Source organism: Pelodiscus sinensis, chromosome 2 (genome assembly GCF_052426305.1).
Source record: "Pelodiscus sinensis isolate ZL-2025 chromosome 2, ASM5242630v1, whole genome shotgun sequence".
Lineage (NCBI taxonomy): Eukaryota > Metazoa > Chordata > Testudines > Trionychidae > Pelodiscus > Pelodiscus sinensis.
This window is the reverse complement of record NC_143053.1, coordinates 92,812,815-92,884,903: the sequence shown is the minus strand read 5'-3', so window position 1 is coordinate 92,884,903 and position 72,089 is coordinate 92,812,815.

Sequence of the window (72,089 nt, the reverse complement as noted above, 5' to 3'; positions counted from 1 at the left end):
AGTCATGTGGCACCTAGAGTAATATAGACAGATAGATAGACAGATAGATAGTCAGTTTGTCTGTAGCTGGAAACTGAACTATAAGCTAGTAGAGCTGAAGTAAACCTAATTAAGTAACTGTGGCATAAGGGATCAGTTGGCAGTCTTCCCCAGCCGACAGATCTCCGTCTAGACTGCCGTGCTGTGCCAGATCAGCTGGCCATCGGCATAGCGTGGCGGCCATGTTAATTTTAATGAAGCGGGGATTATTTAAATCCCCGCTTCATTGACTATGCCGTGTAAACTAGTTTACATGGCTCCGTCAACGGAGCCATGTAGTCTTGACATACCCCAAGTACTGGAGACTGCCTGGCACCATCTGCAGCAGCCCAATCCCCAGGTCCTCTTCCGGACCTCCCTGGGGGACCATGGAGGAGAAGCAACTGGTGGGACCACATCGTCCTGGAGTGCTGGGGAGACCAAGAGTGGACCCAGGACTTCAGGATGAAGAAGGACACCTTCCTTAAGCTCTGTAAGTGGCTCGCTCCTGCTCTGCAGTGACGGGACATGCACATGAGGCCCGCCATTCCCCTCCAGACACGTGTGGCCATCGCTCTATGAAGATGTCCACGTCAGATAGCTACCAAACTGTTGGCAACCAGTTCGGCATGGGAAAATCCACTGTTGGAGCAGTGCTCATGCAGGTATGGCAGTCTTCGGCCATTGTGCCAGGGAACGGGGGGGGGGGGGGGGAGGGGCAAGGAGTGGATGAGCTGCCCCAGGGAAAAGGGGGGAGGGGTACAAGTCCCCTCCATGGGAGGTTTTGTTCTGTCCCAGTCACACTTCGGACTGCCCACGGTGGCCAGGATTGCGGGGGGAGGGGTGCTCCTGGGGAGTGGGCGCATGGGGCAGTAGTGGGGAAGGAAAACTCTTGGCCACCATGGCACTCCAGTGACTCTTGGTTTTGTGTGTCCCTCTTTAGGTGGTCAAGGCCATCAACAGAGTTCTGCTCCGCACAGTCGTCCGCCTCATGGATTTGGATGCAGTCATCGAGGGGTTTGGCGCCCTGGGCTTCCCCAACTGTGGGGGTGCAATTGACGGGACGCACATCCCCATCCGTGCCCCAGAACACCAGGCCTCCGTCTACATTAACCAGAAGGGGTACTTCTTGGTCATCTTGCAGGCCGTCTCTGACCATTGGGGCCACTTCCTGGACATCAACGTGGGCTGGTCTGGCAAAGCACATGGTGCGTAGGTGTAACGCAACTCCTCCGTGTGCCAGAGGCTGCACGCCGGGACCTTCTTCCCCTACCGCAACATCAGGGTCGGGGACGTGGACAATCCTGTCTGCCTGGTGGATGCGGCCTACCCACTACAATCCTGGCTCATGAAGCCCTACATGGGACACCTCAACCCCTCCCAGCAGGCCTTTAATGCCAGGCTCAGCAATGCCCGCATTGTGGTGGAGGTGGCCTTTGGCTGGCTGAAGGCCTGATTTCAATGCCTCCTCACCCGCCTCAACCTCTCTGAGAGAAATATTCTGCACATGGTGGCAGCGAGCTGTGTGCTGCACAATTTGTGTGAGTGGAAGGGGGAGGCTTTCCTGCCAGCCTGGATGGCAGAGGCCGAGCACTTGGCTGGCCTGTATGCACAGCCCCGCATGGCTGCCAGCTGGGAAGCCCATCGCGGGGCTACCAGTATATGGAAGGCCTTGCGGGAAAGCTTCCAGATAGAGGCGGAGTGAAGTCTCTCTAGCATGCCCCATTGGGGCCTTGTGCCTTATTCCACCCTCACGTCCTTCCACTTTCCCCTCCCTAACCCCCCTTTCTGATATCAAATGAAAACACGTGTTGCCAAAAGAAATCTTGATTTATTCAAGATAACTGGGGTGCAGGAGGATGAGGGTGGGAGAGGGCAGAGGGAAACCTGAGAGTAGGGAGCTGGAAGGGGGAGGCAAGGGGAGGAAGGGGGAGGAGAAGTTCAGGGTTGGGGGTCTTGTGGGCCAACCTGTCTCCCAGCACTGCGAGTGAAGGGGCCTCAGCATCCCTGCAGGGAGTGGATAGGGGAGCAGGAGTGGGAGGAGCGATAGCTGGAGCAGCAGCAGGCAGCAATCTCTGTACCATGGTCTGCAGGTGGTCGTGGATGGCACGGCCCTGGTCACGCAGCTCCTGCAAGCTCTCCTGCCATAGCTGGAGGTCTTCCTGCACACAGTGCTCCTGGCTGTGGACCTGCCTTTTCAGTAACCCTAGGTGCTGCCGCTGGTATCCCTCCTGGTTCCGGGTGCACCTGCTGGCCCGGGTGTGGGAGGATGTCCCATGCAGGGTGGTGCACCCTGCACTCACAGCTCGTGGAGAAACAAGACAGGTGGTCAGTTCTCCCTGGGGACACAGTGGATGAAGCCCAGCCCCCCTCTGCAAGATGAGGACAGCAGGTCTCTGCACCATCATGTCCTGCTATCCCCAGGAGTGTGAGGTGGCCTGGGACTGTACCCATGCCTCTGTGCTGTATATAGTGTGGGTGTGTGGGAGGAAGATATGGCCTGGTGTGTGTGGAGGGAGGGCACTGTGCAGTGTCCCTCCCTGGGGTACAGAGCATGTTATGTGCCTTCATACATACATATGTGTGGGTAACGGGCCAGGGCCCCTGTGTGACAGCCAGCCAGGGCCACGTGCTCCAGCTGGCACGGCACATGCACAGGTTGCTGCGTGATCCATGGTCAGCAAGGCCCACACGCGCAGTCCCTGGGCTCCCTTTCCCCCCCCCCCATCCTGCATAAGGGGACAGTGATGGCACTCACATGTCGAGGCCTCCCCGTCCTTGGAAGACAGCAGTGAAAGTGCTGGTGGTATGCCGCGGGGGTGCAGGGTAAGTGCCACACTCCCTCCAGGCTCGTGCAACTCCTGGCTATCATCCTCCTCCTCCTCCTACTCCTCCTTCTGCTCCGTGCCCTGGTCAGGGCCCTCTGCCCCAGGGTCGATGACCACCTGGGGGGGCACAGACCATCCAGCCCCCCCCCCCAAGATGCGGTCCAGGGCCTCAAAGTAGGGGAAGTGGTCTGGGTCTGCCCCTGGTTAAGAGTTGCCCCCTGTGGCCCTGGTATAGGCCTGCCTCAGCACCTTTATCTTCTTTATCTACCTGTTCCTGGGTGCGTATGTGGCCTTTGGTGGCCAGGCTGCCAGCCATCCTTCTGTAGAAGGCCGCATTCCTGCATCTAGTGTGGAGATCATGGACATTGGAGGATTCCCTCCAAACCACAATGAGGTCCATGATCTCCACACTGAAGCAGGAAGGCGCCCGCCTTTTGTGACCCCTGTCAGGCTCCTGGGAGCTGCCATACGGCTCCTGGGGAGTGGTGGAGGGCTGGTTGGGCACTGGCTGGCTCACTCATGCTGGCAACTGGGTCAGGGGCAGCGCCTGCGGGCTCTGGGCACTGGCTGGCTCACTCATGCTGGCAACTGGGTCAGGGGCAGCGCCTGCGGGCTCTGGGATGGCAGATCTGGAGCTGGCACAGGCACTGTGGCCAAACAGACTCTACCCCTCTAAGGGCTCCGGGGCTGGAGGAGGGGAGCAGAAGAGTTTTCCTAGTTTGGCCCAGAGTAGCCACCAGGGCACCCAGGGAAGGGCTGGAGGCCCCCTATTTCGAAATAAGCGTCTACACAGCGCTTATTTCAAGTTAGCTATTTTGAATTTGGCGTTATTCCTCATAGAATGAGGTTTAACTAATTTGAATTAAGTGCCACCGCTATTTTGATTTTATTTCAAAATAGCGGTTTTCCTATATAGATGCTATTAAAGTTAATTCAAAATAAGGGCTCTTATTTCAAATTAACTTTGCTGTGTAGACATACCCTGTGACTGATGACTGTTGAATATAGAAATAGAAGTATAGCAGATAATGGTCTTTCCTGCAGTTTTTATGTTCCTCTTCCTTTCCACTGTTCCCTGTGAAGATTTAATTGTTTCTGTGCTATATTTAATTCTTGCCCTAGAATGGGTTCTCCACTGATTATTTTCTAGCGGAAAGCATATTCCACTATTTCTGTTTGACAGTCTGTACCCATATGTTCATCCTTTTATGGAACAATACATTTTGTACAAAGTTTACTTTCTGAGCTATCATTTGAAAACTCATAATTTGCTGATCATTATTGTCCTGGTTAAATAAGTATGGCAGCATTATCTGTGAAGTTGTATTATTCTTCTCTATGATATTGCTAAGACATATTCCAAATCTGGAGAGCATTCACATACTGCTTCTCCAGAGATAAAAGGCTAGCTGATAACCCAGACAGGTTCCAGCAAAATCAAATGGACCATCACCTGGTTAAGTGGCCATTCTTGTAACTGCTTAAACTCTATATTGCTTTAATAAATAAAATTGTTTTATTATTTTGTCTAAACAAGTAAGCTTGGATTGCAGTGTTTGGGAAACTCCATTTGGGATAACAGGATTTGTGGAGTTCATTATGTAGATGTGTTAGTAGTGGGTTCAACCAACAACCATTTCTGGAATGATTTCAATCAGCAATCTATGGAAAGTGAGGGGAATATGACTTGAGAAGGTCTACTTCTGGCTTTCAGCTCTGACTGTTCAGAGATCTAGAGTACTTACCGTACAAGGGAGTTGTAATCATATCTGGAAAATGATGGAAATGTGAGGCGATATTGCAATCCCCCCATCCTCACCTCTTGCCCATGCGTTTAGCCCCTCATCTGCTACATTTGTACTATCCTCAGCAACACATCTGAGGGAAGCATGTGGTCCTAAATCATAACATGAGACCAGACTTTGCAAAAACAACTGAACATGAAAGTGATGGGAACTAATATTTAACTGAATTATTTTGATGGCTTGTAGTAAATGCCTGTCTCATGCCTTGATTCTCTATTCCCTGTGTAGTTGTAATTACATAAAGATGCATGAATTGTAGCATAATCAACATTAAAACTGAGAGCACAAAGGAGGCATAATGTGGTGTTTTGTCAGAGTGATACGGATACTGCAGTATGGGTTATTCTATTTTTATTAAAATTATTTCTAGGGCAAGGAGAGGAAAGTGTTGCTCTAGCTTCCACTTGTTTCAACTGAGCTCAGCATGCAGCACATAGGAACTGTTAAATGGTATCAGTTCTCCCAGTAATTGAGTGCTGTGTCCTTTGTTTCATATTATTGGTAGAATAATGTAACCTTTGATTACAGGCCTCAATGTGCTAAATGTGACTCCACCCACACTTGATAGAGGTTGCATTTTCTTGGTCTGGCACCCTTGTAGCTTGACCCATCCCTGATGAGGGATTTTGCAGGTGGTCATTTCTGACCTTTTCCCCCAGTACCCTCCAGTCCTGGCCCGACCACTACATTCCCACCTGGCTCCCCGCTCTCGCTGGCCCCGCTGCCCTGTCAACCTCCGCTGCTCTAACAGGCAGCTCCACTGCCTCTGCTTGCTGGGCTCCCACTGCCGTGCCAGGCACCCCACCACCTGTGTGTGCACCAGGCTCCTGGTGCAGTGCCCAGCAATATTGCACCCTCTGAGCCAGGTTCTTGCTGTTGTGTCTGGGGCTCTTGCAGCCAGGCCCAGCTTTAGGGCAAGGCAAGCAAGGCAGTTGCCTTGGGCCTCGTGTCTTCAGGACTCTGCGCTGCCCGGTGCCCGCCCGCCTGGTTGCTCACACGCTGCCCTGTCTGGGACCCACCCTGCCATGCAGAGGAGCCAGCCACAACATGCTGCCTTGGGGCCCACAAACTCTTTGGCTGGACCTGCCTGCAGCCCTGCCGGGAATCTCTGCTGCCGTGTTCGGGGCTCCCGCAGCCATGCATGGAGCTCCCACAGCCCTGGCGCTAGTCCTCCACTACAACTCTCTGGTCCTGGAACATCTATGGTCCTGACAGATCACAGATGCTTCTGGACCAGAGAGTCCCTGTTAAGAGAGTTTCAAACTGTAATTGTGTGACAGAGTTATATACGATAGGTGAGGATCAGGGATAAATTAAGGCAATCTAGGGGCCACCCCAGTACATCAGAACACTATGTCCCTGCCCCGCAATTCTGGTAGTGGGCTAGAGAGGCAAAAGCAGCAGCATTAGAGAATACCTCACTCTCTTTTGGAGCATCTGTGGACGAGGATTCCTCTGGCCCCTGGGGAGGCAGGGTTGCTAGCAGATCTATCTTAGTATTTACCCTAGCAGTCAGATTATATGACCTTGGGTGGGTAGATGTGTGGGTGGTTGCTGACCTCTTTTTTTTCCTGCCCCAGATTCCTCGTTTACATGGTATTCGTGGGACCTCACAGAGCAATATAACGTTCTTGTAAATATCCCATTGAGAGGAATGAGGCCATTCATCAAGCTATTGTTTCAGGCAATCTACAGTCTCGGGGAAAAAAACAGCAAGCAAATGGTCTGGTAGCACTTTATAGATTAACAAAACATGTAGATGGTATCATGAGCTTTCATGGGCACAGCCCACTTCTTCAGATGACCGGAGTTATGACTAGGGGGACATTACTGCATCAATACCAAACCCAATTTCAAAATTTTCTCCACAACCTGAAGGATTTACCTGAGATTATGACATGATGTGAGGAGAAGAGCCTTACGCCCAAGTGTGTGTTGCATGTACCTTTCTCCAGCCATGAAAAACATTGGTGTGATAGGTATGATCCTTCTGTTGAAAGTTCTGGCTGTGGTGAAACTGGAAATGTCTTTAAAAGAACAAATCTTAATCCTCTGTAGAAACACACAAATCTTATACCACTGGCACATCTCTCCGCCATTAGAATTTGTCAAAACAGCTCACCAGCCCCTGGAATTTCATTTATTAGACTGTTGTATGCAATTTGTTTATTTGTCAAGCAGCAGAGAGGCAGCAGACAAGCTATTGCACTTGAATGGCATATGCTGTTTGGAATGGTAAATATATTGTAGGAAATATGCATGTGCCTACCTGCTCAGACTGGGCGTAGACTTGTGATTTTCCCCCTTAATTTATTAAAATGAATTCATAAAAGAGTTCATAATTAATCTGAAGCCAGGAATAGACACAACATTATATGAACAAAAACACAGTTGGACAACATAAAGCAAGCTCCATGAAACTATTTATGATGACAAAGCATATACTCTGCCCCAATAAGTATCATGCAGAAGTAACATCACTAATAGGGTGCGTCTACACTGCACCCATAGCTGGAAATAAGATACGCAATTTGAGCTATGCAAATTGCATAGCGTATTTTAAGTCAATTTTGAAATATCTTATTTCAAAATTTGGTGCCGTCTACACAGCATTTCTTTCTAAACAAATTGCTTTTTTGAAACATCCCTGACATCTCATGGAATGAGGTTTACAAGGATGTTGAAATAGAGAACCCGTTATATTTTGAAATAAGGGGCACACTCAAAAGACATGGAATAGCTATTTTGGGGTACCTCTGGTTTCCTAAAATAGCACTGCAGTGTAGACCTACCATAAGTGCCACATTATTTCCACAACCTGTAAGACTATTCTTCAAATACAGGCTTAAATCCTTGTGCATTTTCTGATCTCTTAGGCCCCAGTCCCTCAAAGAGTTATGGACGTTAGTATGAGAAAAGTACAACTTTAGCTATTGGGAGTACTCATGTGCTTAAAGTTAAATACAGATGACCCTCGACTTACAACCTCCCGACTAATGACCCCTCCCCACATTTACAACCATTTTTTTTCATGCAAGATAGCTCCTAAACCACCCCCCCCCCAACCCCAATTAGGTCGGCAGCTTGCATTTACAATGGCGATTGCACCTATGGGAAATAAGGGTTCGACTTACGATGGCTTGACTTATGACAGTTCTCCAGGAACCAAAAAGGGGTCACCTGTATTGTACATTTTTACAGGACAAAAAGTGGCTAAATTCATCCACTTGTATCTCATGAAAGACTAGAACTATGTCTTTATATTGAACATAAATAGTTTTTTTTTTCTTAAATGGAAAAATCATAGCTGTTCCCCTGAGGCTTGTTCTAGCTACCATCCAACCAACCCTGACTGACCAATCTCCTTCCTCACCTCTTCCCCAGCCTATTTTAATGTTCATATTTTAAAGCAGACTTACAGCTGAACAGCACGTAACCTGACTCCAGTCTATTGGGTCCAGTGGAGTTATGCCAAGGTTGAATTTGGGACTATGCCTTCTTCAACATTAATCTTTGCAGGCCAAGCAGGTACTTAATTTTAAAAGCCAATTAGTCTAGAATCTTTACTTTTAGAATGAGAAGACCTCCCATATTTCTAGATATTAAGGGAAAGTTTTCTTGACAATATTCCTTGGTGAAATTTTCCATTAGGCATCTCTCCCGCCTTCTTGAAATAATGGTTTTCATAGACTCATAGAATACTAGGACTGGAAGGGACCTTGAGAGGTAATCGAGTCCAGTCCCCTGCCCTCATGGCAGGACCAAATACAGTCTAGACCATCCCCGATAGACATTTATCTAACTTACTCTTAAATATCTCCAGAGATGGGGATTCCACAACCTCCCTGGGCAATTTATTTTAGTGTTTGACTACCCTGACAGTTAGGAACTTTTTCCTAATGTCCAACCTAAAACTCCCATGCTGCAGTTTAAGCCCATTGATTCTTGTTCTAACCTCAGAGGCCAAGACGAACACATTTTCTCCCTCCTCCTTATGACACTCTTTTAGATATTTGAAAATTGCTATCATGTCCCCCCTCAATCTTCCCTTTTCTAAACTAAACAAACCCAATTCCTTCAGTCTTCCCTCATAGGTCATGTTCTCTAGACCTTTAATCATTCTCGTTGCTCTTCTCTGGACCCTCTCCAACGTCTCCACATCTTACTTGAAATGCGGTGCCCAGACCTGGACACAATGCTCCATCTGAGGCCTAACCAGCGCAGTTAGAGCGGAAGAATGACTTCCCGTGTCTTGCTCACAACATACCTGTTAATGCATCCCAGAATCATGTTTGCTTTTTTTGTAACAGCATCACACTGCTGACTCATATTCAACTTGTGGTCCACTATAACCCCTAGATCCCTTTCTGCCATACTCCTTCCCAGACAGTCTCTTCCCATTCTATATGTGTAAAACTGATTGTTCCTTCCTAAGTGGAGCACTTTGCATTTTTCTTTATTAAACTTCATCCTATTTACCTCAGACCATTTCTCCAATTTGCCCAGGTTATTTTGCATTATGACCTATCCTCCAGATTAGTCGCAACCCCTCCCAGCTTGGTATCATCTGCAAACTTAATAAGCGTACTTTCTATACCAATATCTAAATCGTTGATGAAGCTATTGAACACAGCCGGTCCCAAAACAGACCCCTGTGGAACCCCACTTGTTATGCCTTTCCAGCAGGATTGTGAACCATTAATAACTACTCTCAAGTACGGTTATCCAGCCAGTTATGCACCTACCTTATAGTAGCCCCATCTAAGTTGTATCTACCGAGTTTATTGATAAGACTATCTTGCGAGACCATATCAAACACCTCACTAAAGTCTAGGTATACCACATCCACCACTTCTCCCTTATCCACAAGACTCGTTATCCTATTAAAGACAGCTATCAGATTGGTTTGACATGATTTGTTCTTTACAAATCCATGCTGGCTGTTCCCTATCAACTTGCCACTTTCCAAGTATTTACAGATGATTTTCTTAATTACTCGCTCCATTATCTTTCCTGGCACAGAAGTTAAACTAACTGGACTGTAGTTTCCTGGATTGTTCTTATTTCCCTTTTTATAGATGGGCACTATATTTGCCTTTTTCCAGTCCTCTAGAATTTCTCCTGTCTCCCATGATTTTCCAAAGATGATAGCTAGAGGCTCAAATACCTCCTCTATGAGCTCCTTGAATATTCTAGGATGCATTTCATCAGGCCCTGGTGATTTGCAGGCATCTAACTTTTCTAGGTGATTTTTCACTTGTTCTTTTTTTATTTTTCCTTCTAAAACTACCCCCTTCCCATTAGCATTCACTATGTTAGGCATTCCTACAGACTTCTCGGTGAAGACCGAAACAAGGAAGTCATTGACCATCTCTGCCATATCTAAGTTTCCTGTTACTGTTTCTCTCTCCTCACTGACCAGTGGGCCTACCCTGTCCTTGGTCTTCCTCTTGCTAAAAATGTATTTATAAAAAATCTTCATGTTTCCCTTTATTCCTGTAGCTAGTTTGAGCTCATTCTGTGCCTTTGCCTTTCTAATCTTGCCCCTGCATTCCTGTATTGTTTGCCTATATTCATCCTTTGTAATTTGTCTTACTTTCCATTTTTTATATAACTCCTTTTTTATTTTTAGATCATGCAAGATCTCGTGGTTAAGCCAAGGCGGTCTTTTGCCATATTTTCTATCTTTCTGACACATCGGAATAGCTTGCTTTTGGGCCCTTAACAATGTCCCTTTGAAAAACTGCCAACTCTCCTCAGTTGTTTTTCCCCTCACGCTCGATTCCCATGGGACCTTACCTATCAGTTCTCTGAGCTTACCAAAATCCGCCTTCCTGAAATCCATTGTCTCTATTTTTCTGTTCTTCTTTAAGTATGTTTTATAGGACTATGAATTTCATATTTGTATCTTGATTGAAAGCTCACATTAAACCTGCTTGCTGTTGTATATCTATTTTGTATTCTGAAAATGACACTTTACTGAGCACTGTCTTCAATCCACTTATAAAACTTTTGATAATGCTGAGCAAGTTAATATTTAAAGCAAAATTCTCTTCAATTATACCCACCTTCAAAGACTCGTTGTTCTGTATAGTGGTTAATTGCAAATTCATTTTATAGAGGATATCACATATAAATTGGTCTGTTGCTAATCAGTATTCTTATCTTGCACATGCCCCTATATTTGATTAATAACATAGCAGTGTATAATACAAACCAATTAATATGTTAAATATGCATGGACCAGTTTAGGTTATGGCATCTAATCTAATCTATGTAATTAAACTGGCTAATGTAGCTCTCCATGTGAGTTGTAAAATGTTTCAGAATGATAGCTAAATGTGCTACACAAATCTCCTAGAGATTTTAGATTAAAAAAGAGAAACGTGCAGATTACTAATTATGTATTAATTTTGACATGGATCGAAGTTTTGGTTGTTATGTCTTCATTTATGTATTGTAATTACTTTTAAATAAACAAAATATCCTTCACAGGAAGATATAAACTCTGATCATACCTTTTGGAATATTTGGCACCATTAGTTCAGCAATTTTATTTACTGATTTAAGTGGTAATCCCCTACCTTTGTCATGACAAATAAATTCCTTGAATTAGTATAAAATGGCAAGTAGAACTTCAATATGATTGCTAAAATATTTAACACTGCCAGTCCCCAAGCAATTCATTTGTGCTTCTAGTGCTTCTTACTTTTGGGGGTCATGACAAGAGCATATTTTGTGTATTCTCATTCCAAGATGAGGCAGTCTTTGTCTTTGCCACATCACTGCTTCAGTCTTAAAATTTTACAGTCAACTGTTTCTTTATGGATGATTATCCGATTCTGTTATATGTCATTGGCAGCGAGCTTTTCATGGAGTGGGGACGAACCAGCACCTGACAACAACCTTCTTTTCTTTTGCAGTTTTACAGCACTTGATGATATTTCCAATATCCTTTTTATCTTCTAAACTGACTATATGAACTATAGATTCAACCATTCTTTCTCCTTCACCTTATCCAGTGTTTGGCTAAGACTTGTCACTTCTTTTTCTTTAACATCATCAAATCCAACCTGTTTCTGTGACTAGGACTATATCTAAACTGCAGGCTTCTTTAGGAAGAAGTTTTTCTGGAAGAATAGTGATAGAAATGTAGCCGTGTTAGTCTGGGGTAGTTGAAGCAAAATGCAGGACAATGTAGCACTTTAAAGACTAACAAGATGGTTTATTAGATGATGAGCTTTCGTGGGCCAGACCCACTTCCTCAGATCAAATAGTGGAAGAAAGTAGTCACAACCATATATACCAAAGGATACAATTAAAAAAAAATGAACAAATATGAAAAGGACAAATCACATTGCAGAACAGAAGGGGGATGCGGGGGGGTGGGAAGGGGGAGGAAGGAAGGTAAGTGTCTGTGAATTGCTGATATTAAAGGTAGGGAGAGTGGGATGTTTGTGAGTTAATGGTATTACAGGTGATAATTGGGGAAACTGTCTTGGTAATGGGTGAGAAAGTTCAAAGTCTTGTTAAGTCCTTGTTGACAAGTGTCGAATTTTAACATGAATGACAGTTCAGAGGATTCCCTTTCAAGTGCAGATGTAAAAGGTCTTTGTAGCAGAATGCAGGTGGCTAAGTCATTTAGAGAGTGTCCTTTCTGGTTAAAGTGGCAAGAAACTGTTTTCTCTTTGTGATCTTGTCTGATATCTGTTTTGTGGGCATTAATCCTTTGGCGAAGTGTCTGAGATGTTTGTCCAATGTACATAGCAGACGGACACTTTCGGCACATGATAGCATAGATTATATTTCTGGATGCGCAGGAATATGTGTTCTTGATCTTATAACTCACTTGGTTAGGTCCAATAATGGTATCAGCAGAATGAATATGTGGACAAAGCTGGCAACATCCCACTCTCCCTACCTTTAATATCAGCAATTCACAGACACTTACCTTCCTTCCTCCCCCTTCCCACCCCCCCCGCATCCCCCTTCTGTTCTGCAATGTGATTTGTCCTTTTCATATTTGTTCTTTTTTTTTTTTAATTGTATCCTTTGGTATATATGGTTGTGACTACTTTCTTCCACTATTTGATCTGAGGAAGTGGGTCTGGCCAACGAAAGCTCATCATCTAATAAACATCTTGTTAGTCTTTAAAGTGCTACATTGTCCTGCATTTTTTTTCTGGAAGAGATCTTTTGGAAAAACGTCTTTCAAAAGAGAGCGTCCACATGGCAAAAGCGCATAAAAAAGTGATCTGCTTTTTCAAAGGATAGCGTTCACATTGATTGGATTCTATCTCACATTTACGTTGTGATTACTATGGATGGACTGGCCACCAAGGCACCTGTGCTTTTTCCTGGAGGCCTCTTCTTTAAAAAAAAAATCCTCTTTCCCATCCACACATGCTTTTTTCTGAAAGAGCTCTTTCAGAAAAACGCTTCTTCCTTGTAGGAAGAGGTTTAGCGCTGTTGGAAAACCCCCTGTATTCTTTGGACTTTCTGTCAAAAGAACGCAATTGTAATGTGGACAAAAGTGTAATTTTTCTGGAAAAATTGCAGTGTAAACATATCCTGGGGCTGGGAATGCTGCTTATAGTTTGCAGTATATGCCTAACTCCAGTTTCTAATCAGTTTTTACTAACATTTCAGTTGGCTTCTCTGGAATCTGATGAAGGGCTTCAGAATTTTGATGACGAAGAGAGACTTACCTTTTCTGGGTATCTTGAATATACTAAACTCATTAAATTAGGAGAGACATAAATTCCAGACACACTAGTTATTAATTTGAATGTTGCCATTGCCTTCAATTATCCATATATGAATCCATGAATGAGATATAATACCAGAGCAAAGTTTGTTTTCTGAACACATTCTTAACAGTAAATACTGCTTATGCATTTCCACGTTCATTATATATTAGGATAAACATCAGTATGCATGGACAATACTTAAACCCAAACACTGTTACACATGGGTCATTGCTACAGATGGTTATCTTAGATAGCATAGATAAATAATGCAACAAAGAGGCAAATTACAGTTTCCACACTAATTGCAGCATGCCCATATGTAGAAACCATATGCCAGTATAGAGCATTTATGCACTGCATTAGAATGAGGCTTTAAAAAGCATCATAGAATATTTAATGGAAAAATAGAAATACTACATGTGGCAATCTGAAGTAAGTGTTTGTATTACTTCTGATTTAACTTAGTCTTGGGCTAGTTTAAAGTTATTTGCTGCACATTAAAATAACCTTTTTACATCTTTGGAGGATGTGGAATAAATGAGTATTCTTTGATTGATTAGCCAATTATCTCAAAGTACTGTAGCTTATACACCTGCATATTAACAAGCTGGTTATTAGAAGATGGAAAGAATTAAAGAGCTATAAATAAATCAAATGGGACAAGCACACATAGTTAAATAAAAAAAAAATTCTAAAAAGCCACATTTTAGTTTGACATATACATCTTTTTACATTTAGGATTTTTTTATGGAAGTATCCTTTATTTCCACAACATAGTCTCATTCTTTGCAGCTTTTCCCATTTGTTTTGCATTTCTGCCTCAGTGCCTGTCCTGGTAACAATAATAAAGCCAGTGCCAGGTTTCATATAACAGCATGCTAACTTAGTATCACACCAACTGAAAGTTGTTTGTCAGCATATTCCTAAGGGTGAAACTCTTTTACAGTGGCTGATATCAACCCACAGTTCCAAATGCAACAGAAACCATGACATTTGTAGCCCTTGTTATATTTAGTAAAATAAATTATGGATGGTTAATTAGATTGGTTAAGACTCACCCAACCCCAGTCATGAACCAAAATGTTTAGAGACCTGAAAATATCTTATTAATTTGCTATGTTTCATTAAATCTTTACATACATACATTCTATGTTTCCTGGGGTAAATAGTCATCAAGTATCACTTGGCATATCTCTATTGAAATGGCTGAAGTCAGCAGAGTGACATCAAGTTACAACAGTTGGCAATCTGACTCCATGTTGATTGGTCCAAAGAAGGTATTTATTTTATACCTTCTTTTCATAGTATTTATTGCCTGTCCAATACCAGAAGATCCTGGAAATCTTGTAATAAAGCCAGATTTTTTGAAGTTTTCAGACTAATCTCTAGAACAAAGAGATATATTTAGATAAACCTCTGAAATTTTTGAATATTAATCTAAACATTTTGAGATTTAACCCCTGTAATTCAATTGTACCTTAGAATTAAAACAAACAAAAAAATGCATTAGTACTATTCTGCTGCCTAGTTTTACTTTGCTTTCTTTAAAGTAGTACCATAAAATATCAGTGGCTACAGGTGATTTATACACATAAGTATAGAGGGATTTCTCTGAAAATGAAGACAATAAAAACTAGACTTATTTTGCGTATACAGCCTCTCTCCGACTTACGAACCAGTTACCGACCAAGCAATTGGCTGTAACTCGGTTCGTTTGTGAGTCGGACCCCATTGAGTTCAGGCGACCATGCTGTTCATAAGCAGAGATCGCGTTCATAACTCGGGGTCCGCCATTTACGACAGCTTTGGTCGTAAATGAGAACGGTCATAAGTCGACCGTTCGCAACTCGGGGACCGGCTGTACTTATTTAGAAAACCTGTCCTTGTGTCTCAAAAACCTACTTGGACTTTTAATCAGCAACTCACTGTTTTTCATTCAGTAAGTAGGTTTCCATTATATATGATTAACTTTTAAGTCAGGGAAGGATTTCAAATAGAGGAAGAAACAATACAAGCTATTCAAATAATATTATACACTATGCTATGCCTAGACTACACCCCCTCTTTCAAAGAGGAATGTAAATTAGACATATCAAAATTGCAAATAAAGCCAGGATTTGAATTTCCTGTGCTTCATTTGCATACTCGTGTCATGGCGTTTTTTCGAAAAAAGCTATTTCGAAAGTGAAACTGTGGCTTAGACACGGTTCTTTCGAAAAGAAAAGCCTTTTTCAAAAGATCGTGTAAACCTCATTTTTTGAGAAGTACAGGATCTTTCAAAAAAGGCTTTTCTTTTCGAAAGAACAGAGTCTAGACCACAGTTTTCTTTCAAAATAGCATTTTTCAAAAAAATGCAGTGATTATGCAAATGAAGCACAGGAAATTCAAATCCTGGCTTCATTTGCAATTTCAATATGTCTAATTACATCCTTCTTTCGAAAGAGAGATGTAGTTTAGACGTACCCTTAATGTTTAACAATTAAATTTGATTTACATATATGTTGTTCTTGAGATGGCAAGAATTTGAAGCAAGATCTTGATCAGGCTTGTAGTTGGTTTTTAGAGGGTGTTGGAGGGCTCCCCCCTGACATGGGGTTGCCACCCCCATCCGGGGCATAGTTCGGCCCACCTGGGCCTAGCCCCAAAGTGCCATGCCCCTCTCTTAGGGGAAATACGGCCCACTGGCCTAGTCCCAAAGTATGCGGCCCCTCTCTTAGGGGAAATACGGCCCAGTGGCCTAGCCCCAAAGTATGCGGCCCCTTTATTAGGGGAAATACGGCCCCCTGGCCTAGTCCTCCATGCCGGCTCTGCAGCCTAGAGTGCTCCCCACTCGCCAGGGTTCCGGGCAGGAGGGGCAGGGGGGCCCGAGCCCTCCCTCTCCTCCGGGCCACGACCCAGGGCCCTATTAGCAGCGGGTGGCTCCCACCATTGGCTCGGTGGGGGCTCCTCCCCGCAACGCCCCGAGCCCTCAGGGGCTTTTCCAGCTCCCTACCCTGGGTCACTTCCTACCCCCTGCCCCCGGTCCGGTGCCTGGGTCACAGGGGGTCGGTCGGTGGCTCCGGCGTTGGGGACGGGCCCAGCTTGGGCCTGGCAGTGGCGCGTTCAGTGGTCCTAGCGACTCCCTCCCTGGCGGTTGGGTGCTAGCTCCAGCTCGGGCTGCAGTCTGCCTCTTCTGAGCAGGCCAGCAGCCTTTTATACCTCTGCTCCCCTCGGAGCATGCCCAGTAGGGCTGTAGGGGTGGGGCCCTCTCTGCCCCCGGCACCAGGTGGTTTCCCTGGGCTAGAGTGCGGGGCAGGGCCGCCCCGTCACAGGGGGGTTTCTTTTGTTTTTTGTATTGAACTTTTGATTCTATAAAAGTACTGCAAAGTATATAAGGCACAAGATTAAGAATTTCTGTCACATTCATTTACATTTTACAAGATCAGGAGTATTATCCTTTTTAAAAAGTGAAAATGCCAATTTCACCTCTCAAAAATATTTGTCATCCCACAAAAGGGAGACAGAAATTCAAAAGGCAACTTCAACTTAAGCTTAAGTCCCAAAAGCAAAGTAAAACCTAGAGTAGTAATTGAGTGATTATGAAAAACAATATACTCTACAGCAGAAAGTTTAGTACAAAAAAGAATATTATTAGTGAAGTCATAACACTTCATAAATACTTTACTTCCATATTAACTAGCTCTCCCACACCACCTACTGGTTAACTATGACTATATATTTCTTTCCACAATATATGTAAAAAATTACAGATCAATGATACCCATTAAGATACACTAGTCAAGGCTCCAGTTTATTTGAGACTAGAGCTGGCCAGGAATTTTCTTATTTAAACTTCTTTTTGTTGGGAAATACCAATTCAGTGACACAGATGTCTTCTATGGGAAAGGATTGGATTTGATTAATTTCTATATTAAAAAAACCAATGTTTTGCATTTGGCAATGTATCTTTTTGATATTTTCAAAATGAAGAAAAAATATTTGTTTTTCCAATTTCAAATGACTTTTTTGTTTAGAAACCTAAGCTAATTATAATTATCGATGATATATATTAGGGTATGTCTACACTACCACCCTAGTTCTTGCAGGGTGGTAATGTAGGCAACCGGAGTTGCAAATGAAGCCCGGGATTTGAATTTCCCAGGCTTCATTTGCATAAAGCCGGGCGCCGCCATTTTTAAATGTCTGCTAGTGCGAACTCCGTGCCACATGTAGCCGCGCAGCATGGAGTCCGCACTAGCGGACATTTAAAAATGGCGGTGCCCGGCAATATGCAAATGAAGCCCAGGAAATTCAAATCCCGGGCTTTATTTACAATTCCGGTTGCCTACATTACCACCCTTAAAGGGGCACAGCCTGCCCATGGTGCTCGTGCCAGTTGCAAGCCTGCCAGCATCCAGCCAGAAGACCCTACCCCTGGCATGGGATGAGCCAGCCATCCGCTGCCACCCAGCCCTCCGCCTCTTCCCAGGATTAGGCTGGTGGCTCACAGGAGCCAGCTCGGGGCCACAAAAGGCAGGTGCTTGCCTGGTCTAGTGCGGAGATCATGGACCTCATCGAGGTTTGGGGGGGAAGCCTCCAACATCCACAATCTCTGCACTAGCCACAGGAACGTGGCTAACTACATCCGCATGGCTACAAGGCCACCAGAGGCCACATGCGGACCTGAGAGCAGGTCCGCTGCAAAATTAAGGACCTGCGTCAGGCCTACTCCAGGGCCTCCCAGCCAGGGGCTGACCCGGAGGTGTGCCCTCATTATGAGGTCCTGGACTGCATCCTGGGGGCTCGCGCAGTCCATGCGCCCCGGGTGGTGATCGACCCCGGGTCAGAGAGCCCCATCCCTGACACGGAGGGGGAGGAGGAGGAGAGCCAGGAGCCTGCAGGGACCCCCGAGGTTTCCCACAGAGCACATTGGCTGTGTTGTCTGAGGCTGGGGAGGGCTCCACATGTGAGTGCCATGATGCTCCCCTTATGTGTATGTGCTGGGGTGGGGGAGAGGGAGCCTAGGGACCGTGCAGCTGGGCCTTGCCCACCATGGAGCAACAGCTGGGTGTCTTGCAGTGGCCCTGGCCTGTTCCTCACATGCCGACCTCACCTTACAGAGGGGGGCTGGGTTTCACCCACTGTGTCCCCAGGGAGAACTGACCACTGCTCTTGTTTCACCACAGTCGCAGCACCTGAGACTGCAGGGTGCACCACCCCGGCTGCAAGAGCCACCCACAGCTGGGCCAGCAGGCACACCTGCAACCTGGAGGACTATCAGCGGTGGCACCTGTGGCTACTAGAGCCCCAGCGCCGCACCCAGGACCAGTGGGAGGACGTTTGGCTGCGGCAGCAGAGCTTGGAGGCACTGGAGGAGCAGGGCCGTGCCCTCTGTGGCCACCTCCAGACCCTGGTAGACAGGTTCCTGCCTCCTCCTGCTCTAGCCCCTGTGGCCACCCAGCTCTCGCTCCTCCTCCCACCCCTGCTCCCTCTCTGCTTCCTCTGCACCCCTCGTTCCTCCTGCCTCACCCTTCACACCCACTCCCCCCCAATGCCCCCGCAGCCGCAGTGCAGCGAGATGGGAGAGCCAGCAGGACCCCTAACCCTGAGCTTTCCCTTCCCTTCCTCCTCTTCCTCCCCCTTCCAGCTCCCTCATCCCAGGTTTCCCCCTCCCATCTCCCACTCTCATTCCTCCCTCCACCCACCCCATTTATGTACAATAAAGAGAGATTTTTGTTGGCAAAACAGGTGTTTTTATTTTATATTAGGAAGGGGGGTTAGGGAGGGGAAAGGGGAAGGAGGGGAGGGTGCAAGAAGGCCCCAGTGGGGCATGCAGGGTGAGTTCAGTCCTCCTACACCTGGAAGCTCTCCCTCAGGGCTTCCCGGATCTGGACGGCCTCCCGCTGGGCCTCTCGGATGGCGGCGGTGCGGGGCTGCATGTACTGGCCAGCCATGCGCTCAACCTCAGCCATACAGGCTGGCAGGAAAGCCTCCCCCTTCCTTTCACATTCATTGTGCAGCACACAACATGCTGCCACCACGGGAGGGATATTGTGCTCGGCGAGGTCAAGGCGGGTGAGGAGGCATCTAATTTTGGCTTTCAGGTGTCTGAAGGCCCCCTCAACCACGATGTGGGCCCTGGTAAGCTTGGCATTGAAGGCCTGCCAGGAGGGGTCGAGGTGCCCCGTGTACGGCTTCATCAGCAACGGCTGTAGGGGGTAGGCCGCATCCCCCACCAGGCAGATGGGCATGTCCACGTCCCTGACCCTGATGTGGCGGTCAGGGAAGAAGGTCCCAGCATTCAGCCTCTGGCACACGGAGGAGTTGCGGAACACCCTGGCGTTGTGTGCCTTGCTGGACCAGCCCACATTAATGTGGTCAGACACGGCCTGCAGGAGGACGGAGAAGTACCCCTTGCGGTTGATGTACTGGGAGACCTGGTGTTCCGGGGCATGGATGGGGATGTGCATCCCACAGTTGGGGAAGCCGAGGGAGCCAAACCCCTGGATGACCGCGTCCGGGTCAGCGAGGCGGAACACTCTGCAGAGCAGCACCCGGTTGATGGCTTTGACCACCTGCAGAGAGATACACCCAACTGCAAATCACTGCGGCACCTGGGTGGCTGGGAGTGTTCATTCCCTGGCACTGCCTTGTACCCCACTCTCAGAAGCAACCCACGCTGAGATCCTAGCCACTGAGGGCAGTGTGTAGTACAGCCGGGGTAGACCGAACCCTCTCTTGTGGGGCACTTTCATCTCCTCCCCTCCCCCCTGTTTTCCCTGAGGTGGCCCATCCCCTCCTTGCAGCCAGTGGCCGGTGAATGACGTACCTGCATGAGCACTGCTCCGACGGTGGATTTCTCCACTCTGAACTGGTTCCCGACAGATCGGTAGCTGTCCATCATGGAGAGATTCCATGGGGCATTGGCCACACGCTTCTGGAGGGAAGTGGTGAGCCTCATGAGAGTGTCCCATCGCTGCAGAGCAGGGGCGAGCCACTCACAGAGCTCCATGAAGGTGTCCTTCTTTATCCTGAAGTTCTGGGTCCACTGTTGATCTCTCCAGTGCTCCAGGATGATGTGGTCCCATCAGTCGCTGCTGGTGTCCAGACGCCAGATGCACGCTGGCATCCGGGTGCTGCTGCGGCTCCTCCACAGCCCCCAGGGAGGCCAGGGGGAGGAGCAGGGGGCTGACGTGCACTAGCTGGTGCAAGGCAGCCTCCAGCCATTGCTGGCAGGCTTGCAGCAGCAAGTCCAAAAACTGGAGCAGAATGCCCAAGGTGAGCTCTGGCTCCATGGTGCCAACTTCAGTGGCATCCCCAATGGGAAGCACCAACACAGGCAGGCAGAGAGGAAAACGCTTTGCTGTCCCTCGGCAATGTAGGCAAGCAAGTGAAAAAGCTGAGAACCGGCTGTCCAGGGGGGTCCCTTTAAGCACGAGCCTCAGATAGCTTCAGACACCAGCCGCACAAAACAACTACTGACCTTATGCCCTGTCGGAACCAGTTTCAGCTGCCCTTTAATGTGACCCAGCGTCCAATCAGTGTGGACGTGCTATTTTGAATTAGCAAAGTGCTAATTTGAATTAATTTTTGGGTCTAGCTGTGTTATTTCAAATTAGCTTATTTTAAATTAACTAATTCGAAATAAGTTAATTCGAATTAGCGCTGTAGTATATACATACCCAAGGAGTACATCTACACTAGCCCCCTAGTTCAAACTAGGGAGGCTAAGGAGGGCGACCAAAATTGTAAATGAAGCACGGGATTTAAACCTCATTCCATAAGGAGTAACAACTAATTCGAGTTAGGGGTTTACTTCAAACTCCGGTTTCACTACCCCATGTAGACGCGGGCAGGTATTCCAGGCTAGTCAGTTTCCAAAATGCAAACCTCCTGGGAACATGCTAATGAAGTGCAGGATATTTAAATCCCGCACTTCGTTGCAATTTCGGTCGTCCTCATTAGCCTCCCTAGTTCGAACTAGAGGGCTAGTGTAGATGTACCCTTGCAGATTTATTAGGGCATCAGCTTTCGTCACATGCACAAGAAACAGTTCCAGCATTCTAAGCCCTAGCCGCTGTATTTAAAAAGAAACCTTAAGTTACACGATTCAGCATTTCCATGTGATTTTGAGTGCTACTGCCATTGTTTCAGACACCTGATTATAATGGCTTCTGTACGTTTATTTGGAATGGAAGATAGCAGCCCTGCCTGACCCATAACAATGTATAGCTGAATCCAGAATAATGAGTAACATCAACAACCAATTATGCCTAAAGACACTGCTCATTTTGGAGATGGTTTTGAGATGATTCATCCCAGGAGAGCTCAAGGAGGCATTGCACTTCAGACAGGGAACAATTCTTCCCTTAATTGTCTATTCTATTGTGGGGATGACTGTACAGACTTTTGTGCATCTTCTGTAAAGGGAAAGATTGTGCCACTTTTTGGACAGTGTAACATTCATAAGACCATAAGAACATAAGAATGGCCATAATGGGTCAGACCAAAGGATCATCTAGCCCAGAAGCCTGTCTTCCAACAGTGGCCAGCACCAGATGCACCAGAGGGGGTGGACTGAAGACAATGATCAAGCGATTTGTCTCCTGCCATCCTTCTCCAGCCTCTGACAGACAGAGGCCAGGGACACCATTTCTATCCCCTGGCTAATAGCCTTTTATGGACCTAACCTCCATGAAATTGTCTAGCTTCTCTTTAAACTCTGTTATAGTCCTAGCCTTCACAGCCTTTTCTGGCAAGGAGTTCCACAGGTTGACTACACGCTGTGTGAAGAAGAACTTTATTTTATTAGTTGTAAACCTGCTACCCATTAATTTCATTTGGTATCCTCTAGTTCTTCTTTTATGGGAACTAATAAATAACTTTTCTTTATTCACCCTCTCCACGCCACTCATGATTTTATATACCTCTATCATATCCCCCCTTAGTCTCCTCTTTTCTAAACTGAAATGTCCCAGTCGCTTTAACCTCTCTTCATATGGGACCCATTCCAAACCCCTATCATTTTAGTTGCCCTTTTCTGAATCTTTTCCAAGGCCAAAATATCTTTTTTGAGGTGAGGAGACCACATCTGTACACAGTATTCAAGAATTGGGCGTACCGTAGTTTTATACAGGGTCAGTAAGATATTCTGTCTTATTTTCTATTCCTTTCTTAATAATTCCTAACACCCTATTTGCCTTTTTGACCGCCTCTACACACTGTGTGGAAGTTTTCAGAGAACTATCCACAATAACTCCAAGATCTCTTTCCAGATTTGTCGTAGCCAAATTAGCCTCCATCATACTGTACGTATAGTTGGGGTTATTTTTTTCAACATGCACTACTTTACACTTATCCACATTTAATTTCATTTGCCATTTTGTTACCCAATCACTCAGTTCAGTGAGATCTTTTTGAAGTTCTTCACAGTCTGCTTCCATCTTGACAATCTTAAATAGGTTAGTATCATTTGCAAACTTTACCACCTCACTGCCTACCCCTTTCTCCAGATCATTTATGAATAAGTTGAACAGGATTGTTCCCAGGACTGACCCTTGGGGGACAACACTAGTTACCCCTCTCCATTCTGAAAAGTTACCATTTATTCCTACCCTTTGTTTCCTGTCTTTTAACCAGTTCTCAATCCATGGAAGGACCTTCCCTCTTATCCCATGACAATGTAATTTACACAAGAGCCTTTGGTGAGGGACCTTGTCAAAGGCTTTCTGAAAATCTAAGTATATTATGTCTACTGGATGCCCCCTGTCTACATGTTTGATAACCCCCTCAAAAAACTCTAATATATTGGTAAGACAGGATTTCCCTTTACAGAAACCATGTTGACTTTTGTCCAACAAATTATGTTCTTCTACGTGCCTGACAATTTTATTCTTTACTATTGTTTTGACTAATTTGCCCGGTACTGAAGTTAGAATTACCAGTCTGTAATTGCTAGGATCACCTCTAGAGCCCTTTTTAAATATTGGTGTCACCCTCTTTGGGTAAGCTTTGTGCCCCTGCAAGAGGCATGCCCACGTTACCTGTATGGAGAATTGGCATTGTTGCTAGGGTTACCTATACGGGCACATCCAAATGCCCACTCTAATATTGTAAGCTGTGTGTTCACAAAGCAACAGTTGCATCATATACATCATGAATACAAGTGAGATATCATTTAAGTCTGAGGATGCCTGTTTCTTCAGTCCCAGTAAAATGTTACTTGTTACTTTTTCTTCTGGAGAGAGATGCACTCGGAGCCTGATATCGAGGTCTATCTGGTGCTCCCAGCCAACAAAGCAGACATAGAGCAGCCATTGCCAAAGAAGAGACCGGAGCTCAGCATGAGTTTCATAACTCCCCATGATCTGTGAATTTAAATGACTTTCATGGGAACTGGGTATCAGTACCTCACAGGCAGTACTTCCAACAGTAGACCTTAGGCTGGGCTTCTCAAAGAAATTTTAGAATGATAGGTGTTCATTTGAACACCTTAGATTTCTGGAAATCCTACTCTCCTCACAAACTGTGAATCACCTTTATCCCTGGCAGTTTATATCTTCTCCTAAGGCATTAAGAGCTTTAGCCTCTGCTTCTCAATGTAATGTTTATTTTTTATGTGGGCGAAGCATATTTTCCCTGTTCTTGTTCTGACAAACAGATTAATAATTTTAGCTTAAAACTTTCAAAATAATCATAACTACAATTAATAACCATCAGCTTAGGGCAGACACCTGGCATGGAAAATTTCAGCTCTAATATTTAAGTTTGACAGCTAAGAAAAGAATCGTACAATGGGAAGTGCAGAATAAGTTTATAGGTGTCACTACCTGTAATTACTGATACACTCCCAGCTTTCTTTCATAAATGTTTAACGTAAAGTATTCTGGCTAATATATAGTTAGTAATACAGAATCTGGTTTACATTTTGCTGACGCATTGGTTGCTTACTCTAGACTAGAGACAAAAACTTCAAAAACTCATTATTTTATTTTCAAAAGTGACTTCAAGGTAGATCTACAATGCAAAGAAAAATGTACAACTCTGAGGCCAGGTCTACACTAGACCTGTGAAGTCAGCTAAAGGAATGCATCTCCAGCTGTGTATTCTACAAATAATAAATACAATACATAGCTGGAGCTGACTTACCTTAAGCTGTGCTTGGTGGCATCTCCATTGCAAATGCTCCCATTGGCTTCCATTACTTCTTACAACTGTGAGGAGTACAGGCGCTGGCTGGAACTGCCCTCAGGGTTCGATATTATGGATCTATACTAGAGCCACTAAATTGAACATTACAATGTTGATCTGGAGTGATTTATGTATGTGTGACAAAATTTTAAAATATAAAGATAATATGCAAATCCATTCACCAACACAATTAAATAAGATTAGAATTTAAATTAACATGGTATGTCTAACTAAAAATATTTTAAATCAAAACATCATAATGAAAATTTGATATTGCAGGATTTATTATTATTGGCTGATTTAATATTGCAGGGTTTATGATAGATTTTCTTTAGCAGAAGATCCAGATGCCATATATTATATTTTTCACCACTCACTGTCAGTGCTATGTTAATCCAATAATAATGCAATGCTATATTGGCAGGAATGATTAATTTCAGATGCTGCATAACATGTAACTTTTTTTTCTGAAACATTTTAGCAGGTTATTGTTTGTCTGAGCATGTTCCAGAAGCACGTGTACTAAGCATTTCGCCATCATGCAAAATACTCATAGAGATCACATCTATTAATTCCAACTCAGTGACAATTTTTAACCCCTGATATTTGAGGAAGAAAAGTAAAACATGATCCTTTATGATTTTGTAAGAGAAACCAGTGTTACTAGAAATAGTTTATCTTATTACAGAGTTCATTTTTACTCTCTCTGGTTTCCGGTCATTAGATCATATATCTGTAGCTAACCCTCATGAACTTTTAATCTTTCAGAGCATGTCTACACTAGGAAACTATTTCAAAATTAGTAAATTTGATTTAATAACTCCTAATTTAAGAAAATCAAACTAGTGTGTTCACAGTACAAGGAACCCTCAAAAGTGGTCCGAGGTGGGCTCCATTAAGGTGGATGCACTACCTCAGACTTAGAAGCACTAGGGATTAATTAGTTTGAATTACTCTAGGGAGTAATTATTTCAAAATAGCAGTACTGGAGCATCCACACTACTGCTATTTTGAAATAACTATTTCGGAATTAGCATTACTCTTGATGAAAAGCAGGAGTATAGATTTCAAATGTAGTTGTCTATTATTTTGAAATAACAGGATTGGTAGTGTGAATGCACCACTTATAGAGTTGACCTTAGGGGGGTTATTTTGAAATAAAGTCCTAGTGAAGCCCAAAGCTCCAAGAAAAATACAGATGATCTTTTTTCAGGGCTCAGATTTGGAGTAAGCAACCCTTTACACTTTTTTTTACTTTGTTTTTATTTTTAATTAATTCATATATATTTGAATTCATATATATGTTTGAAGGTGCCTCTGTGGCTGCTGGCACAGACAACCGTTTTGATCATTCTTAGATTTCTTACTGCAATCCAGATCAATGCTGTTCTTACTGAGGTTAAATTATTTTGCTTCAAAGGTAGTACTTTCAAATCTTACTAGGAAACCGATAGAACTGAAGTGATATTAAATGCTAAAATCTGCCATTAATTTAAAGTTTTCACTTGAAATTTAGTACAAACCCCTGAACTGAGATTCTGCTTCCTATGTAGAAGTGGTTAAACAATGTTACATGAAATACCTATGAGCTCCATAATACAAACCCTTTACATTCAGAACGCCTACTGCAGTCAGTGAGATCTCCCTTGAGGATCATTTCAGGATCAGGCTCTTCATATGTATGTGCAATGTGGCTCAGTAGTAGTTGCCTGGGAACCATAACTTTCAAAGTATTGCCCTTTGTGTAAAATATCAACTACACTTTAATGCCAGGATATAAATGTAATTTAACCTCTCTGGGAAAGGAAAAATAGAGCCAGTGGTGCAAACATTAACAGTAATATATAATTTAAAATAATTATAAAAGTGCATTCACCTTGCAGGTGATACCCAAATCTTTTGTTTGTCTGTTTTTTTCAGATCTAGACGATGTAGTAAATCGGTTTTGCCCTCCTCTAGCCATAATCAGATGTGAGACAGCTGGCTGATATTCAAGTTTGATGGGCTTTATAAATGGAATTGAGTAAATTTGCTTACCTTTTGTTAACTCACATTTGCTTGAGGGCAGGGAGGAGTGGGGAATATTTGGATCATTATGTGTTTCTAAATATCTGCTTAGGAACGGTGGCCAGCAGTCCTGTGTTTTTTGCCCATTAACATTTTGAAGATATATATAGTTTGTTTTATCAGAAAAGTGGTCTAGATTGGCTTCCAGTTCATAATGGGATCAGTTCAAGATGTTAAGTTAGATTTATATGGTTTAGGTTTTGATTTCCTCAGTGATGTTCTCTCTTCCTGTGTTAAACCATGGAGCTTGAGATAAGATACATAACACCTATGTATGTAGTTATTATATAGCCATTATGAGAAAACTGAGGCATAGCAAGATAAAGAGTCAACCAGTCAAAGAGTTGGAAAAAAGAGTCCAGGACTTCACTTCCTGGTCTCTATCTATAAGACCAAACTCTCAACTTTATTTAAATAGCCTTCATTAGTGAAAAAACTGATCAACATTGATTTATTGAACCTGTAGGTTGCCCACATTGAAGCTGAGAGTTGGACTATTTTGATTATATTTAAGATAATGGTATTCAGTGTTCCATTATAAATATTTACATAGATGCAAAACAAGTGATGTTAAACTATAGGTAGTGTACATGGAACTCATAAGATCTTCCAGATTCTTATGTACACCAGGTGGGAAGAAATGATTTTTTGGTTCCAAAGAATGAAACAATCAGTTTCAATTGGATTACTTTGTCAAGGTTCCTCTTAGGTGAAATATTTTGTATAAATGATGATAATATATATTTATCTACTTGAAACAGGAAAAACTAAAATAATTTGTAAAATCTATTTTACAGTGGTTAGTTTATTAAATTTATAAAATTCCTTCATATTTTATGCTCTATCCATTTAATATCTAAGTCATTTTTATAATGCTTTGTATTCCATTATTCTCTTCATGAAGTTAGTGATTTTTTTCTGGCAAAAGCTGGCTTTCACTTCTGGCAAAAAACACCCACAACCAAGTCTTCCCTCCTGCTTCAATTTTGAGAAGCAGCATGTTCTCCCTCTCTTCCCACTACCCCCAAATACACACAGCTGTAGTGAAAATCAGTACCACACATGAGAAAAGAAAGGAAATGTATTGGAAAATTAAAACATTTGTTTGAAAATATTTATTAATTATGGGAAGTGTTTCAACTGAATAAGGAAATTCATTGCAAAATATTGCAAGTACACTTGTATGTTATCTCTGAGCTAATCATTTTTAGAAAGGGTATTAGACTGGCTCAGTGAACAAAGAATTTTATCTTCTTCGACAGATGGCTGTGAATACTAATTCCAGTGAATGTGTAGGCTTCTGAAACAAGTGGTATTTATGTCATCTTTGACCTTTTTAAGTATAAAGCAAAATGGAGCCAACAAGACATTTGCTTCCACTTCTTGTTCATTAGTTTGGTATAATATATCTATTTTCTTGTCAGATAAAGGTTGTTTAATTCAGCTAATTGTGACACAGCAACTAAAGCAAATGTATAAAAGCAAAGGGCATCTCTGTAGGGATGGGCATAATTGCAATAGCCAATAGATAAAGTAATGGAGGTGCTTTGGAGAATAGCATGATACCAAACAGGCACTGCTTTGAAGCTACTGCAGAAAGAAGAAAAATTCTTATGTCTGTAAGATCAAAAAACATTTGTTCATCTCTTTATTGGGATCATCATTATGGATCTAGCTGAAATCTGAGATCCTGGAATTCTTCAAAGGAAATTACACTGTTCCAGAAGAGATGTAGGAAGTTACAAATAGATATTGTCATCTAACAAAATAAATTGTCATGGTGTCCTGTGGAATTACCAAGCTAATAGAACAAAAAGCAATTAGACATTTGAAAATTTAGATTCATTCTAAGTGGGCATGTCTATACAGGAGTGTTATTTCGGAATAACATCAGTTATTCTGAAATAGCATAGTGTGTGTCTACACAGCAAGCCCATGATTTCAAAATAAATTTGAAATAACAGGCTTCTTACTCCAACTTCTGTAAACCCCTGGCTTCATCTAGATGTTTTCCTCTTCCGAAAGAGGAAATGCAAATGAGGAAAAAGGCAATGCAAATTAAGCACTGATTAGCATGTTTGCACTCGTCATTTGCATACATTCTTCTGATCCTTTTTTCAGAGGAGGTTTTTTGGAAAAAAAAAGCAGTCTAGACACGTTTAAAAAAATAAAACGTTTTTTCGAAAGAACCCTGTAAAGCTAATTTTTTGAGGAAAGCAGTCTAGATGCAGCCTCATTATTTGAGGAGTAAGGGAAGTAGGGGAAAGAATGCTCTATTTTAAAATAAGTGTTGTGTAGACTTCCCAAAAGTCGAAATAAGCTATTTCAACTTAAGCTACACAATTGATGTAGCTCAGACGGTGTAGCTTATTTTGAGTTTAGCTCTGCTGTGTAGACATGCCCTCAGAGGGTTATTTTATTGAAACCCTGTATCTCATTCATTTATACTTAACAGAAGAAGTTATCTTCCAATTAGTAATTTGTCTTGCAATCTTTACATTTTAGAAAAAGTCTTGTGGCCACTATTTGAATGCCAATATGTACCAAGAGTTACCATATAATGGTATTTCCACCTCCCTCAATATTTTGGTTCCATTTTAACTGGGGCCACTTCATTCTAGCAGGGTAAAACAGCATAAATGAGACACAAGAACTTAGTCTTGGACTGGTTTCAAAGAATGCAAGTTAACAGTATAACTAAACTTCAGTTGATTTTTAGGTTTGGGTCAGGAGTCATTTTGATTACTAGGCTTCTAAGCAGTTTTTGAAAACATGGCTCACAAGTGGTTGGGTTCCACGTATACCAGCCATGTTCCATAGTTACCCTTCCCCATATCTTCCAGTCACACATGGAAAGCAGAAGTCAACTGGTTGGCAGTGCAAAAAGTATGCCATTTTCCAAGCGATTTAAAATATGTTATCCCTCATGGGTCCTGTGTTTTCTAGCATTATGCCTAAGCCTAATATACACTGCCTAATGTAAACAGTAACCTATCTGAATGCTTACTATGCATACTTTGCCTCATGGAGCTTAGCACTTTGGTTTCTAGTATGGAGAGATGTTTGGATGGTATCTTTGACTGGATGTTTCACAGCTACCTTATGTTAAATTTGTGAAATGTGGAGTGTTAGCAAAAGGCTTTCTTTCTCCTTGTCTCTACTCTGTGAGAAGCACATGTGAAAACTATGAAGAACCCTGATATTATTTATTAATATATTTGATGAATTTGAATGTATTCTTTAATAATTTCTTCAAAAACACACTTATCATTGTAACTGTAGGACTCAACTATTGTAATTTCCGTTTAGGAAAGATTCCAGCAGGGCTTATCCTTTATAGCCAGCTCATAATGCAGCAGCTTCCCTGCTTCTGCAGATGAGCTGCTGGAATCTGATTATACTCACCCTGAATTCTATATAGTGGCTGCAGACTCAATGACTTTGACTTCAATGGGCAAAGGACCTGGCTGTGTTAGAGATGGATTTCACTTGATGTGTCCTTCCACATTGAGGGTGAGGCGACTATATATGTGTTGAACACCTCTCTACCTCAGTTCCTTCCAACCACATGCCACAATTATGTAGCTGGAGACTTTCTTTCTTCTGGGCTGTGTCCAGACTCAGGGTTTTTTTCAGGAAAAGTAGCCTTTTTCCGAAAAAACTTCACCTGCGTCTAGACTGCAGCCGCGTTCTTTCGAAATTAAATTGAAAGAACGCGGCTTTTCTTTCGACGGCGGTGAACCTCATTTCACGAGGAAGAACGCCTTCTTTCGAAAGTGCTTCTTTCGAAAGAAGGCATTCTTCAATGTAAATAGGGCTTCTTCAAAAGAGAGCATCCAGACTCACTGGGTGCTTTCTTTCGAAAAAGCGGCTTGCTCTTTCGAAAGAGGCTTGCAGTCTAGACATAGCCCTGGTTAGTGAGTTAGTGTTGGTTTATATAGTTAGTCAGTGAGTAATTAGGTTATTTGCCCAGTTATATGTGGCAGACCAAGACAAATAATAATAATAATAATAATAATAATAATAATAATAATAATAATCTATATACTATTATAAAAGGAGAGGTGTGCATCATACCATCTGTCACAGAGAACATTTACTACTGGGGGAGGGGAATAACGCAGATTGATCCCTATGCCTCTATGTAAAGCAGGGGTCAGTTGAAAGGGCTTCTGGGAGTTGAATTTCTTAGAGTGACTCTTCCACTGTGAGGCTGGCCTTGTGTGGAGGTTTGGTGTGCGGAGGCTGCTGATTGGCTAGTCCTGAGCTAATCACCAGGCAGGCAGGCAGAGCCTGGGCTGCTGATTGGGCATCATAGAAGAGTGCCCTGCCCCATAGGCAGATGCTCTGGGAAGTGCTGACTGGAGCCAAGCATGTGGCTGTGCTTATGGATCTTCACTGCCAACTGCCTCCGGCTGCAGGTGCTGGGCTAGGACTGTTCCTGAGGGGCTTCTTACTGCTGCCCGTCAGAGCCTACCATGTGCCACACACCACCCAGCCCACTGAGATGGCCCTGCCCGGCCCAGGTAACCACCTTGCTCCCTGACCCAGGTAACCACCTCTCTCCACACTCCACTCAGCCCTGCCTAGCTCAGGTAATTTCCCTGCCCCCTGATCCAAGTAACTACAGAGGGGCAGAGACAGTATGCCCTGTGGGGGTTGGATATGTGTTGGAGAGAGACAGAAGGACCCAGGCAGCTGGGGAAGCTTGGGAGGCTGGGAAGGGAGAGAAGGCCCATACCTTCTGCAGAACCTGGGTGGGAGGAGGAGGAGGAGAAAAAAGGCCCCGCCACCCAAGGGGAAAGAGAAGACCCTGCTGTATGGGACCCCTCCCCCCACTGAGAGCCCCATCTCACCCCGCAACCCTCACTCTTGCATCCCCTTATGTTCCTAGACTCTTGCCCTGGCCTCCTACATCTGCAAGGCACTGCTCTGACTCCTGCACACACACCCCAACACCAGTCCCCTGCCCTGAAGGACCTGGACAATGTTGGGTAAGTCAGACAGGTATTGGTATTGTCTAGTCGGGTATGTTGTACCAACTCAGAACAGAAAATTATTCAGCGTGTATGTGGGGATGTGACACATTCCATCATGGAGAATTGGAATATTTCCAAAGGAGAGGCATATTGGCAACAACTAGGGCAGCTGTGAACTACCTTAATAGTGTAATGATAGAAAAGCTTCCAGGAAAGTGTGTCCTCCTGAAAAGCATTGACACAATCCAGGACAATGATCAGGCAGCTCTTTATCCACCTGAGTTCCTGAACTCCCTGAATCGCAGTGGATTACCTCCTCACAGGATTAAAATTTTAAAATAGCCGCCCAATAATGCTCCTCAGGAACTTGAATCGAAGGATAGTGGAACCCAATATATTACCAGAAATATCACTGAACGTATCATTCAGGCTGAAATGCTTTGAGATGATAATCCAAAGGGAATGGTTCTCATTCCAAGGATAACAATGACCCAATCAGAGTCTGACTTCCCATTCACAATGCAGTGCTTCCAATTTCTCATCAGACCAGCCTTTGCAATGACCATCAACAAAAGCCAAGGACAAAGCCTCCAGAAGAGTGATATATGTCTACCACTGCCAGTGTTCACACATGGACAAATGTATGTTGCTGTGAGCTGAGCTGGAGACCCACAAAATGTCAGAGTGTACTCTGATCAATGCCCCTTTCATATTCCCAGAGCATCTGAACAACTGATTGCCTCAAATGAAGTCGTTGTCAGGAATGTTGTTTATAGAGAGGTGATTTAGAAGTTATTTTTGTGGTGTTTGCAAAATGCATGAGCCAATTTGTCTCTACAAGTATCTGGGAAGAAATAAATAAATTTATATCATATCTATATAATTCTTGGCATTCATGGAAATGTTACCCTGCTATGCAAGCACTGCCTAGCATAGAATCGGAACACAATTTTTGCAACCAAAGTTGCAACTTCACACCAGGCCAACCTGAGTGTATATCTACCATCACAATGGGATGGGTAATGCTAGTAATAATAATAAACCCCCGGGGTTAAAGAGTCCACCATCTGGCTGTCTTTCTGGTAACAGAAGACAAAGTGCAAAATTTGTGTTTGGGAGAATGTCTCTGAACATCTGCATTTTCGATCTGATGAACCTTCACTCCCTCCCACACACACGCACATATGCACCCCTAAGCCTTCCAGGACAGAAAGACTTGTCTGCGGTTCCTGCCATTCAAGGAAACCTTCAAGGCTAGCTCTTCTCAACCCATTCACACTTTGGTTCCAAAGTCTAAAAAAATCAGCATCAGTTTCAGTTGACTTCAACCTTGCAATAAACCACAGTCCCTATCAGGACCAGACTTAGTTACTGGCATTCCGTCTCAAGCCCCAAAAGTGGCATGTGTACAAGCAAAAAGCTATGTGGTTGCATCCCATTGGCCTGCTTCAGAAAAAAAAGTTGAGTAGCAGTTCAGTGGCTGTCATTGGTTCTATACATCATCTGTCCAAGCGATTCAATCCTGATGTCACTCCTTCAGCTAATGGACCAGAGATAATTCTAACAGCCTCTTGTAAGTTTCAGAAAATGGATGAAAGCACATTCAGCCTCAGAGGCTGTGTCTAGACTGGCAAGTTTTTCTGCAAAAGCAATTGCTTTTGCAGAAAAACTTGGCAGCTGTCTACACTGGCCACCTGAATTTCCGTGAGAACACTGACTTCCTACTGTCTGAAATCAGTGCTTCTTGCAGAAATACTATGCTGCTCCCATTCGGGCAAAAGTTCTTTTGTGCAAAACTTTTGCGCGAAAGGGCCAGTTATACAGCTCAGATTTGTTTTGCGCAAAAAAGCCCCGATTGCGAAAATGGTGATCAGGGCTTTTTTGCAGAGAAGTGCGTCTAGATTGGCATGGACACTTTTCCGCAAAAAGTGCTTTTGCGGAAAAGCATCCGTGCCAATCTAGACACTCTTTTCCACAAATGCTTTTAACAGAAAACTTTTAACGGAAAACTTTTCCGTTAAGAGCATTTGTGGAAAATCATGCCAGTGTAGATGTAGCCAGAGGCTGTGGCACTGAGGAGAAAGAAATCTAAGAATAAGACAGCAAGGCTACGTCTACACTGGCCCCTTTTCCGGAAGGGGCATGTAAATTTCACCAGTCGTCGTAGGGAAATCCGCGGGGGATTTAAATATCCCCCGCGGCATTTAAATAAAAATGTCCGCCGCTTTTTTCCGGCTTTTAAAAAAGCCGGAAAAGAGCGTCTAGACTGGCCCCGATCCTCCGGAAAAAGCGCCCTTTTCCGGAGGCTCTTATTCCTACTTCGAAGTACTCTTATTCCTACTTCGAAGTAGGAATAAGAGCCTCCGGAAAAGGGCGCTTTTTCCGGAGGATCGGGGCCAGTCTAGACGCTCTTTTCCGGCTTTTTTAAAAGCCGGAAAAAAGCGGCGGACATTTTTATTTAAATGCCGCGGGGGATATTTAAATCCCCCGCGGATTTCCCTACGACGACTGGTGAAATTTACATGCCCCTTCCGGAAAAGGGGCCAGTGTAGACGTAGCCCAAGTGTTAGCAGTGCCCTTTCTTGCACTTCAGAATTCTTAGCTCTATCCAATTTGGATAAGAATTATACTGCTGCTAAGAGGAAACCTGTTCTGTTTACTGTTTCAATAATGGAAGGAAGTAAGAGATATATTTTTGGATACAATGATGTTTTAACTGTTGGTCTCACTATTGTTTCCTCATCTAGCCTCTCTTCTAGTCCTGGCTACTTTCTCAGTTCCACAGAGTTCTATCATTATGGCAGACCACGCCCCGGAGTCAGCTCTGGGGCATCTTTCAGATCCAGATGTGAAGTGCACAGTGCATAAAAGAATGCAGGTGTCCTTACTTCCAGAGCTTACTTCATTAGCTTTTGCCAGGAAGAAGAGACCAGTTGCGTCTCTTTTTTGGAGTGCTTCCTGTTATTTCCTCCTAGAACTTAACCAGGGTCTCCACAGATACCAGGTTCCTCATTCTTATCTCCAGATCCATTGTTATATCCATAACACTTGAAACATCTGCAAAGTTTAGCCCTCTTTGGTACATGGAATGATGCTGAGTGAAGGGGCTGAGGTGCAAAAGCTAATAGAAGATTACCCCAAAGTATAAATGCTCAGATGTATCTTGAAGACTCTGGTTACAGTAAATAACTTTCATTTTAATAGGGGCTTCATCATTATTATAGCAGTCTATCTTGAAAAACCTCCTATGTAGGCAAGTCATTAAAGAGGCCTGCCTCCTTCTTACATTAGGTGTGTGTGTTGAAATGACCTCACCCCTTTTTAGAGGTTAAACTCATAAATCATAGTTTTGGAATACAAGTTGAAATATGTACTTGAAACAGCTATTTGTGGTCATATTTTGTCACAGCGTATTAACTGATTACTCAGCATCTCCCAGCATTTCAGGGGTAATGGGCTGCATTTTATGAGCATTAGGTTTTTTACACTCAAATGATTCCTAGCTTGGGGGCTGTCTGTAAGGACAAATAGGAGAAGGGGGGAAATCAAATCTCAGGGAACATTGAGAAAATAGGGATGCCTTTTTGCCATAAGAAAAAATGAATGTCTGAAACATCTATGGATGACTAATCATCTCTCCAATAACCTCCATTTATGTCTCTCTCAAGTCATATTTTAAATCCTGATTCACTACTTATTGAGGCAAAACTCTCACTTATGTAAATGGGAGTTTTGTGTGTCAAGGGTCTAGATTATTCCATCTCATGGAAAGCCCACAGGACAGATCTCACAGAAAGAAGTTCATCATATGTGGAGATGGTTATATTATTGGTGGGGAAGGGAATTTTTCACCTCCTTACAGAAAATGGTGTCAGGGTGGACCCCCAAATATGGTAGATCTCCAAAGATCTATAGGAAGTTGGGCCAGCCAGTCATCAGAACCTCTTCTGGCTCCCTGTCGGGGTGGCTCCATTGGCTCCATGTGACTATCTCCAACTTCTTCTGACAAGACAGACTCACCCACTTCCATGCACTTGCATCCCCAGGAACTGTGTCCAAGATTTCAGGAGCACAGATTCCAGGAACAAGCAGGTTGGAGCAGAAATCACCTTCTTCCTCTCCAGCCCTGAAGCATTTAGCCATAAAGATGATAGTTGTAGTGTGTGACAGGGCATATGCACTCAGCACTGGTCAGGAAAGGGTAAACTCAGCCTGGAGGGTGGAGGAGGCCACACCCCCTTTAGCTTACTGGGCATGCTCAGTCTGCACTAATAAAAAGAGCAGTTCAGCTCAGTTGGGGCTGGCAGCCAGAGGGAGAGGATGTGCTGAGCCAGCTCCCTGAAAGCCCCAGCGCCTACCTAGAAGCTACCACACAGACTGCAGATGGGATGCCTCTTGAGACCTCATTGGGTCTGGGGGAAAGGAGCAGTATCCAGAACACAGAGAGGCGTGGTGAAACTGAGACCCACCAGTGAGTCGAGAAACAGGAAGCAGCCCAGCAGCAGCAACGGCTACCGGGGTGAGTAAGCCATTGTTGAGGAGTCTGCGGGTTGTGGTCAGGATTCCGTGCTGACTTGGTGGCGTGAGCAAGCCACTGACAGGGCCCCGGGCTGTGGTCCAGTTGAGTGGGAGGGCCTGGACCCCCCTGCTGGGGTATACAAACCTTCCTCTTACTTACTTGTTCTGGAACAGACTACTACCTTAGGGTTATGGTGAGACTATTGAACTGTGCTGACCTGACCACTGAGGTCAAACTATATACTTTGACCCTTGGGTTGCAGGAGAGTGACTACTGAGCTGGGCTACCTGAATAAAAAGGGGCAAGCTTTGAACTTCAACTCTTGGGTCACTTTGGGGGACTATTGGGCAGGGCCATCCTGTCAAAAGGGGTAAGACATAGGTCAAGCTGGGCAGCTTGAAGGCCAAAGGAGTAAACAGATCCTGGGGGAAAATAGAGATTCCAAGGGGGGAGGAACAGGGCAGGGGCAAGAACATAGGGCTATGCTGGGCCACCTGTCCCCCAGGACACAGTCATCCCCAGAGCCGTGTGACAGTGTATCATCCTTTTTATGGGTCACTTTTCTCCTGACCCTGAGATTCACATGGTCAGCTTTGATCAGTGGATGATCCCGGTAGCACAATTCCAAGGGAGCCATCCTTCCAAGGAACATAAGGGGCTGATAAGAACAGGAGTCAGTGTTATCACCGTATTCCTCACAGGTTGTCCTGAGCTCCTGTATAGCTCTATTGAAATCTTCCAGGTGTGTCAATGGACTTTTATCTCACTGAAGGCAAATCCCAGTGCCTGGCTGTGGTGATTTAGTAGATCTCAATCCTCAGAGGGATTCTGTATCCCAAAGCTTTTACCTCAGAAGGAGGTGATATAGGCTGCATAAAGGCTTTGTCATTTGCATGCTGTTTGGGTGGGACTTTCAAAGGTGATGAAGGTAGCTAAAGTCACTTTGGAAATCTTTCTGATTCACCCTCCATAGCTATATAGCAACTGCTGAAAATCTTGATCTTGAATAAAACAGTATTGAGAAATAAATGAATATGCTCTGGCACATTGTTTATTTCTGAAGATTGTCAGCTACTGAACATTTGTATCAAATATATTAAAATTCAACTATATATAGACTGTAGATATAATTATACCCATGTCCACGGCACTGTTATTATTTTAGGCAATATCAGAATATAAACAGAAAATAGAAAGACATTTAAATCCCGTGGACTTCCAGCTGCCCAAGAACTGACTACTTCCTCATAGATCAGTGAAAATAAATACATTAAATGCTGAGCTCCAGCTGTGCTTATATCTGGTATATTCATTTTCTTATTAGATACGGTCTCTGCTGTGTTTTATATGTTTTACATGCTTCAGTCAGCCAGAGAATGGGTCTGTTTCTAAGGAGTGTCATATGTAAGTCACAGGAGGTAATTGTACCATTGATTTTGGCACTGGTGAAGCCTCAGCTGGAGTGATATGTCCAGCTCTGGGTACTACAGTTTAGGAAAGATACAGACTGAAAAGTAAGATTGAAGTAGATGAACAAAAATAATAAAAGTTTTAGAAAACATAGAGACATGTTTAGTTATTAGTAAAGAAGAAGAGGGGGTGTGATCTGATAACAATCTTCAAATATTTTCAGAGCTGTTATAAAGTGGACAGTAATCAATTGTTCTCCAAGTCCACTGAAGGTAGGACTAGAAGTAACAGTATTAATATGCAGCAAAAGAGATTTAGATTAAATATTAGGGGGGAAAAAACTTTCTAACTGTAAAGTTTAGTTAAACTTTGTAATAGGTTTCTAAGGGAGGTTGTAGAATCCCTGCCATTAGAGATATAAAGAATTAGATTGAACAAATTTATGTCAGGAATGGTCTAAGTGTATTTGGAGGCTGGACTAGAGGAAATCATAAATATAACTGTCATGCAACATTTTCTTATATTAACATATGACTCCTGGAAAATGTTATGGATGGTAACTCTACTATGGGTTAGATCCTAGAAATTAGGTTTACAAATTTTGCAATTGCCAGGCAAACCTCATTACATAATTCTATTACAATATGTAGAATATTAAACTGAAATTGCATACTTATGCAATATTAGCTTTCCCCTGCCATCTTCCCCATCATTTATTATGAATATTGTATCTCAATCACAACAGGTAGTGAAATTAAGGTCGTGTTCAATTATGCTATTTGCTGCATTTTCATGAGGTACTTATTTTTCCCAATGAAAAAAGATAATGATGAATTAATTTAAAAAAAAATCAATAGAGAGACATCTTAAAGACAAAAAAAAAAAAGATAATCAATTTGTATAAAATAAATTTACAATTTGATGCCTGTTTTATTGTTGAGATGACTTGAGCTCTTTCATGTACATGAACTTAGTAATTGTAATCAATAAGTTCATTTAAAATTAATGCTGTACAATAAAGCTTCTGTCATGGAGTTATTGGAAAACTAGATTAGAATTGTTATCAGCTGACAGGATAGTGAAGTCTCTGCTTTTTTTTTTTTTAAGGTTGTCACTTATTACAACAACATTTCCACAATGGAGCCTGCTTTCTATAAAATGATCACCCTTACTATCTTCTTGTTCACCTTACTGCTTTCATAAATTTAATTAAACATACCTGATCCTTTTACACTAGGAGACAATGTGCTCAGATGGATCTAGCCTTATATACTTCTTACTGGAACAGGGAAAAAATAAAGCAAAAATCTGATCCTTCTGCAACACTTTAGAGATGTGGAAGAATGTGAACGACATTGACAAGGGTCTTATAATCAGAGAGGGAGTCAGACCTCCCCTTCATTCATTAGCCAGCCCTTGCCTTCACTGTTCTAGGATATTGTCTTCTGTCTCTTGTTCACTACCCTGACTCATTCCTCAAATCTTTCTCCGATTCCAGGATCCTTTCCTCTTCCTCTTTAGTTACCTTCTGCCACCCATCATGACCTCATCTCTGCCCCCGCTCCCACACTGGTTCAGTTCTATCTTGTTACCTCATCATGGTTCCAACACTGATTTCTGTACTGTTCAACTGGCTTAGAATCCTGCTGTTGCCTCTCCATTTTTCACTTTTTCTTTTTTTTTTTTGCTGAATAGCAAGTCACTCTGTAGTGAAATTTGGATTTTGTCACATTTCTGAAAGCATTTAATAGACTATTTCTGAACCAGTGAATAGCTTGATTGGACATTCAAATGATAAAGGAGTATATTTTATTTCTATGTGAAATCAGCCATTTTCAGCATATTTTTCTACCCTAGACCAAGAATAAAAGTTTCACTTCAATATCTGTATGATCATGATTCAAGTGAGAGATTTTGTGATGCAAAGTGGATTTTAGCTCAGTCAATCAAGAGTCAATTTCTAGGTAAAATAGGAGAAATAATCACTTGTCCCATAAATGGATAACACATAATCACTTTGAAACTCAAGTAAACTCTGCTTTCAAATCCAAAGATAGGGCCATGAATACAGATATCAAGAATATCATTTACAGCAAGCTGCTTCTGTATTACTGAAGAAGAAACCTCTGAAAGAACATGGCAGTTCTAGAAATTCTTTGTGCTTTATTTCTCTGAAGAACCTCCAGTTTGGGTTTAGTTTAAATTTGTTATAAGATTATAAAAACAAATTAAACAAATGCATTGTTGTAAATCTGCATTCTGAAGAAGAATGTTGAATTTAATATTTTCATTTGTCAGTGAGAGGTAAAAAAAAAAAAGGTTTTACTCAGCAAGTGTTGGCAATTCAACTGAAAAAGAACACCAAAATTTGCTGTGACTCAGTGTTTCCATCATTTTGTTTACACATCATAAATGCATCATCAGTTTACAGATTTCATGATTACCCTATGACGAATAAGTCCCTGATCTTGCAAAAACATGCATATGTTTCTTCTACACACAGAGAGCAAGAGTGGAATTTCGGGAGCGTGGGTACTGGGTTCTCCGGGAAGAGGCTTGCTTTTCATCCTATTCCCCAGAGGCTAAGGGAGTAAGGGAAAAGTACTTGCAATCCATACATGCCTCTCACACCTGGCTAGTGAGTACCCCTTACCAGCAAGGTGCAAGAAGCATGCACAGAATGCAATTACTTTCTCCTCACCCTTAGCCTCCGGGGAACAGGATGAAAAACAACCCGCATCCTGAAGCACAGGGCTTCTGTCCCTCCTCCCTTCCCAAAATTCCACCCTTGTCAGAGAGTAGTTATATTAAAGCAACAGAATTACTCATATTGTGGTTGAAATCCCAGTTCCATCAAAGTAAGTGGTACTACTCTTATTCACTTCAATGTGCTCAGAATTTTACCCATTGTGTGGAAACTAAACCACAAGTATGATTTTCATCCTTGCTAGTAATGTATGTTCAGTTATACCAATAATTGTACTAAAGTGTGTGGTGAGTTGTAGTTGTTGTGGGGGTGGGATTTTAGTTCTGTTTTGCCTGTCTTTGTTTTGTTTTCTCTTCCTTTTTATGAAAATATCCGAAGACCATAATCTGAATCTTTTTCTTTCTTTTTAGAACAAGACATTTTATATAGTTTTAAAAAGTCTCAGATCACTCAATCATGAGTTTAAAAGTTACCATTCTCCTATAAAAGAATTTCACAACCCAATTACAGAGAGAGACTGTAGAACTGGAATTCTTCTACAAGGTTGAACATTGTTACCCCAGACTTGAATAGAGACATTAACTGGTAATGCAATACAAAGTCAATTTTCCCTGCCTTTGACATTTGCATTTTCAAATCAAAAGCCATGAATGGGACAAATCCAGCCACTTAATTAGCTTCATTAGCAATGTGTCTAGACTGCAGGCTTTTTTCAAAAAAAGTAGTCTTTAAAAAAAAAAAAAACTTTACCTGCATCTAGACTGCCACCGCATTCTGTTGACAGTAAATCGAAGGAACGTGGTGGTTTTGTCAACAGCGGTAAACCTTGTTTTACGAGGAATAATGCTATTTTCGACAGAAATCTGTTGAAAAAAAAGTATGTGTGGACGCGGGGAAGTGTTTTGGTTTTTTTTTTTTTTTTAATAAAGGCCTCCAGGAAGAAGCCCCAGTGGATAGTCCATCCTTACATTCTGAGTACCTTTATTGTTTCTGTCCACTTTTTCAATCCGCATAATGCAATCTAGACACTTTATTCGAAAGAAGCTTTTTCGAAAGATTCTTTTGAAAACGCTTCTTTCGAAAAAAGCATGTAGTCTAGATGTAGCCCAAGAGTCGAACAATTGTCAGGTAAATGCTTGGAGAAATGGATTAAACAATTGTCAGGTAAATGCTTTTTCTGTTTTATATGTGTGTGTGTGTGTATATATTATATTATATTATATTATATTATATTATATTATATTATATTATATTATATTATATTATATTATATTATATTATATTATTTCCAGTCCAACTCATCTGATGAAGTGGGTTTTACCCATAAAAGCTCATGATCCTATATATTTTTCTTGGTCTCTATTGTGTCACAGGACTCTATATTTTTAAGATTTGCTCCCATATCAAGAGCTCAGCCCTTGTGTATAAATATTCTGATTCATGCAGATCTCCATGATCATTCCAACTAGAATCAGAGTGCTGGCAGATTCCAAAGCAGGATCAGAGTCTAAAAAAACTATATGGAAGTTTCTATGTCTTCTCCAGAGATATATTGTAATTGACACTGCGACGGACCCAGTAGGGTCCGCACTGGCCCCGGGGGGATGGCTACCCCCTCCAGGCGAGGGGACGGGCACCATGGCCGGAAGCGGCGGGGCCCGTCCTGACCGGCCAGAGCAAGGGCGCGGGGGAGCCTGGACAAGCCCACAGCGGGGGAGGCGGGACCTGACCCAGCACATGGGAGAGTGCCCCGTCGGGGGGGGGGATGACCCTCGCGCAGAAGCGGAGCCCCGGACATGCGCCAGGGAGGGATCAGAGGGGAAGACGTAGGGGGGGGCGAAGCAAACCCCCCTGACGTCACTCTCCGGGCACCTTAAAAAGCAGCCCACAGGACACTGGGGGGGGGGAGGAGCAGATAGGAGGCCACACTGGTTCCCGGAGCACCAAGCCTCTCGCCCCCCGGGTGAAGAAGAAGTACGGCTCTGGCAGCTTCCGGACCCTGGTTGGATGGAACTGGCAGCTCCGGCGGGGTGAGTGACACAGCGGGTGCCCTGCTGGGAGAGCCTGAAGGCGGGGAGTGGAAGGAGCCTGGGGCAGGGCACTTCTGGTGCCCGTGGGCAGGCGAGTTTAGGGTGGCTGCCCCGTCTACAGTGGAGGGCGGCCCATTGGCGCCATACTCCACTTAGGGCCCAGGGCTGGGACCCGGAGGAGAGGGAGGGCCCGGGTCCCCCATTCCTCACAACCCCACGCACGGAAGCATCCCAAGTGACCTAACCTCCCACGACGAGGGCAGTGGGAAGATAGTGATCACACCCCAATTCTATGGATGCATAACTGCCCGTAGAAGGGACGGGAAAAGGGCAAGGACCCCAAGGCCCGTTGTCGGGCCAAACCCCTAGCTCCCGCTAGGGTGACGCGGTGGAGGGTTCGCTGAACCCCCTTTGCCGGTTAGGGCAGAGGGGCGATTGCAAGGAGACCCTGCTTAGAGATTCACTATAAAAGCCCAAGGTGGTGGGTTTGCGGAGCCCTCCCCCCCTTCTACTCTGGCGGGGGGAAGAAGGGGAGCAGCACTCAGACCTGTAATCCCGCCACAGACACCATATATTGTCATTGACGCAAACATGCATACAGAAGTATTGGTCTGTGATTGTTTGCACAATACTTCCAGTACTTTAAATATGACTTTGAATTGAGTCCTCAGTGTTTCTGACACAATATTTGTTTTATATATTTATGAAAAAATCTACTGTTATTTTATCAGAAATAATATAATTGCTATATCTGATATTTAAGCCTTTCTCTATGGTAGATTGTAAACATTTTAGAATCTTCCTACAAATGAACCTCAACATCTTTGTCAATCCAGTGAGAAATGTTGAGTTGCACAGAAATAGTAACCATTACCACAACCATTTTGGAAAAGGACATTTCCTGAAACTGTATGATGTGAAGCATAAAAGCCTTTTTAAAGCTCTCAGTGTAATTTATCATAGCACTCAAGATGGTACATTTGTGGTAAGCAACCCTTCTAAAGTACTAAAAATGGTGGATATAGAGTAGCAGTACTTCATGGATTGTAAATCGAAGACATAGATCAAAGGGAAATATAGTCAGCTACCGTACAAGAGAGAGTGAGAAACTAATACTTATAAATATCAATATAAATATAGATATAAATATAAAATCAGCATTATCTCAGTTTGTCTCCATGCTTTCAACTTCTTTAATTCTAGAAATAACTGTTTACAAAACCAAAAATTACAGACATCTCTCCCTTTTGTTGAATCATGGAGAAAGGTTCCAGTAGAACCTTGTAAAAGAGCAAGTAAAATATGATATTAAATAGATAACATTCAGCTAACACACAATGTTCAGTATATGACATCATCATTAATCTGAGCAGCAGAAATTCATTCTCTCTAGACTGCAATGAGTAATTCACAGCATACACTTCATTCAGTAAGTCTAGAAGCTCTTTCTGCTCCTGTAATATCTGTTATTAGATCAGTTTCCTCTAATGTACGTGTTGTTTTAGTTTACTTGCTTGAAGAAATTGATTATTTTTGACTCTATGAACTGATTGTGAACAATCTACATTCAATTTGACTTGCTTAGCAATTTGTGACTGATTCAGGGGGGCATGTCATGATTATGAGGGTTAGCCAGCAGCCTGGGGATTAAGGGGTTAACTCCACCTAGCCAGGTGGAGTGACCAGTAGGAATGTAGGTGGGACTTTCAAACTGGGACAAAGGAATTTGGGTTTTTTCCTTTCTCCCTTTTGTCTCTCTGGGGCTATGTCTAGACTGCAAGCCTCTTTCGAAAGAGGCTCTTTCAAAAGAGAGCGTCTAGACTGCACGTTGAACTTTCGAAAAAGCGGCTTGCTTTTTCGAAAGAAAGCATCCAGTGAGTCTGGATGCTCTCTTTCGAAGAAGCCCTATTTACATTGAAGAACGCCTTCTTTCGAAAGAGGAACTTTCGAAAGAAGGCGTTCTTCCTCGTGAAATGAGGTATACCGCCATCGAAAGAAAAGCCGCGTTCTTTCGATTTAATTTTGAAAGAACACGGCTGCAGTCTAGACACAGGTGAGGTTTTTTCGAAAAAAGGCTACTTTTTTCGAAAAAACCCCTGAGTCTGGACACAGCCTGGGTGAGTTCTCTACAGCTACAGAGAGGGACAAGCATGTCTCTCTCTCTCTCCAAGACACCATTCCTCATTTTCTGTAAGTAGGGTAAAGTTTAGGTAGTTTCGTTAGGCTTTATTGTTTTAAGGGTTGGGTATGGGATCTGAGATCTGGCACTGTTTAAAAGATGTTTTGGCTTTTCTTTGTAACTAAGTTCTAGGCCCATGGAGTTTCTCCATGGTTGTGTCTACACTGGCCCCTATTCCGTAATAGGGATGCAAATGTAGCACTTTGGAATAGGCAAATCCGTGGGAGATTTAAATATCCCCCGCGGCATTTGCATTAACATGGCTGCCGCTTTTTTCCGGCTTGTAGATAAGCCGGAGAAAAGCGCCAGTCTGGACGCGATCCTCCGGAAAATAAGCTCTTTTCCGGAGGATCTCTTATTCCTACCAGTTCCACGAGGTGTACTGGTAGTTCGGAATAGGAATCCTAGTTCGAACTACCTAGTTCGAGCCCCGTGTAGCCGCGCTGCACGGGGTTCGAACCAGCGGGGTTTTAAAAATGGCGGCTCCCCGCTTATGCAAATGAAGCTCAGGAAATTCAAATCCCGGGCTTCATTTGCAAGTGCGGTATGCCTACATTACCCCACTAGTTCGAACTAGCGGGGTAGTGTAGACATACCCTTACGGAATAGGGTCCAATGCAGACACAGCCCATGAGTATATTTTGTTATCTTCCTATCTAGTCATTATGCTTGCAACAGGAGTATTGTTCTTTCTTTTCTTTTTATTAACCTGGCAGTGGTTAATTGTGTGCCCTAATTTTTATTTTAGGGGTGAGATTTCCCAAATGATCTTTCCCCTGGTTTCTTTATCAACATTTGGGTGGTGGCAGCGGATGTTTTATTCCCAAGATCTAGGTTTTTTTGTAAGATTTTGGGGGAAGTTTTATACCAAAGCCTGGTAGATAAGGCTTTGGGGTACACTTGCTGGCCCCCACTTCTGCATTTATCATGCCAGAGTGAGGAAGGAGCCATGACATTTGTCCTTTTCATATGTGTTCATTTTTTTTAATTGTATCCTTTGGTATATATGGTTGTGACTATTTTCTTCCACTATTTGATCTAAGAAAGTGGGTCTGGCCCACGAAAGCTCATCATCTAATAAACCATCTTGTTAGTCTTTAAAGTGCTACATAGTCCTTCATTTTGCTTCATTATATAACATGGTGTGGTTTATTTTCCCCGATTGGTTGAGCATATATTTACTTTCCATGGACATTCTACCAGTGGAATGAGTCACTCAGCTATTCATAAAAATGACCAATAAGGGCCTGATCTGATGCTCATTCAAGTCCATGAAAAGCTGTCTATTGATTGTTGTCTTCAATGGATATTGTTTTATTCTATAAAAGGGCACTATGTGGCTGAAGCCAAAAGTTGGGAGACTTTAATTAAAACATTTAGCATTAGTCATTCCTCTTTACTATTCATTTTCCTATAATTCTGCCCATAGCCTCACTACACGTTTACTGGCAATACCTCAAATGAATGTTTCAGTACTCTCTGTGTAAATTTTCTAAGCAATGTGTATTATAAGCCTTTGCTTCCTGCTGAACATGTTTCCACTAATTTGGCACTGCCTGGATATAAAAGCATCTCTGTTCTGCATGCTTTTTGGATATTTCACTGCTTTTCTCACTTAATCCAAGGTCATTATTATCAAACAGCAGCATGTGTGCTACATAAATCAAACAGACCTCCTACAAAAAAATGACACCATATACAGAAACATTACATTATAGTTTGAAGTCAAAATAAACTAGTGGCCAAAGCAGAGGTATATTAGCCAAAATTTGTTCTGTTTTTTACTTAAAGCAAGATCCACATACCAATATGCCATCAATTTAGAAACAGGTTTTAGAACTGAGGGAAACAATCATACTAATTTTCATTGAGTATCAAATATATATATTTTTTAATACTGCAAAGATTGTTTAAATTGAGGCGCAAAAAAACAGATATCTGCTGGAAATATAATTCAGTACCTTTCTAATCATTTGTGGCTGGATTGCTGTTGAGGTCTAACACTTCATGTAACAAATAATTAAATGAAATATTCACTGCTGTGCAAATTACTACAGGTTGGACCTCTCTGGTCCAGCACCCTCGGAACCTGACCAGTCCCGAACTAGGGAATTTGATGGACCAGAGGAAGTCCCCCTCTACTGGCTCTCCAGAGCACATTCCCTCCCTGCTGCCGGCCACTGATACACCCCTCTCCTGCCAAGCTGCCATGGTGCTGAGGCCCCAGCAGCCCAAACTGCACTGGTCCCAGCCCTGCTATTGAGGCTATCATGGCTGCTGCATCTCTGGCTCCAGTCTCGCTACCACCACTGCTGCAACTTCCATGTTCTCGGCCCTGCAACTAGGGCTGCCGCAGCTCCTCCTGTGCTACCGGGGCTCTGGTGCCAGTCCCAGCCCTTGCCCTACTAGGTTCCAAGCTTCCAGCCCTCTTACCAATGGGGCTCCCAGACAGGACTCCCTGGTCCAGGAACACACGTAGTCCTACTGGACCACGGATGTTGCTGGATGAGGGAGTCCCAGTTTGGGAGGTCCAACCTGTATTGCTTTACCTGGTATAGAAAATAATCATACAACAATAATAATACACTGCCTTCTGGGCTTTATGCTGGCTTGCTGCTACACTTGCTATTGTAGCCCAAAGGCAAAAATGTATTACCACTGGAGACAACTGGTAATTTTATCCTCATTGTACCTTTTTGTTCTTATTTTCCAATGCATCCCAGCTCTTCCTGCAGCTGACAAGATATACAGGAATTCATTCTTGGGGGGCGGGGGGAGGATGAACTGAGAATTACACAGAGAAGGGTAGAAACTTGGAAAAAGTCCCATAGGGAGTATCTACACTGCATTATAGGTCAAAATAAGATACGCAATCTGAGCTATGAGATTTGCATATCTTATTTCAATGTTATTTAAAAATAGCTTATTTTGAAATTTGGCGCTGTCTTCACAGCACTTATTTCAAAATAAAGCGGTATTTTAAAATGTTCCTTACTCCTTATGGAATGAGGTTTACAGGAACATCAGAATAGCAAGCCCAGTATATTTAGAAATAATGGGTGCTCTCAAAAGTAATTGAATAGCTATTTGGGGATACCTCCTGTATCCCAAAATACTGCTGTAGGGTAGACATAGCCTTGGGCTACGTCTACATTGGCAAAATTTTGCGCAAATACTTTTAATGCAAGAGAGCATCTACACTGGCATGAGCTTTTGAGCAAGAGATGTGCTTTTGTGCAAAAGCATCCGTGCCAGTGTAGACGCTCTCCTGCGCAAGAAAGCTCTAATGGCCATTTTAGCCATCAGGCTTTCTTGCACAAGAAATTCACGTTGCCTGTCTGCCCTGGCCTCTTGTGCAAGAACAGTTGCTCAAGAGGGCTTATTCCTGAGTGGGAGCATCATAGTTCTTGCGCAAGAAGCACTGATTTCACACATTAGAACATCAGTGTTCTTGCGCAAGAACTCCCTGCCAGTGTAGACAGGCAGCATGTTTTTGCACAAAAGTGGGCACTTTTGCACAAAATAATGCCAATGTAGACACAGCCATAATGATTGGACAGCATAAGGAGTGATCTTATTTTGATTGTTACTGAAAGGAAGTTGTTAGTGAGTTCAGAGAAGTATGCTGGAGCAAGTCCATGGAAAACTGAAAGCAAATTAGAAATGTATTCAGAGGCCTATAGGAAGCTCATGAATGATTGATTTATTTGTTCCCACTTTCCAAGGCTGAGAGAATATTTTGAGCCCAACATTCTGGATCTTCTGAACTTTTGAAATTAATTGTATTGGGAAGAGGAAATTACAGTAGTTAAGATAGGAAGTTATTAAAACAGGTTTTCATCAAAAGCTGGATAAGAATCTTAAAGAAATGTGATAGAAGTAGAAATAGGAAAGTTAAAGTCCAAGGCAAAAATGGAACTAAACTTAAATTTGAGATTAGTAATGCCTTAATTCAGAACTTCTTTTTGTTTCCAACGCAAATTTTTAAGAAGAATAGCAGAAGAACTTAAAAGTTTGGAACAAAAAAAACCCCATTTCTCTAGGAGGAAGACATGAGTCTTTTGAAGCATTCAGAAATTATACCAAGAAGTTGATAGAAATATATTTGACAAATAATGGGTGATAGAACTGGAATATAGAACTGTGTGGCATCAAGCTGCTCCTAAATGTTGTACTATGCCCATCATCATGATCTCTGTGTTCCTTAGGAACATGATGGAAATCCCATTTCATTCAGTAGGATTCTTTTCATTGACTTCAATAGACTTTGGATTATGCCATAAAAGATACCCAAAGTTGGTACGAATTAAGGAGTAATTTAGAGGGGAAAAGTAAAAGAAGTAGTAGAGGGACATAAGTACCAAACCATTACGTCTACACCGGCACCCTTTTCTGGAAATGCTTAAAATGGAACAGTTTTCCGTTATAAGTATTTCCGGAAAAAGCGCGTCTACATTGGCAGGATGCTTTTCCAGAAAAGCACTTTTTCCGGAAAAGCGTCCGTGCTAATGTAGACGCACTTTTCCGCAAAAAAGCCCGATCGTCATTTTCGCGATCAGGGCTGTTTTGCAGAAAAGAAATCTGTGCTGTCTACACTGGCCCTTTTCCGGAACAGTTTTCCAGAAAAGGACTTTTGCCCGAACGGGAGCAGCATAGTTTTTCCGGAAAAGCACTGATGATTTTACAGTAGATCGTCAGAGCTTTTCTGGAAATTCAAGGGGCCAGTGTAGACAGCTGGCAAGTTATTCCGGAAAAACGGCTGATTTTCCAGAATAAGTGGCCAGTGTAGACACAGCCTATAAGTATAATCTAGAGTAGAATTAAGAAATTATATAAACTGTCCAGCAGATATGAATAATGAATGAAGAAGTAGTTAATGACTTCATTGGCATTGCTGAATCAGGTCTGGAAGAAAATGTCTTGTGCTTGAAAGTTTCTAAAATTGGAAGACAAAAAAATGAACAAGAAAGCAAATAGACATACACACACATACATCATAGATAACATGTGAGAATATGTTTGCGTAGTTGTACGTGATCAAGAGATTACAACATTACCTTTTAAATCTCAGCTAATAGGAACTATAATATCGCTGTCTTCCTATTCTTTTTAGGGTTTTTTTTTACTGCTTTGTTTCTAAAGACTAATCACAGCATGGTCCAGCTCACCAGTCGAGCTTTGAATCCTTGTTTTGTTCCTCAACTCATATGACACTGTCAGCAGTAAACTGTTCTGCAGATGAGCCTCCAGGCTATATGCCACCAATGATATTCACCTTGCCATTCCAGCAGCACTGATGCTTCATAACTACTGGTTTAAATCCATGTATCTTTTTATGATCTCCAAGCTATCTAAATATACTTTTCATGCTAATATACTAATCCAGGTCTGTAGTAACTAGAATCAATTAGCATGTCTATTATTCTTTCCTTTAAATGGCTTTTCATGTTTGTGTATGCTCACACAAATATTTAACAGTATTGTATTATTTCTACATTAACTACCATTGTCTTAACTTTTTCCACTCTCATGTTAAATAGAAAGAAAATAATTAATATCAACCATGATGATGGATGGGCATACTTAAAAAAAATTAAAATATTTAAATGTTTGGTACTTTTATGAACATCCTAGGATTCAACTGCTTAGCCCAACCTTAAATTATTTTACCCATACTTCTTGGATCTAGAAATCGGGCTGGGAAATGCATTGAATTGCAATATTTCCTGGTTCTAGTGGGCCTGTGAACCTCTCACAACTGACTTTCTCACGGTACATTGCTAATGACCCTCCTAGGTCAGTCTGAAACCAGGAAATGCAGGAGAAACTCAGCTCTCATAAAAACAAAAACAAAAATTGAGCTATTGTGACCCTCAACTAACTCAGCTAACCCTGTGCTTTGGGGATAAACCTTTGCATTGATTCTTGACTTATCTGATCTCAGCGATGCACTTCTGTAGGCTTTTTAGTTTCCTAGAGCCCCTTGCTGAAGCTCTATCACCAACAGAATGGAAGGTCAGAGTGGTTATTCTGACTCTTATGGCTCTCATAGCTCTTGGGATGTTGCTAACCCACCCCTTCTTGAGGCCACTTATCCCTAGGGCTCAGAAAAGATCTAAAGAATGTTTATTTTTCTCCAGACACATTTGTAAAGTATATCCTTGGAAGGGACACTTCCAAACCTCCTTACACTGTCACAATCATTTCAACTGACAAAGTCAGAGTTGCATCTTAAACCATCTGTTTAGTCTGTACATATTTCATAAAATTAACATATCAATCAAAAGGCAGCATAATAAAACTGTATTGCATCCTTCTTTAGTCATCGATGTGAGACTTGTTTTTTATTTAAGGGAGAAAACAACTGTAATGATTTCCCAGCCCTTAATCCTCCTTTCTCCATGAGATTAGAGGGTTTAATGCAGGCTAACGGTCAAATTTTCCTGCAGATGCTCATTAACATATCAGTAGCACAGCATTGTCTGGTCTTAGTATTCCATGCCTGCTTCCTTCCTATGGGCATTATGAACTAAAAAAACATCCACAAACCTTCGTAATTTAAACTCTAAGCTGTAGGGCAAGAGGCATATTACTTAGCATTAAACAGCCTCCAAATAATTACAGGTCTACTCTTTGGTAGTGATGTTTTACAGTGCAAAAAAATCAGTCCTATTAAAATTTATTAATGTAAGCTCAAACTCTTCTTTACCAGCAAAGCACTGCTAAAGAATTCTATGACAATGAAGGGTGATTTTCACCATTTCTAAATCTAATTTATACTGCTCTCTGAAATCAGTTATAGACAGTATTATGCATCCTTTGTTTCTCTGACACTAATCACCACACCTTTATAGAGTCTTTAATGTAAGCTACAATAGATCATCCTTAGGAATATATCTAAAATACATAATGCAATTTGAATGATAAATTAGAAGGGGAAAAATTGGCACCAAATCCTATTATGAATCATCACGTGAATGCAAACCGTCCTTATTTTTCCTTTTAATAGTCATTAGAAGAATTTTCCATGGCTCTGGTTAAACTGGCAATGCTCTAGGGTAACGCAGTGTTAGTAATGGCTTGCATCATAAATGTTAAATTACTCAAGGATAAATTGACAAGAATGATTAATGAATTAATGAATTATTTTGTAAGTTTGTGGATTCTTAATTTAGCGGTACATAAGTGACCATTTGCAATGTGTCTTACCAAGTATTTGCAAGTAAAAAAAAATTAGCCGGGGTATTATTGCATACAGAAACATGTTTTGCTGTCTTAACTTTCTGACATCATGAAGAACTCAAAATCTTCAATGGCATGTCTCACAGGCATAAAAACTACATTTTTTTTTACAAAAGTTCTAGACTCTACAGTTGGATATCACAAAAGTAGGTATTATATAAGGCCTTGGTCAGTCAGCTATTTTCTGTGGACAGCCCCCAACTTGGGAAGAGCCCTATTGACATGAGGGACAATTCATGAAGGTGCCTAAAAATTTCACTTAATTAGTGGTGGCCATAAGGATCCATTCCTACCTTGGAATAAGCTTCAGACACAAGATTCTATCTAGCTGATGCATCTTTACCAACGGAACATTAGGCCATTCTTTTCTGCAGGGTGGCTGGCAGGATACAACAAATCATAATAATAAAATGCATCAATGCATACCTAAACTACTACCTTTTTTTTTTAATCTTAACTCATACATAACCTAAGGTAGGATTTCTCTGCTACAAAGAGAAGGAAGAAAACAAGGGATGAGTAATATTTTTAAAAATCTGTTATTTAATAGAAAATGTAATGCCACATCGTTACATTAAAAACCTTAATTTTCTAATTAAGAAAAGGATGTGTTGGCTCAATGGAGAGATTAGCCATAATAAGGTGTAAAGACAACAAGGGCAGTTTCAAGTTCGTCTATGCACAGTCCTACCTCAAATTAAAGAAAATGGTGGAATACAGATTAGCTCTTTCTTTAGCCAGTGGTGGTACAGTATATATTACCAAAGTCACCGGGGAAGGGGGGGGGGGGGTGTTAATAACAAAAAATGTACCGTATTTTCCGGCGTATAAGGCGACTGGTTGTATAAAACTACCCCCTAATTTATTAGTTAAAAGATAGGTTTTCGTCTTATACTCACTGTATAAGACTACCTCCCCTTAAGAGGCCAACCGGCAGCGCCCCAGCGCCCCTTTGCTCTGGCAAAGCCGGGGAGGCGCGGGACCCCACCGTTGCTGCGGCTTTGCTCCCGGTGCCTCTGGTCTGCTGGGGACCATCTCCACCGGGACACCGGGAGCAAAGCTGCAGCCGTGGCAGGGTGCCACGCTTCTGAGGCTTTGCTCTGGCTTTAATATTAGCCCTCAGGCCCAGAGTAAATCTCATCATACAACAATCCATTTCTCATAGTCAAACTGAATGCATATTTATTCATAATGATTTGGGGCCTGATTCAAAGCCCATTGAAGATCAGTAGGAAGACTTGGATTAGTCTTCACAGTATAGTTGCCAACCTTTCTGGTTTCGCTGGGAGTCTCCCAAAAATAGATTCGATGCCCTGGAGTCTCCTGAGGCCAAATCAGTAGATCAGCTGCTATAAGACTATCAGCAAAGCAGGGCTAAGGCAGGAAACGTAGAATTCTCATTTCAACTGAACTCTTCCAGCCTGGTTTCCATACAAATTTAATCAAAATCAACACCTTCCTGTGGAGCATTTTGGTTTTTATAAATAAGCTTTCCAATGAAAAAGAAATGTTCATCTAGAAAATTTTGAACAGCTCTAGTACTAAACATGAGAAAAGAATCTAGCCCTCCATTGGTAAGTGTGATAGAGTAAGCAAATGTGCATTTTGATGCTGGGACTTTCAAAGGAGCTTAAGGGAGTTAGTTACTCAAATTTCAGTGAAATTCACAGGAGCTAGTCAACTACCGTATATGTTTGATCATAATCCCGTTGGGTATGTCTACACTAGCTCGTTAATTCGAGCTAGGTAGGAAAATGAGGCGACCAGAGTTGCAAATGAAGCCTGAACTCACTGCCGCGCGAGGGATAGTGGGAAGCAGTGTAGACCAAGGAACACGCTGGCTGCCACTTCCTGCCATTCCCATTGACTAGAATGGCAAACAGCAGCCACTGAGAGCTGAAGGGCTCCATGCCTGCAGACACTCCAGGTACATACAATGTCCCAGCATGTCAGTGGTTTACCCTGCTGGGCTGGGAACTGAAGTTTGCTGACCTCCCCAAGTTAAAAAAAAAGGTAAAATGCAACAACCCATTTATAGGATGACCCTTGTTTTTTACTGCGTTATTTTTTTACCAAAAAATGAGGCTTATGATCGAGTATATATGGTATCTCCCTTAAGCAGCTTTGAAATTCACAGTTTTGAGCTATTGCAGCACTTATTGACACAACCACAACTAAATGCTTTTTTAATTATTATTGGAATGTTCAATACCCTCACATTGAGGATTCTGTACTACTTCATTCAAAGAATGTTAGAAGTGCAATTTGTTTAGGAATTATTTACTGAGCACCAGTATAACTCTTACTGGTATTTAATGAATGTACAAAATGAATTGCAACTCAAGTGTATGCGTAGAATTATAAAGTGGCATACAAGAAGATACCGAAGTCAGAAAGACATCTCTTAATGTTCTGTACTGGCTGCCTCCAATAATTTTCAACATTTTTCTCCCTGACTGTGAGAGGTTTAATAATGGAGTGCACTATGCACCCTACTTTTATAGGGGCAGTTTATCTATATAAAGGTGGAAAAGTCATGTGATATAGATAGCATTGATTAAATTATGCTAGTAGCAGTAGTGTTTTCCTTTTGTATGTCTTTTACTACTGACTTCAAACAGGTTAGAATATAGCTGGAAGAATATCAGCTGAACCATGTAACTTTCAAAATGAAGAGTTGTGAGAAATGAAGGTGACTTTAAAGAGCGGATTATCCAAGATAATACCTTACTGTGCAATGCACATTACTGGGAGGCTTTCCATTGATGTTATAATGTTTTGTCAGTAATATAAAAGATTTTTAAAGGCATCCATACATTTCACTAACACAAACTGAATATCAAATTTTCACAAATCACATTCTATCTGTTGTCCATCTACGGGTGTTTATAAGAAGCCTATCACTTGTTGGGTGACTGAGTGCTGACAAAATTATGAAGAAGCAGAAAAAGCAGAAAACAGTGAGAATGAATGGTGTTTTCTCTCTCTGTTATTCCCAAAGAATGTGTAAATTTATGCACTGAGGAATATTTCATTTATGAGCAGCGTTCCTTTGAAAGGTTTATCACAGAAGGTGTGTTCTGCACCATGGATTTGATGCCACCAGAGTTATATTCAATCAGATTTTCTCTATCCAGCAGTTCCATTGCTGGGATCCTGCTGAGAATGTGTTAGTTTACCGTAATGTACCTACCTTGAAGTCTGTGGCATCTCACAAAGCATGTAGATTTTATATGCATGTAGAAGAGAAGTAATGTATAGCCCTGAAGGATTCTGTGAATTGGAGTCTTGGGGAGAACAAGCAAAGTGACAATCATGCCTCTCTGGGATGTATCTGATGAAAAAGGGTGGATCTAGATGAATCCTTTCCCATTTATTCTTAAAATACATTGCATACATTGTTATCAGCACCTTATAATGAATGGTGTCAAACTTCTCCAATGAAACATTATAGTGTTATTATTAGCATACACATTTATTTCCTGTCCAGCCATAAGAGATGGTTATCTATAAGTTCCATCTGAGCCATATTTTTTTCATGAAATCTGAATGCAGGCAGAGAATAGTTGATGTAAAAGGTTAGATGACGTCATATTCTCTCTTACCTCCTCAAAAGAATGAGGGTGTAAATTATACTGGTAGTTTGCTGGCATTTTGTGTTACCTAGAGATTCTTTCTGTACTGACTAGAGCACCATAGCCTTTAGGCTGCCTAGTTTTTTCCCCTTTAAAAAGGGCACTGATGATCACACTATCAGGAGAGTCAGATGCTCTTCTCTAGACTCAACAGCTATGAAGGACAGGGTAGGTAGGGGAGGCTTTCTGCAGGACATCTGACTAGGTAATTGCTCTAAATTCTGACAGCAAATTGGTAAGCAAATGGTCTGGTAGCACTTTATAGACTAACAAAACATGTAGATGGTATCATGAGCTTTCGTGGGCACAGCCCACTCCGGTCATCTGAAGAAGTGGGCTGTGCCCACGAAAGCTCATGATACCACCTACATGTTTTGTTAGTCTATAAAGTGCTACCAGACCATTTGCTTGCTGTTTGCTTGCTCGGCTACCCCCTGAAGCAAATTGGCAGTGTTTCATTACTGGATAGCATGTGATTACTTCAATCTCAGCGAGGCTTGTTCATTCTTCATAGGTGCTGATTCCCAGGATGCTTAGCAACCACTGGCAGCCAGCTCCCCTCTCACCCCATACCTCCTGTCTGCTGGCAGCTTCACTGATCATTTTCTCCCTCCCAATACACCCACCCATTGCAATCAGCTGTTTAGCAGCATGCAGGAGGTGCTGGGGGAAGAGAGAGAAACAGGGTCTGGGGGCACCTGGGGGAGCAGACAGAACTGGGCAGGAAGAGGTGGAGAAGGATTAGGGCCTGGGGCAGAGAAGGGGTTGGGCTCCCTGAGGCAAAAGAAGAAAAGGGCATCTGTGGGCCTATTTTAATTTAGTTCACTGTCTGCGTAGTAGGGGAGGAGCTCTTTGAAATAAACAGGGTTTGTTTGTTTTTCAAGTGTTGGACTGAAACTATAAAAAAAGGAAGGAAAAACATCCCAATGGACCCCCTCTGCTCCATTCCCCTCCAGTCTGCCTACAGGATTTGGTCAGTAAGACAGCTGAAATGATCCAAGCTTAGCTTGAATCTGATAGAATTTACTATGTTAGGGTATGTCTACACTAGCTCCCTAGTTTGAGCTAGAGAGGCTAATGTAGGCATTCGAAGTTGCAAATGAAGCCCGGGGTTTAAATATCCCAGGCTTTATTTGCATCTTCCTGTCCAGGTGCCATTTTTAAATCCCCTTAGTCCGAACTAACTGCCCGCGGCTACACGTGGCAGTCAAACGTTAACTCGAACTAAGTCCTTAGTTCGAGTTAACTGATACACCTTAAGTTAACTGTTAAGGACTGAGTTCGAGTTAATGTTTGACTGCCGCATGTAGCCGCGGGCAGTTAGTTCGGACTAAGGGGATTTAAAAATGGTGCCCGGATGGGAAGATGCAAATAAAGCCCGGGATATTTAAACCCCGGGCTTCATTTGTAACTTTGAATGCCTACATTAGCCTCCCTAGTTGAATTAGGGGGCTAGTGTAGACATACCCTTTGGTATTAGTAAATGTTCTCTCTTTATTTTTCTTGTAACTATTTTGTACTCACCAGGGGAGGGCTGGGCAGTACAGGACATACTTTTCTGGGGGGAAATTAGGGTTGGGGGTGTATATTTAAGCTATCCTGCTGTATAACCAAGGTTGGTGAGAGCCATAGTGTAACCCAAGTGTGGCTGGCAAGCAGCATTTACACATAGATGCTCAGGGTGGCTTGCATACTGGAAGGTTATTTGTGACCAGCCTCAGTGGGAATTATTTCCCATGCAAGACACTTAGGCTACATCCAGACTGGCATGATTTTCTGCAGATGCTTTTAATGGAAAAGTTTTTCCGTTAAAAGCATTTGTGGAAAATAGCGTCTAGATTGGCATGGACACTTTTGCGCAAAAGCACTTTTTGTGGAAAAGTGTCCGTGCCAATCTAGACACGGTTTTGCGCAAGAAAGCCCCGATCGCCATTTTCGCCATCGGGGCTTTTTTGCACAAAACAGTTTTTACCTGTCTACACTGGCCCTCTTGAGCAAAAGCATTTGTGCAAGAGGGCTTATCCCTGAACGGGAGCATCATAGTATTTGTGGAAGAACACTGACAATCTTACATCAGATTGTCAGTGTTCTTGCACAAATTCAAGCAGCCAGTGTAGACAGCTGTCAAGTTTTTCCACAAAAGTGGTCGCTTTTACGGAAAAACTTGCCAGTCTAGACGCAGCCCTAAGGTTTCAGCTCTGGGCTATTGTAGCTATTTATAAGCTTGGATTGTTCCTTACACATAACATGTCCATCGGAACAAATTTTAATTATTCCTCTAGGCAGCATGGATATTTGATCACCAGGATATCAGCAGGGATGTAATCCCTCCTGATTCTGGGATTCTGAGATGGTAGTCAAATTTTTTGGGCACTCTGTTCTTATTTTTGTTCCATACCTATCAATTCAAAATTCTAATAATAATTGTGACCAGCACAATGTGAGCTCTTTCATAAGTAAGACCACAATTTCTGCTAGGAGAAAGGCAAAGTAGCTTTGCAAACATGTTTAATATTTTCCCCTTCTGCCCTCCATTTGTGTAAGAGCCAAGTTCAGCAGCTAATAATTTTGAAGTTCTTCAGTTGTATGTACTTACCAGAAGCAATGACCAGATGAAAGGTCACTTGCTGTGCTTCTTGTGGATGTTATTTAGAAAGTTTCAACAATGGCAATTAAAGACCTTCTGAGCAACTCATAGCCAACATGGTGTGCACATCTTGAAATGTTTTGACGCTAATAAGCAAAGCAAAGCAAATATCACCTGTTTGTCTGGTTAATTGGATTCCCTTGGAGAAAACTGTCTTTCTAAAAGAAATGAAGTGGTGAGTTTTTTTAGAGTAATGTATCACTGTCAGGATGTATCACTGCTAGAAAGATAATATTTGCTAGTGTATCCCAACCAAATATAGGTCTTGATCCAGTTAGTACCTTTGGAAGGTTAGAACTCCCAACCTATATCATGTCCCATTGAAGTGAGGGCTCTGAGAATATGGAACAGCTTATGGGATCAAGGTTTAGACAACAAATCCAAGAAATGCAACAGTTTAAGTAAAAAAATGAAAACTGTTGTTTCTAGTTTAAGCTTACTGGAAAAAAAAACCACAATCCTGTCATGTGCACAACACAGTTCTGTCTAGACTGGCATGATTTTCCGCAAATGCTTTTAACGGAAAACTTTTCCGTTAAAAGCATTTGCAGAAAAGAGCATCTAGATTGGCACGGACGCTTTTCCGCAATAGCACTTTTTGTGGAAAAGCGTCCATGTCAATCTAGACGTGCTTTTCCGCAAAAAAGCCCCGATCACCATTTTCGCGATTGGGGCTTTTCTGCGCAAAACAAATTTGAGCTGTCTACACTGGCCCTTTTGCGCAAAAGCTTTGCGCAAAAGGACTTTTGCCCGAACGGGAGCAGCATAGTATTTCCACAAGAAGCACTGATTTCAGACAGCAGGAAGTCAGTGTTCTTGCGGAAATTCAAGCGGCCAGTGTAGACAGCTGGCAAGTTTTTCCGCAAAAGTTATTGCTTTTGCGGAAAAACTTGTCAGTCTAGACACAGCCTTCTGTGTGTGCTAATTGGAACTCAGACTCAGTTGTCTAATGAACCTATTCTTTCAGAGCACAGGAGTCATGATAGTTTGACACTGGGCCAGTTGTCTGAAAGTGTAAGATAATACTTAAGTAGCAATAACAAAGAGGTGGGGTCTGATTAAGTCAGTGAATATCCATATGGGTAAGTGAAGGCAAATACAATTTTATAAGTAAGAATCGGATGTTGTCTCTTTCAAAAGGTACTCTCTCCATTCTTCTGCCCAACTGGGGGTCTGTCCCATTCAAGTTCCAAACAAACTGTAGAGTTAACAAGCACTCAACACACTACATCTGTTTCTCATCCAAGTGTCTCCATTCTCCCACTAAGCTATTAACTGCATCACTTAGTGGTGTTTTTGTTGCATTTCATATTTATATTTAGCTATTTTTCATATTTCTGATTGATGGAAATGATTCTAAGAAATGCCAACAATAAATGATGTCTGTACTGATAATGAAAACCAGCTCTCCTGACTGATACAAACTGCAATTACTCATCACAGTGAGCCTAACAGAAAATTTCAAAAAGGGCAGTTATTTAACTCTGCAAATGTCTAAAAGTCTTGTTTAATTCATAATATCATCAGTCGTCTGGCAGCATATGATGCACATGATTATTAACAATTACCACTGTGATAACAAGGAAGGGATAACTTCATATTAATGGTACATTGGATGATTAGTTAAACATTGTCTTTTTTACTTTTTTTATTCACTTCTCACTGCATTTCTCTAACATGCAAAAAAATGGCAATATGTGAAACATCTGAATATAAGGCTATGATGTTTTACTCATATTTTAAATGTATTTTTCCGGGGCTGTACAGGATAAAAATATACCTACAAGTTGAACCTGTCCAGTACAAAACTCTCTGGTCCAGAAACATCCATGGCCTGGAAGGATTTTAGTTAGCCAGATGTCCGCTTTTCATGAAACCCATGAAAGTTTTCCGTGGACCCAGAAAGTTTGTTTACAGACACCAGTTGTAGCTTTCAGAGTTCTGTGCTGTCATTTAGCTCTAATTTACCCTTAAATGTCCTCTAACAGCCCAGTAAGCAAAGGAAGTGTGTTGATGCTGCTAGACAATATTGATCTCCCAGTGTGGAAAATTCTCTGGTTTGAAACAGGTCAGGTCCCGAGGGTGCCAGATTAGAAAGGCTCAATCTGTACTATAAAGTGTGAGGTGAAACACTTCAAACACTGTTCATTTTAAACATTGAAAATGTAAGTACTATGTTGTCAGAGCTTAAACAAATGTTGGTTGTAAATGAAAGAAAATAAGTGGGACAATCTATTGATACAACTGTATTCCCCACATTCCTATGGAAAATATTAAATGTCTACTGCTGTGAGTTATAGTATGTAAAAGTAAATAAATAAGGTTCAGTTTCTGGCGCCTTTACTCATAGGACTACCCTCAAATTAAGGTATCCTTTGCCAGGGATTTCTTGTGTAGTAAAGTGCCACTCAATGTAAGTAAGAGTTTCAGAATCTCATCCTGAAAGAAAAAGTATAAAGAAAAACAAACAAACCCTGAAGAGTGCTGCTCTGCCTATGCATTCATGCTTTATGTTTAGAGTATGAGACAGCCATCCAGTATCTTTTTAATTCATGGAACCTTTATGTATTAGTTACATTTTTATCACTATTGTCATTTCTCAGTCTATGCTTTATGAAACAAATCAAAGGAGACAGACATTTGAGAGTTCACTTATGATTCATTTCAGCTGTTTAATCACTAAAGGTCCTTCAACTAAAATCACAATGAATAAACAAGTTGTTTTTGAGGTTCAGATTAATACCCGTTCTTTAGCTGTTCGAAATATGGCTGGTATGTAGTTTATTTTGGATGAGTAACTTCAAAGAAGATGAATTATTTCTGTTGTGAACATTTCTTACAGAATTTCTTATTTTTCATCAGAAACCTCAACATTTTGTCTACTAACCAAACCGTTCATGTCTTAGTTTTTTACAACTTAAAACTTGTTTCTTAACTGTAACTCCTAAAATAACCCCTAAAACTGGACGTGTTCTTGTGAAGATTTCCATTAGTCAAAAACACATGTTGAGGTCAGGGGTTATGAAAAACTTAATGAAATATTTCCAATGAACTCTAGGTAATAGATGAAATTGTCTTAAAAAAAAAAGACTTAATGGAGAGGGGTGAAGTCTCCAAATGTTCTGGACATGATTTCACTGTTCTTGTGGCACTTCCATAAACAAGGCAGCAACCATGTTTCATGGAAAGCTTTAAAAAAAACCAAACCAAAAAAAACCTTATACAACGGTAAAGAAAGAGCTATGAAAGAAGAAGCAGCTGACAATGATGTCCACGTAAAGTGTTTTGATCAAAAGAATTCTGAATATTAAATTAAAAAAGAAGGCCTCGACCCTGTATTTTTACAAAAGTTCTGCAAGTGAGATAGTAAAGATCTGGGTTTAAAATGATGGCATCTTTGCATCACTATCTTTTCAGTTCTGAGGTTGTTTCAGTTTCTCCTGCTGTTCACAGCTTGCAGTATTCTTAGTCAGTTAAAACCCATAAAGAGCAAATAACATGCTGCGTGATCTTTCAGTAAGGTTATTCTAGCACATGGTCCAATTTTGGGTGGAATATTGATAGCCCAGTGGTTTTCAGATGTAAATACAACTTATACACATACTTGTAGTACAAGAGTGTAAACATAAATATTAAAATAAGAATTAAAAAATAAATAATGTTGTTATTGGTACTCTCCTCTCCTAAATCCTCTATATTGTGCAGTTGGCAAATTATTCTGCAGCCTGGCTTAAGCAGCAGTTTTTACCATGGTTGGAATCAGAAAATACTATGAGTCTTGGAGATGTATATCTACCCGGTGAATATCTGCATAACGGAAAAACTTGGATTAGGAGATTTTTAAAAAATATATTTGAAGAAATCCTTTCCTCTTCATAAGAATTATTCTTCATACATCGGTAGGTTGTCTTTTGTAAGTCTCTAAAATCATAGTCTGCCATAGAATTGTCAAATGATATCTAAATAATAGCTGTGCTCTTTATTATAAATTGTCTTATCATACCAAATATTTGTTATAATATTTAATACACCATTGTGTTAGTTTGTTACCACTAAATTCAGAATGGATGGGTTCCTGTTCACTTCCTGTTGCCTCTACAGATATTGTAGGTGAGTTGAATTACAACAGAAGTTACGAGACTATAACACATTACAGCAAAGAAGCCTTTCTCCAATACCCACACAACCTTTTTCAGCTCTACAAACTCAGTTCCAAATCTGACCCTCTGCAATAAAGGCTACAGATTCTTATCACACTTGATTAGATTTTTCTTGTGGTATATTTCCACTGCAAACGACATGGTATCTGATATCTTGCAGATCAAATTCCTGCAGGAAAAGAGTGTTTACATTAGAGCTGTTTGCAGAGTAGAAATTCTATTTTGTGAGGTGTTCTGGGCTTACAGGAGGAACACAGATGAGAAACTTCCATTTCTGTGACTGGAGAAGGAGGTGAGAGTTGTAGGAGGGGGAAGGAAGGTAAAATGAGAGAAGGAAGAAAGCTACATTGTATTCTGTCAGTTTCTCCTAGAATAATCTGGTGAGATCTCCTGTGTGCAGAGAGAACTGGAGGGCGGAAGAGCAGAAGGTATGAGAAGTGAGATAAAAGGTGGCCTTGACTGAGGAAATGGGATTCAGTTAAGTCGGAGAAGTGGAGTTGTTTAGCGAGAAAGATGGTAGAATTTAAATGAGATCAGAACAAAGGTGGGTGTGTATATATTGTGGGAGAAGGCAGCCTGGTCATTGGATTTCTATCAAAAATGTTTCACAGTGTGACAACAGGAACTCAGATAGTTGCTGGAAGTGAGGAAGGCCTGGGGTTTGTCAGAGTGCACTATGTGATGAGAGAGCGGGGCAGAAGAGTTAAGGATGGGGGAAACTGAATCATGGAAAGAGACTCAAGAACTATTTAAATAAAAGAAAGGGCAGAAAGGTGAGGGTCGAGAGCACATATAAAGTCATCAATGCTGATGACCTTGAAGTCACTGAAAAGCTAAAAGACGTAATAGAGAGATTAGAGAAAGAAAGCAAGTACTGCTTGGTGATGGTTAAATCAGATTAACATAACTTTTGGTGAATCAGACAGTTGAGCCTGCAGTTCAGATTAAAAGCTAAAGGTGAAAATACTTGCAGCTAAGAGAACTAATGGGCATCGATATGGCAGCACAAGTTATTACAAAAGAATATGGTTGATTGTGAGGAGAGGAAGAGAGAAACAGGAGTTGAAATTGGGGAGCAATGCAAGTGGGATTAGTTAGACCTTATCTATTAGTTAGACCTTACCACCATGGGGATCAATCTCCTGGGGGGCTGATTTAGAGGGTCTAGTAAAGACCCACAAAATTGACTACTGATTGCTCTCTTATCAACTTTGGACCTCACCAGTGTGAGAAGTGCAAGGGGGGTCAATGGGAAAAACTCTGCCATTGATCCCCTACAGTGGGTTGCCGGTAACTCAAACTAAGTTACATCAACTCCAGCTATGCTTTTTACGTTGCACAAGTTGCGCAACTCAAGTTCAATGTTGCCCCCTAGTATAGATCTGACCTTAGATGGGTGGTAGATAACAGCAACATAAAGAGGAAGACAACAGGGGAGTTGTATGCAATGCAGTTCAAAAAAGGGGAAAGGATGGAAAGGGATTAGTTGGAAGCAACAGGAATGTTAGAGGAGCCTAACACATACACCATGATCTAAACCTTAAAGATAGGAAGGCTAATAACAGGACTCCAGCAACACAGTATTTCTTTCACAGGGGCTCAGACAACTTGATGTTAATTTGAATATTTGTAGTGCATAGTTCTGATTGCCATTGAACTCACTTGAATACAAGTAAATTTGTGAGGTGTCCTGTATTCAGTATAAGGAAATATGGCCACCCTACCTCTCTGCTGCATGGCAGTATTCCTGAGCTAGTTACACAGTTTAGTAATCACTTGGGAGAACAAACTTTAAAGAGCGATTTAATATATAAGTATTGAATTCTGCTTCTAAGTAACCATGATATAACAAAGTCTGTTTCAAGAAGGGGGAGACATTATCAGAATGTATCTGAATACTAAGATTCTGCAGGTCAGAATTTACTTTTTAATGTTGCTACTGAGAGATGTATCTGAGCTCATCTATTGCAGAAATTTCTTTCCTTTTTTAACAGAGAAATCGTGCATTAATTACCCTTGGTGCTCTTGCCTGCTGTTTCAGAAAACAGGTAAGAGAGAATAGGTTCTTTTTTGACTTATTACTTCAGCAATGAGTTGTAAAATAGTGAAAGATTGCCATCTGGTGGGAAAGCTGGAAGCTTACAGCACAGTTACAATGATCCCAGAGAACTAACCTTAAAAGTCACTCATTTCTTGGTGGGCCAAGTTCGCCACTCAAGAATGATTGCACTACAGAGCAGCTCATATTTCTGGTGCTTAAAGATGCAGCTAGTTGTGTAGTTATACAAATCTCTCACTTATGAAAATCTGCCACCTATGAAAATCTCCTAATTTTAAGCACCCAGGCTGGTATTTTCAAAATTGCCTAACTAAACTTCCATGTGCTTAAAAATAATATCCCCGATAGAAGTGGGAAATGGGAGTTTGAGAGGGGGAGAAGGAAATCCCTCTATTGAATGAACAAGGTGCAAGTATTAATCTTGGGGTGAGTGAGGTTTTTTTGGCTACTGGTATTTTTTTTTCTCTTTCAGGTCATTTAAATTACAGGGTCAATTGGGTGTGTGTATCTGGGGACTGCTTGAGATTTTGTTCCCAGGCTAATCCCTGAACATCTTTGATCACTCTCAATTAGCCTTGTGATCACTCTTCCACTATGAGATTAAAAGGGAGGAGGCATGGTTGATCTAGGAGAAAAGGCCTTAAAAGCCAGAAGCTAAACCACCAAGGGGAACTAGCAAATGGGGGCGTTTGAGAGGGAAATTGTGGGAGGGAGACATAATATAATTTCTATGAAGAGGAAGGGATATATTGCCTGGGCCAATGCTGATCCTGTCTCCTCTTCTGTCTCTATCCAAATAGTGAATTTAGATATTGAAATCTCTGCCCAGATCCTGGTGTGGATTTTCAGACACAGTAGCTTGCATTTCCAATTCACAGAAAGCAAAGCTAGGGTAACTAGCCAGTGTGAAAGTGGCCTGTTGCTGGAATCTGCCAAGAAGTAGGTAGGAGAGCTAAAGAAAGAGGTGGCTAGGCTGAGAAGCATCCGAGCACATGTGGAATTCCTTTAGAGTAAATTGATGGATTAACACTCATGCCAGAAGGGTGTAATCAATGGCATCCAGGAGGGCTCAGTTTTGTTTAATATCTTTATCAATGATTTAAATTTAAATCTTTTGGGGCTGCCTGGCGGGGGCGGGGCCGTGCATGCGCCATGTGCAAGGATAGGGGCCGTGCATGCGCTGGGCGCTTGGGGCCCAGGGTGCAAGAATGGCTCGGGCCAGCCCTGGTCACTAGGCGGGTGCACATAAATGCCCCGGCAGGCGCCATGGCGCCCGCAGGCACCACATTGGAGATCACTGATTTAGATAATGGCAGAGCATGTACACTTATAAAGTTTATGGATGATACCAAACTGGAAGGGATAAAAAATGCTGTGGGGGACAGGATTATAATTCAAAATGATGTGGACAAACTGAAGAAATGGTCTGAGGTAAAGAGGATGACATTCAATAAGGACAAATGTGAAATACTCCATTTAGGAAGACACCATCAGTTGCATACATACACATTTGGAAATTACTGCCTAAGTATTGAAGAAAGGGATCTGGAGGCTGTAGTGGATCACAAACTACAGATGAATCAGCAGTGTAACACTGTAGCAAAAAAAGCAAACATCAGTCTGGGATATATTAGCAGGAGTGTTGTAAGCAAGACGCAAGAAGTAATTCTTTGGCTACACTCTATGCTGATTAGGCCTCAACTTGAGTATTGTGTCCAATTGTGGGTACCACATCTCAGGAAAGATGTGTACAAATTGGGGAGGGGAGAAAGCCCAGAGAAGAACAACAAAAATGATTAAACATCTAGGCTGTGTCTATACTGGCATGAATTTCTGGAACTGCTTAAAACAGAATAGTTTTCGTTATAAGTATTTCCGGAAAAAGAGCGTCTACATTGGCAGGCTGCTTTTCCGGAAAAGCCCTTTTTCCGGAAAAGCATCTGTGGCCAATGTAGACGCGCTTTTCTGGAAAAGAGCCCCGATTGTCATTTTCACGATCGGGGTTTTTTTCCGGAAAAGACTACTGGGCTGTCTACACTGGCCCTTTTCCGGAACAGTGTTCCGGAATAAGGACTTATGCCCGAGCGGGAGCAGCGTAGCTTTTCCAGAATAGTGGCTGATTTTGTACCGTAGAGCATCGTTGCTTTTCTGGAAATTCAAGGGCCAGTGCAGATAGCTTGCAGCTTATTCCGGAAAAGCGGCTGATTTTCCGGAATAAGTGGCCCAGTGTAGACACAGCCCCCTAGAAAAATGACCTATGAGGGAAGATGAAAATAATTGGATTTGTTTAGTGTGGAAAAGACTGAGAGGAAACACAACAATTTTCAAGTACAAAAAAGTGTGGTACAAAGAGGAGGGAGAAAAATTGTTTTTAACCTCTGATGATAGGATAAGAAGCAATGGGTTTAAACTGGGCCGGGGTAGTTTAGGCTAGACATTAGGAAAAACTTCCTAACTGTCCAGGTGGTTAAACACTGGAATAAATTGCCTAGCGAGGTTGATGAATTTCCATCATTGAAGATTTTTAAAAGAAGGTTAGACAAACACCTGCTAGGGATAATCTAGATCAGCAGTTACTAAACTTTAGCGATCCAAGGACCTCCATTTTGATTTACACTTTTGGGGGACCCACTACTCTGTCTGTGCTCTAAGGTTCCCCCTCACTGTTGCTTTCCCCCACTCTCACTCACATTTACCATTATGGGCAGGGCATTGGGTTGTGGGAGTGGAGTGAGAACTCCATCTATGAGTGCAGGCTCTGGGATACGGCCAAGGATGAGGGGTTTGGGATGCAGGAAAGAGATTGTGGCTGGGAAGTGGGAGGTTGGGGTGTGGGGTGAAGGCTCTGGGATGGAGTTTGGCTATGTGAGGGGACTCTTTGCTGGGGCAGGCTCTTGAGGTATGGGAGAGGGATTCTGGTGCAGGGTCCCAGATGTGTTTATTGTAGCTACTAGCAATCCATGTCCCTGAGGACCTTAGGTGTATGGGTGGCAAGGGAGGCTCTACATGCTGCCCTCCCTTCCAGGTGCCTAACTTGCAGCTCCCATTAGTTGCAATTTCCAGTCCATGGGAGCTGTAGAGACAGCGCTTGGACAGGGGCAGCATGTGGAACCTCCCTGGCTGCACTAGGACCTCCTGGCTGGTTTTTGGGAGTCATGTGGAACCAGGGCAGTGTCAGCCGATGGTCAGGGCAGTGTGTGTGTGTGTGTGTGTGTGTGTGTGTGTGTGTGTGTGTGTGTGTTACACCCGAGCTCTAAATCTACGTGTACACTTAAGGCAAAGGACCACATCCAAGTACAATTTTTACCCCCTTCTGTGCCTCTTGACTCCAGCGTATCAGGCCATGGCCGGTCCCTCAATTCCTAGAAAAGACGAATATGAGGTGGGCATCCCCGTGGAACCTCGGGAAGCCAATCACCTAACCCGACCAGCAGATAGATGGTAGATTGACGCTCAGAGTGAGTGTGTTGCTGGACCCATCTTTATACCCATAGGGGCCCGTATACTCTTTCTTATCTAAGATGCCAAATTGTGTTGGTCCGTCTTTGTGACGCCAGTTCTTACAAGGGAGTTTCAACTTAATTTACACTTCCAAAAGAGATAACTAAACTGTGAGTACTGGACATTTTTTTACTGGGCGGGAGATTCCTCCCCCCGAATAGTGTGTGTTCGTATCAATATAGGTTTCAGTCAAAGGCACTCCTTGGCAGCCTCTTGGTCAGCAATTGGCGTATCTCTGTTTACAGCCATCCAGGGTCACAGCAGCCAGCATATCCGGGCCTTCTGTTAAGGCTTCAAAGATTATGCTGATTTTACTGCTCTATCTATGCCCTGGGTGCTCCAGGCAAGCAAAAATGGATGTTACGGGCGGGGGGGGGGGGTTTCCTGTCTGGCTACAGGCAGGCAGAGAGCCTGCCTTATCTCTGGGAGAGGGAAGGAGGTAAAAGAGGTAGGGAAGTAGGGGAGGAGTTGATCAATGGGGCCCACAGATTCCTTGGAGTTCCTTAGTGGACCTCCAGAGGCCATAAATCCGTTTGACAAATGTTAGTGTAGATAATTCTGCCATCAATGCAGGGGACTTGACTGGTGACTGCTCAAGGTGCCTTTCCAGTCCTATGATTCCATGAATTTATTTTCCTTGCAGAAAAATTGATTCATGTGCCCATCCTGGGCAGTGGTCCCAGGAGGAGGTACACATTGGGTTCAGGTATTGGAAGCAGACAAGGAAGTAGCAAATCACCTCTTCAGGGGGTGGAGATTTGCTCTCTCCCTCTCCTGCTCACTACCACAATCGGCCAGGAGCCAGGGAGGGGCAGGACTGGCAACTAGCTGATTGGTGGTTCCAACCATGTTCTGGGCTCCTGCTACAAGACCTGGCTGGGCTGTGGGGGGGATGGAATTTCTTCTTTTTATGCATGTGCCATTTATGGAGCCAGGGCTAGGTCAGACCCACCACCAGGATCCTCTCCCTGCTGAAAGCAGCTCTGCATCCACTGTTACTTACTGCCCCTCACTCCCCAGGTGCAGGGGAGAGAAGACATTGTATGGGCACCTGTCTCCTAGCACCTATCCCCCCGACATCCAGTCTCCTCTCCTCCTGATTCACATCCTTCTGCATGCAGTCCACACCCCTACAAGAAAGCTATTCCCCACTGAGCCCCAACACTCAAACCCCCACTCTGACAAACTCCATGCCCTCTGTTCGGATCACCCTGCCTGGAACATAAGAACATAAGAATGGCCATACTGGGTCAGACCAATGGTCCATCAAACCCAATATCCTGTCTGCCAACAGTGGCCAATACCAGATGCCTCAGAGGAAGTGATCACAACAGGTAATCCTCAGGTGATCCCTCCCCTGTCATCCACCTCCAGAGAAACAGAGGCTAGAGTCAACATTCCTATCCATACTGGTTAATGGACCTAACCTCCATGAATCTATTTCGCTCCTATTTGAACTCTCCAAGTCCTAGCTTTTACCACATCCTCTGGCAAGGAGTTCTACAGGTTGACTATGTGCTGAGTGAAGAAAAACTTTTGTTTGTTTTAATTGCCTATTAATTTCATTTGGTGATCCCTAGTTATTATATTGTGGGAATAAGTAAATAACACTTCCTTATTTACTTTTTCCACACCAGTCATGATTTTCTAGACCTTTATCATATCACCTTTAGTCTTTTCTTTTTTAAGCTGAAAAGTTCAAGTCTTTTTACTCTCTCTTCAAATGAGACCCATTCCAAATTCCTAATAATTTTTGTTGTCCTTTTTTGAATCTTTTCCAATGCCAATATATCTTTTTTTAAATGAGATGACCACATCTGTACACAGTATTCAAGATGTGGGTGTACCATGGTTTTATATAGAGATATTTTTTGTCTATTCTCTATCCTTTTTAAATTTATTCCTAACATTCCATTTGCTTTTTTGACTGCAACAACATACTGAGTGGATGTTTTCAGAGAACTATCCACAATGATTCCAAGATCTCTCTCTTGTAGCTAAATTAGTCCCCATCATATTGTACATATAGATGGGATTATTTTTTCCAGTATGCATTAGTTTAGATTTATCAACATTAAATTTAATGTTGCCCAATCATTTAGTTTGTTGAAATCTTTCTGAAGCTCTTCACAGTCTGCTTTAGTCTTAGCTATCTCGAGCAGTTTGGTATCATCTGCAAATTTTGCCACCCCTTTCTCGAAATCATTTATAAATAAGTTGAATATGATTGTTCCCAGGACAGACTGTTGGGGGACCCCACTATTTACCTCTCTCCATTCAGATAACTCCATTCAGATAATCATTTATTCCTACCCTTTGTTTTCTGTCTTTTAATCAATTATCAACTCATGAAAGGACCTTTCCTCTTATCCATGATAACTTACTTTGCTTAAGAGCTTTGGTGAGGGACCTTGTCAAAGGTTTTCTGGAAATCTAAGTATGCTATATACACTGGATCCTCCTTGTCCACATGTTTGTTGACCCCCCGCAAAGAACTCTAGCAGATTAGTAAGGCATGATTTGCCTTTACAGAAACCTTGTTGACTTTCCCCCAACAAATTATGTTAATCTATGTGTATAGCATTTTTATTCTTTTCATATAGTTTAAAGTTATTTGCCCAGTACTGACATTAGACTTACCGGTCTGTAATTGCCAGGATCACCTCTAGAGCCCTTTTAAAATATTAACGTCACATTAGTTATCTTCCAATCATTAGGTACAGAACCACAGTTAATAGTTTCACAATTTCCCATATGAGTTCTTTCAGAACTCTTGGGTGAATGTCTTCTGGTCCCCGTGACTTGTTACTGTTAAGTTTATCAATTTGTTCTAAAACTTCCTCTAATGACACCTCAAGCTGGGACAATTCCTCAGATTTGTCACCTAAAAAGAATGGCTCAGCCTTGGGAATCTTCCCAATATCTCAGCTGTGAAGACTGAAGCAAAGAATTCATTCAGCTTCTCTGCAGTGATTTTATCATTTTTGAGTGCTCCTTTAGCAAGTTGATTGTCCAAGGGCCCCACTGGTTGTTTAGCTAGCTTCCTGCTTCTGATGTATTTAAAAACATTTTACTTTTTGAGTTTTTGGCTAGCTGTTCTTCAAACTCCTTTTTGGCTTTTCTTCTCATATTTTTACACTTAATTTGACAAAATTTATGCTCTTTTCTATTTTCCTCACTAGGATTTGACTTCCGCTTTTTAAAATATGTCTTTTTATCTCTCACTGCTTCTTTTACTTGGTTGTTAAGCCATGGTAGCACTTTTTTGGGTTTTCTTACTATGTTTTTTAATTTGGGGTATACATTTAGTTGGGCCTCTATTATGGTGTCTTTGAAAAGTTTCCATGCAGCTTGCAGAGGTTTTACTTTTGTCACAGTACCTTTTAATGTCTGTTTAACTATCTTCCTAATTTTTCTATAGTTCTCCTTTCTGAAATTAAATGCCACAGGGTGTGTCTAGACTACATGGCTCCATCGACGGAGTCATGTAAAGTAGTTTTCTCGACATAGTCAATGAAGCAGGGATTTAAATAATCCCTGCTTCATTAAAATAAAAATGGCTGCCACACTGTGCCAACAATCAGCTGATTTGGCACAGCACGGCAGTCTAGACGTGACGTGGTCGACAAAGGCTTCCCTTATTGACCGCACTGCGTCTAGACTGCCGCGCTGTGCCAGATCAGCTGATTGTCGGCACAGTGCGGTGGCCATTTTTATTTTAATGAAGCAGGGATTATTTAAATCCCCGCTTCAGTGACTATGTCGAGTAAACTATTTTACATGGCTCCATCAATGGAGCTATGTAGTCTAGACACACCCACAGTGTTGGGCTGATGAGGTGTTTTCCCTACCACAGGGATGTTAAATTTTATTACGTTATGGTCACTATTTCCAAGTGCTCCAGCTACATTTACCTCTTGAACCAGATCCTGCACTCCACTTAGGTCTAAATCAATAATAGCCTCTCACCTTGTGGGTTCCAGAATCAGCTGCTCCAAGAATCAGTAATTTAAGGTATCAAGAAATTTTATCTCTGTCTCACATCCTGAGGTGACATGCACCCAGAAATCCCCCACTATTATTGAGTCTTTTATTTTGATAGCCTCTCTAATCTCCCTTAGCATTTCATAGTCACTATCACTGTCCTAATCAGGTGGTTGATAATATATCTGTACTGCTATGTTCTTATTATAGAAGCATGGAATTACTATCCATAGAGATTCTATAGAACATTTAGCCTAATTTAAGATTTTTACTTCATTTGCTTCTACATTCTCTTTCATGTATAGTGCCACTCCCTCCCCCTCCTCCCCCATACCCAGCACAACCTGTTCTATCCTTCCAATGTATTTTGTACCCTGGTATGACTGTGTCCCATTGATCG